The sequence below is a fragment of the Coffea eugenioides genome, chromosome 5, assembly GCF_003713205.1.
Source record: "Coffea eugenioides isolate CCC68of chromosome 5, Ceug_1.0, whole genome shotgun sequence".
Classification (NCBI taxonomy): Eukaryota; Viridiplantae; Streptophyta; class Magnoliopsida; order Gentianales; family Rubiaceae; genus Coffea; species Coffea eugenioides.
Window position 1 is genome coordinate 1,708,140 of NC_040039.1, and position 55,749 is coordinate 1,763,888.

Consider the following 55,749-nt stretch of genomic DNA (forward strand, 5'->3'; position numbering starts at 1 on the left):
ACTAAATAGTTAAAAAAAGGGTTGTGGTCAGACTGAAATCTTCTTTAACGGTTAGATCTGTATGACCATTTAAACAGGACAAGGAGAGTACTTTTTATTTCAAGGCAGTAATACTATACAGCTGAATGATCAATTTTATTTTCATTGTTTCTCTATGATTTGTGCCTCATCTTTTTTGAAATTAAAGATTGAGATATTCATTTGTGCAAGTTTTGACACTACTGGTAATACTAGGAGCACATATCCTGTTAAAATGTTAGGGATTCAACTCTCATCAGTACCAGTTGCAGCAACTGCCTTCCCTTTCCCATGATATAATGTCAAAAGAATCATATTTATCCGTCCGTCTTATTAACAGGGATATTCACCGCTGGGCTCTCCTGGCACGACATGGCTCAAGGGTGATGTTCTTAAACATCCAGTTTTACTTTCAGTTGCAGAGAAATTGGGCAAAACTCCGGCACAAGTAGCTCTTCGTTGGGGTCTCCAGATGGGCAACAGTGTACTTCCCAAGAGCACTCATGAGTCAAGGATCAAAGAGAATTTGAACATTTTTGACTGGTCTATACCTGATGATTTGTTTGTCAAATTCTCTGAAATTGAGCAGGTAAGTTTTTGCAGTTCTTAATACAGTTTCTAAGTTAAATCACCATAGAACCATTTTCTAGCTGTGTCCTGAACAACTTGTTTCTTTCAAACTGTGCAGGCAAGACTGTTGAAAGGTACAGGATTTGTCCATGAGACTTTTGGCGAATACAGAACTCTTGAAGATCTCTGGGATGGTGAGATCTGAGGCTGAATCTGATGAAAAATCGATGACTTGGAAAAGTATGGGACCCTGGTGAAGCTCTGGCTATTAAGCTATCTTCTACTGCTGCTACTTTGGCTCTGATTCGAATTTCCTTGCGAAATAAAATAGGACCTTGCTATAATATTGGGGCTAGCAATTTTTTTTTTGGGGCCAAAGTACCATGTTGCCGCTTCTTGGAAATTATATGCTAGAGAAACAGAGTAAGAAGAAAAGGGAAGGAACCCTTTGTTTACTTGATCATTCTTGGTCTAATGCTCATGTCTCTTTACTGCATTTGCTCTATGGATTTCATGGGATCGAGAATTCGATACTTTTTTATTTTGATTTTGATTTGAATTTGTTCGAGGTAGAATTACTTTACATATATTTGTAGATTATTTGTTCACAACTGGGGCTTTTATCATGTGGTTTTTCAAGTCAAAGGTCATTTGTCAAGACATAGGTGTTTAGCAATCCCTTAATAAGTTGAGCAAGAGCAAATTTTAGGAAAAAAAAATGTTGAGCAAGAGCAACCAACTCTTGATGGACTCAAGGTAAAATGTAGTTGAAAATCTAGGCTGTAATTAAATTTTACTGACTTGATTTTGAGGGATGAAAAATTATTATTTTAAAAGAGAAAGACGAAAAAATTTATTTGTCGAAATGCGAAGAATGGTTTGAACAGTTTTCTTTTTTGATTTCTTTTACTTCCAAGTGCCAAGCTACCATTCTAAGCCAAATATTTGCAGGGTTTCATCCTTTCTGTTTTCAATACTAGTTAGAGCATGTTTTCCAACAATATGTACACTTCACAAATATAACATTATAAAAAGTGTAACATTGCCATTTTTTTAATTATCTTTCCAAATGGACCTTAACTTTTAGATATTTCTGTTTGGTGTAGTCAGAAAAAAAAAATTAATGTTAAGGGGCATTGGATAACCATTTTGTCATTCAAGAGATTCGACTATAATTTAGCCAAACAACGATGTAATTTTGGAATTTGACCAAACCTTAAGGGTGGTTGTAATCAATTGAAAAATAGAGTGCTTTAGTTGTCCGACTATTATAATAGCCGAGAGCAGATATTAGCTATTACTCAACACAGGCAATGTATTATGCCCATAAGCGCGTAGAACTTGAAGTGCCACTGGCCATTTGGTCCAGTGGTCATCACCATTAAAGGTGATGCTGGAGGTCAAGGGTTCAATCCCTGCCTCCCACAAATTTGCCACAATTTGTGGCGGTCTTAATTGACCTTCATCGATGGAGTCTGTACTCACATCGAACCCCCTTCCCTTCCCCTTAGACTAGGCTAGATTAGGTTATACGACATCTATCGTTGCGACAAAAAAAAAAAAAAAGCGTAGAACTTGAAGTAGATCTTTGTCTTTTTTCTTTTTTTTTTTTTTGTTTAAGATAAGATTTTAAGGAACCCAAATGATACAACTTGAAGTAGTATTTTGAAAATTCAAGAATTTTATATGTTGGTATTGCTTGAATTTTAAGAAGTAGTCAAAGTTAGTTATGCCTATGTAAAATGTTAATATAGTTTTAGAGTCTATCTGACGAGTTCTTAGCGGACAATTGTTAAAATGTAGTTCGCATGTTAAATTTTTTTAAAAAAACAATACGATGGTTAGAAGGGTTTATTTTTATTCCTTTTACATTTTTGTCAAAAGTGGGCATACATATGTAATCGCCTTTTTTTAAGGTGTCAATTGAGTTTTTTGAACTGAATTTTAGCAAGTTCAAACTCGACTCACAAGTTATATAGATTTTTAAATTTTGGCCTTTTAGGTTTCGAACTCATATTAAAAAGGCTCAAACTGAACTACACTATTATATGAGTTTCGGGGTCAAATTAGATTTGGTCCAAACTCATAATTAAATACATATTTATATATAATATATATTTTTAATTATGAATTAATACAAATTTAGTATTAAATTATTAATATTTTATGTCGTAATATGTATTAGTATTCAACGTACACACTAATTGAAAAAAAAAATTGTGAAATATTTTGAATATATTTATTGAAATCATTTTCAAGAAAATTGGTTTTATATTTTGAAAATGCATATGAAAAAATTCACCAAAATAAAAGTTATAAAAAATTAGTTATTTATTAATTATTCATAGCCATAATTGGTAGTTGTTAACTAAAATTAAGATTTACTAATAAGTTGAAAAATAGAATATGAAAAAAATACATATTACTTGGTAAAAATCATATTGGTAGTAGCTAGTTATCAAAAATAGATAAATTTTTGTTATACCAAAAATTCCCTCATCATCAACTGTAATTTAGAAAGTATATAAAGTGACAGATTTTTGTTTACCCCAAACCCTCTCCTCTCCCTTTATATATAATATAGATAATTATAAATTATAAATATTATTATTATATATTTTACATATATAATTATACTCGTGTAAGAGCCGAGCTCTGATTGGGCATGAGTTTAGTATGGTCTAAACTCTATTCACATTTAGGTTGGACTTAATATTTAGGCCCAAGCTTGTTCGATCCAATTAAAGCTTTGGTTCGTTGAGCTTTTTTCGAGCCAAGTGGACCAATTTCAAGTTAACTTAACCCATTGACAGTCCTATCTTTTTTGCATGGTGATTTTTGTAATTTCAAAATTTGATATCACACAATGTATTATTCTCGGTTTGCTTTCTTAAAATCAATTTTCGTAATCCATGGATGAAAATTTTCTAAAAGGAGAAGCAAAATGACCAATGAAAGACAAGAACAAAAATGGATAGATTTTTGTTTATACCAAAAGTTCTCTTATCATCAAGAGTAGTTTAAAAAGTATATAAAGTGACGGATTTTTGTTTACCCCAAACCCTGTTCTCTTCCTTTATATATAGTATAGATAATTATAAATTATAAATATTATTATATATATTTTACATATATAATTATACTCATACATGAGCCGAGCTCTAATTGGGCATGAGTTTAGTATGATCTAAACACGATTCGCATTTAGTTTGGACCTAATATTTAGGCCCAAGCTTTTTCGATCCAATTAAATCTTAGGTTCGGTGAACTTTTTTTGGGCTCCGCGTCCGGCCTTTTTTGCACGGTGGTTTTTGTAATTTCAAAATTTGATATCACACGATGTGTTATTCTTGGTTTGCTTTCCTAAATCAATTTTGGTAATCCACAAGTGAAAATTTATTAAAAGGAGAAGCAAAATGACCAATGAAAGACAAGAACATTTATTTTGAACCTGGAACTCAATGAACCATGGAAAAAAATATTATCGAGAAAATTTTCAAGTTTGCTATTTTTTTCTAATGGAAAGCGAGTTTAAAAAAAAACAAGGACCGACAATAACATGGAAATGGAAAAATTACATTAATCGTCCCTCACCTATTATAAATGTGAAATTTTAATCCCTCATAATTAAATGAATTATTTTAATCCTTAACAAATATAAAATGCCTCTTTTGTTCCCGCTCAACTTTCTGGTTAAATTTTGGCTGGATTCTACCGGTTACCATCCTCTTGACATTGGGTTTTACAGATTTTGTGGCCTAACTCATAAGAAAGTTATTTTGACAAATTTTAAAACTTGATTTTGACATCAATCAAGTTCCCAAATCATTTCAAACATGTTCCAAACTTCAAATCAAACAAAAATCATCACATAAACATAAATCAAATGATCAAACAAGAATCTAAAATTCCAAATTTCCTATTCTATTTTTTCCATAACACTCAAACCTGCAATTAAATTACATCCAATTAGAGGAGTGCAAAAAGATTCGGGAATCCGAATATCCACATGATCTGATCCAGATCCGATTTGGTAAATCCGGATATCTAATTCGTCGGATTTTTTCTGGATACAGATCATATGCGGATTTTCCAATTAACCGGATCGAATATGGATCTCAATTTTTGAGCTCCCCGGGTATCTGACCCGACCCGGATATAAGGTCACTGTGTAATTTGATATGGCAACTTTCTTAATTTACCTTCAAACCTGATTAGCATTCACAGTTTGCACGGCATCTCTTTTTAATCAGTACATCTCTACTTTTGGTTTCTTCTTTGTTTCTTTTTGTTCGTTTTTCTTTTTTCTCCTTCTACCCCAGCAATGCTCCAGTAGTCCTCCTCCTTGTTTTGTTCTTTGCTTCAATTACTCCAATATTCCACCTTTTCAACTCACTTGTTTTTTCTTTTTTTCTTTTTTCTAAGATATAACCTCTCTAATATGAATGTAATTGGAAAGAGAGTAAAAGACAAAGAAAAAACTTTCTGATCTCCCAACATTCTTGCTTCAACTTTTATGGCTTTTTCTTGAGTTTTCTATCACTTTGGTTTTTTATTTCTTGTTGAATTTTGTGGGATAGAAAATAGGACGACAAATAAAAAATTTTATTCGAATCTCGGATTCGGATCGGATATCCGAATTTCGAATTCGAAAGTGCGGGTATCCGGAGTGGATACAGATACGGATTGAAAATTTCTTGATCTGCAAAATGCGAACCAAATCAGAAAAACAGCTAGGATCCTAAAGATGAAGACCCATGAGAAATTTGAACCTAATAATGCATAAACAAGGGACCAAAATTTTAGCCAAAATTTCATTGAAAAGTTGAGAAGGATCAAATAGCGAAAGTGAGCCTTTTTTTATTCGTTAGGGACTGAAACCGCTGATTTTGATTTTGATTTTGATAGACTAAAATTTTATATCAATAATATGTGAGGGATAATTGGTGTATTTTTCTCCATGGAAATTTACAATTAATTAATCTTTACCAAATTTCAAGGAAGCATTAAACCACCTTAAAGATGGAAAAGGGCAAGAACGACCCAAAGAAAACGAATGTCTGTAGCAAACCCATGGAACAAACACCCGCCGTAAAAAGACTAAAACCAAGCAGACAAAATCACAATTATACCAACTCACAAGCAGTGCCGTAGTAGACATGCCCAACATTCCCTTTTCAGCGATTCCATTCCTTCTTCGTCTTTTTGCAAATTATAGGACATTTTTCTATGGGTTAAATGCAAAATGCACTCTTGAACTATGCTTAGTTAGCGACTTGCCCCTAAACTACCAATTTCATTGCAGATTACTTAAAACTAGAGCCAACCAGAGAGGAGAAACGAATCCGGACACCCCTCTCTCTTCCGCTGCCACCAGCAACTTTATCCTTGTGCCTTTTCATTTTTTGGGGTGGGGATACGTGTCTTTTAGTCTTCACTGAACTTTTTGCCATTTCTATATAATATCAGCGAAATCTGAACTCATCTTTAATCCTGTCTTAAAATAAGTCCGGACATCTGTCTAGACTAGAGCCAGTCAGAGAGGAAAAGTTGTCAGTCATGTGACTGGACGCAGTTGGGAGGGACGTAGCATTAGAAACTTTTCTTACCCTCTTACCAGATTCCGGATGCCACTTTTGATTGATTGACCCTTTTTTGACATCCTACAGAACTTTTCTCCAATTTATTAGGGGCTAGCAGAAATATACCATGCTTGCGCACGGTGAAGAATTGATGTAATGCCCACAATGAGCATTATAGTGTATGAATTTAATAAACTAGTATTATTGATATTTGCAGTATGATGTGTATAAATTATGTGGTGTAGGTGAGATAATTATAAAGATGAAGAAAAGGATAAACTAACCATTACTTCAAATGACACCGCTATCCGAATCAAGAATCCAAAGGTTAATTAGTAGAAATTATTTTTTTACCATGTACCATGAAATTTGGTAAGTAGCGGATTGCAATTATAAATTAACGATATGGAGAATTTGGCATTAACAAAAAAGGAGATAATTAAGGTAGAATATAATAAACTTAATTATTTGTCCCACGCTTAGTGAAACAGATAAAAAAAATTTTGTAGCCAAATAAAGCTAACAGATAACTATTTGTAGGCAAAATAATTTGTTGTGATTAATAGAATTAAAGAACATTAATTACAATTAATATATTTACACAACACGTATAGAAAGATTCTTCCTTCCTTTCTCAGGGCATCTCGGCATAACGTTTCCGGTATGACACGAGACTTGCGAAAGAACTACATAAACGGCTCACAAGCATTTCCAACCGCAAAGTAGGGACATTAGACAGGAAGTGAAAGCAGAAGAAGATAACGTGGCATATACATAAAACGGAGAACAAAGTAGCTAATCATTGTTTGATAAAAGGAGAAGAACGCTGGATCAGTAGACATAACGCCTCAATTACAATAAAAAAGTGTTAAGTACCTTTTGCTGAAGCAGGGAAAATAAGTAGCAACTTGTAGCAGCAGAACCTGGAGGAAATCAAGAGGGCCAGGACAAATAGCAATAAATGTCAGAAAACTACAAAGTGTAGAAACAATAAAAGCATGAAAACGAAGATGACCATGAAAGCATACGAAACATATAGAACAGAGGCAATGTTTCAGCATGAAAGCCGACAAAAAGGAACAGAGGCAACAAAAAAACTGGGTAGAAGTGAAAGTAAAAATGAAAACTGAAGCAAAAAGAGACAACAATGGAATGAAAATGAAAACGATAGAACAAATAGAATCGTAAAACAATTAAAAATGCAGGACGAATAATAATAGCATCGTCAGGTAGAACAAAGCAGTAAGCATGATAAGTAGAAGAATATGGGGGAAAAAGTACAAAGAGTATTACAAGAATAGGGATAGCGAAATTGGAGCAGCACTTACAGTAGATGTAATAACAAACAGCAGGAAAACAGCAATAACACTGATTGAAGAAAGACGCACAAGGAAACAGAGGAAAGGAAAAGCTCGAGAAGCGGAGGCAATGCATAAAACGAAGCAAAAGAAGAAGGAAAGCAGGCTGAAATGCAAGGGAAAGAAACTCAAATGATTACCTGGATTCTCTTGCATGCATGAGAACCCGGGAAAGCATGTCTAGAGAGGTGCAAATCTTGCATGGAGATGCCAAAAATTAATGGATTGTAGGCTGCGTATGCTGAGAGGTGACTCCGCCGACCAATAGAAGAAACAGGCAAGGCGTCTACTTATATTGGCTCGATTATTAATGTTTTGTTTTCATTATACTAATCTATCATTAGTATTCACTTGGGATCCTCGGTGACATGTTTTCTATGCCAATCCAATGCCACCTATAGTATTGTGACAAGTGTCCTGTTATTATTTACACTTATAATTTAACTTGATTTGGTTTAACACAAGTGTAAATAATAACAAGACAATTGGCACAATACTAAAGGTGACATTGGGTTGGCATAGAAAACATGGCACCGAGAATCCCAGGTGATTAGTATTAGGCTTATGATAATAAGTACTATTATTATTATGATTAATAATATTTTCATCACAATATAGATAAGATATTATACTAATCTATCATTAGTATTAGCCTTATAATAATAAGTACTATGATTATTATGATTAATAATTACAATATAGATAAGATATATATCATATAAGAAAATATATAAGAAAAAACTGGAAAACAAAAATAAAGCGAAAAATATTATGCCAAAGGGGAAAAAGATAGCCACGCAGTACCCACAATAGAATAAATAATATTAAATACGGGATAAAGAAAAATAGTATATTAAAAAATATACTAAAGATTGATTTTAAAGGAGGAGAGGAAAAAAAAAGCATGGGTACTATATAAAAAAAAAAGTAAATACTGAATAGCAAAATAATAGGTACAAAAGAATTTAACTAATATAAAAATATAAGACTAATAGAAGATATGTATGTAATATATAATATAATAAAATATAAAAACAAAGAAGGAGCGGAAAAAAAAACAGCATGGGTATATAAAAAAGAAGCAAATAATGGACAGTGACCAATCTAAAATCAAGGGAAAAAAAATAGAAGATAGATGGTGCAGGGAAAGTGAAAAATGACAGTGCATGATGACGGAGGAGCAAAAAGGCCGCAACCTACTTAGGACCAGCAACAGGATTTGCACAGCCACGTGATTTGCACACGAGTAGGAGGACGAAAGACCAGCAACAATTCAACTGGCATTCCCAGTTTATATAAAGTTCTTTATATACAATACTTCCAAAGTTAATTAATAAGGTGATGTGACAAATTTACCCTAAATAAATGATCAACTATCCAAATTGCCCACATCTCTCCTCCTTTCTTCTCGATCTAAACTTGCTGGTACACCACCAAATTATTATCCATCCCATCTCCACTTCAAACTCCCTAATATGGATCTCTCTCTATCTCTTCTACTCGAATCATCCTCTTCAAACCTTTGAGCTCACAATCTCAATATCACCTCCCTCTCTTGAGTGTCTTCTCTTTGAATCTTCCTCATTTCTCAAGTTCTAAATTTACAACCCGTTTCAAATTTACCAACCCTCATCACTGCTAGCCAATCTCCCAGCATTTTTTGACTCAAGAGGCCCAAATCTCATCATTTTCTATCCTTCTAATTTCTATGATTGTCCGTGTTATTGGTGCATTTATTTCCTTTGCTGCATATTGAAAGCCACAGTGTGTGATTGGTTCTATATATGATAAGATTATGCTATGGGTTTTGCTATTTGAAGATCTGGTATGGATTTATGAGGTGTATTTTCAATTTTTTGCTTAGGTTGCTTCTGAGTTTCTAGCCTTGAAACAAAGTTTTGATTTTGCTCTAGTTTTATATAATCTAGCCTTGACTTTTTCTAATTCTTCTATTGCGGTTATTCAAAGCAAGGAATTTTTGGTGTAGTGGTAATGGTGGGAGGTGTAAGATTGTTCATGATTGAAATAAAAATGAACAAAAAATGATAAAACAAATTAAAGAAATGGGTATTCTAGGTAATACACTATTCGTGTGGTTATTGTTGTCCTTCCAATAAAAAAGGGTTAATTCCACTTTGTCCTCCCAAACTTTGGACGATTACCCACTTTAGTCTCTAAACTTCAAAATGGGACACTTAAGTCCCTAAACTTATAAATACCTCCCACTTAAGTCCCTAAACTTATAAAATGAGACACTTAAATCCCTAAACCCTTATAAAATGGGACACTTCGACCACCAATGGCATTCAGGATTTGTTAACAATTTTCCTTAAGTGGGAGGTATTTATAAGTTTAGGAATTTAAGTGTCCCATTTTGAAGTTTAGGAACTGAAGTGGGTAATCGTCCAAAGTTTGGGGGGACAAAGTGGAATTAACCCAATAAAAAATTACTGGTCACATTAATTTAGTTGGAGCAATGTGCCGAAAACTCATAGTATAAGCTCGTAAATTGGTACAATTGATAGTGTAAGAGGCAAGTTGCTAATTGAGCATAGTTCGAGGGTGCATTTTGCATTTAACCCTTTTACTATCTTTCTGCAAATTATATCATCATGGCTAATGGTGTCTTGACTTTCGAGATGTCGTTGGACGGCCTTCTAGCTTTTGAAGAATTTTATTTGCCGCCTGAAGAATATTGTAGTAAAATGGATAGAGTCGTGAGGAAGATAATTCTGGAATGGATGTTAGGGGTAATCTATTTTTGTTTAATATCTATTCAAGATTGTTGTGGATGAGAAATAAATTTTTTTTTTTTTGTGGTGTTTTACACCAGAATTGGTGGTATGGGAATAATGACGACGAATTAATCCCATTTCTTGCCCTGGATGTTTTTGATTGGGCGGCATATTCTGGATTGAAGATTGAGGTTACCTCTTTTTTCTTTACTTATTTATTTAATCTGGACTTTTTTTTTTTGTTTTCTAATAAATCTTTTACTAATTCTTTTTACACGAATTCAACATTCAAAATTTTTTTTCTGCCACCTGCATCCCATTAACTTAATGGCATTAAGTATGGTAATGTAATACTATGAATCACTAGTAATTGGATTATGTTTATGCTATATTTGGAATTTTATCTTTTATTATTTTAAACCCATTGTCATAAACTAAATAGTTAATAACTTGTAATAGAACCTCATACAAATAAACATGTGTACGCATTGGGTAACTAAACGGCATTAGGAAGTCCTAAACTGAGAATCACTTTAAAGATTTTTTTCTTTTGCATTTGCAACATTTTTTTTTCCAACATGCCAACATTTACTAAGGTGACTTGGTAATTAACTATCCTAAGGTAAATACCAATTTATTGTGTTATTATCTGTCCATCCTTTTGTTTTTATATAAATATTCAAATTGTTATATTTTTATGAATAGGCTAAACATTCCAACCTCAGCATCATTGGGCCAAAATATCAGTCACAAGCTTAAATATGTTCCACCACTGGTTCAAGTACAGATTCATAGATTGTAAATATTGTTTTATGTGTCATAAGTGGGGTCCAATACTTTTGCTTGCCCTTTTTTCCGTAAAAAGTTTAGACGAGTTCAGCTCCACTCATCACCACGAGTTAATACATGCTTTCGAAATTATAAACCGTTTATAAAATTCTTATAAATCACTTATCAATTAATTGTGAATTTCGAGCACACCACTTGGTATAGGAAAGTGAACCATGCTTGTCTAGCCAAGTAATGTACACACACTTATTTCCATCTATTTTTCAATTTTGTAATAGCATCATTGATGAAGTTCCTATGTGTTGTCAACCTTTGATTCCCTGTCAACGCTAGTAGACTGATCACTATGTCTGCGTTGTAAAAGTTTGGACAAAATAAAATCTGGGGAGAAACAACAGCACAGTACTGCAGACAAATGCACAGTATGAGGTGGTTAGTACGACACTAATCGTGTCACGGCTTAGTGCTGGTGTGTGGGAGGAGGCGGCTTGCACTGATAGCATTTGGCGAACAGACCAAAGGAATCAACTTGTTTGATGATGTTGCTCATGCTTGCCCACCCTCCGAATCCAAATCCAACCACGAAAACCCATCCCACCACGAATGTGTTCACCACATGCATGGCGGTCCAGCTCGGTAGGAAGAATGGTGGCTTTTCTGCAGCATTCTGCAACATCCAAGATCAGGGGAATTGTAAATTTCACATCCATAAACAATGTGCAAAATCTCTTACGTACTCGTTACTTCGAGGGAAGAGGGGCAGGAAGCAACCGTTCCTGACAGTTCACGGCCAAAATTTGGCCAAAAAAAATTATACGGTTCAGATCTCATATTGTACCTCGTTTTTAACAATATGTGTGGGACCCACAAAATTTTGTTCTAAAATTACACGTTGTTAAAAGTAAGTTACACCATGTACAGAATTACCCCGTGTGCAAAACGCATATAACCTTCAGCAACCGTTCCTCCGAGATGCCAACCCAAGTAAAGTTTTTATGTCAATACTAAAATTAGATAGCATATGACAAAATGTGGACAATGATAAGGTCAGCCAGCCGTGTAACTCAATGTAGGATGTGGCTAGCATTAGCAGGATTGACTGCTGCAAATACCCAATGGCAATGAAACTCTACCAAACCCATATTGTAAATTTGCTGATATGGAATTTTTCACCCTTCTGTAAAATGCAGAGGTTTTATTTCTGTGACCCCTTGAAATCTAAACCAGTAACGAAGTCAAATTTGCCACTTAGCCAGTATGACATAATTGTGCTTTCTTATATATTACGCTCGGATGAAACGCTCTCTTGTATATTTCACTAGATATATCAATGTTGCTCATACTCTTCAGCTATCTAAAGGCTCAATTTACAGCTTTTTTGGATGTGCCCTTTACTAAGATCACGTGTATAGTGGAAGACTATATGTACTCTACTGGTGCAACAGTCAAGAAAGAAGCTAGCTGACTATTTAAGATTGCTTAACCCTACCATTGATTCCTACAAAAGTTTGAAATGTCTGTATGCCGGATAAGATGATTTCCCAATAATTGATTTTTGAAACTACAATTGTCACGATGCTTCATTGCTAGCCAGTCAAATCAATTTCATCACGAGGGATAGCCAAACATATAATGTACCAAATGCGGCTAGTAATAATAACTAATAGGGACAGTTCCAGCAACTGAAAGAGCATTCGAGTAATGAAAGCCAAAAGCGAATGGACCAATTACTAATGTTTTGAAAACTGGATCAGACTGGTCTATTCGGCCTATCAAAGCACGAATTGGCCATATTTTTTGTCCGACTCAGTAGTTGATTCAAAAGTTTAATTGAATCGGTCAAATCCAATAAAAAACTGGTTGAACCGGTGAAAGTCGGGAGGTTCAACCAGAGTTAATAATTTCTTATTTTTTAAAACAAGAATTTCAGCTTTATCCAAATATTTTAATACTAAAATATACAAAAAATGATTAAACATTTTGAACTAGAGTTGAAACGATTGAACCGGTTGACCTGCAAACCGAAAGCTCTTTTAATTCACTCCTTGATTTTTTTTTTTTTTGTCAAAATAATTCACTCCTTGATTTGAATTTAAAAACATTGGTTACCTGGCGATCCGAGGCCTTTCGGTAAGTAAGCATATGTGCAAGAGCAGGGATTATGTAGACGGTGAAGCTGACTAAAAATGCTCCAACAGCTGAATTGATCGGCCCAAAGAAGGGGAATATTATGGCCAGGAACCAAATTGGTATCACCACCGGTAACCTGACCAATGCCCTTAAACATATGCTTTTTGTGTCATGCATCCGAACAACTTTTTCCCACACAAAATACAGAGGGGTGCAAGCAAATCCAAATGTTATGAACTGCATCAGAGCCATTTAATCAAGTTAGTCGTCAGTTGTATTAGTCAAATGTGAGCAGTCGAAGAAATAGTGACTAAAGACCTGATGGATTAGCATTAGAATAACAGCTGCATCACGAAAACGTGTGCGAGGAAGCACTGAGAAGGCATTTCCATGGTCAAGGAGCTGGTCACCAAAGGCCCAATAAACAGCAGCAGCTGATGGGATTGTTAGTGTGAAGACGTAGATGGTCGCAAACAGATAGATATACTTAAATTTCTGCGGCTTCCACATTGCATGCATGATCTCCCTGAAGACATCATCAAGACTCTTGCATCAGTACATTAACCCATGGCCAATTTGTATTTTATACTGTCACCTTTCAAGACGAACAGAAAAGTAGGACATCTGGCTGGAGCTTTAGATGCTTGACAGATATCATAACAAACCTAATGAATTTAAGCCTGTCCTTGTATTTGAACTGATAGCATCAGAGCCCTCTTTCAAACGACAGGCGAATAAAATGCTTTAGAGATTGTATTTATCCTGTAGAATGATGCATGTTCCCAGGATAAATTTAGTCTCTATTTATCCTATAAGGATTATGATCTTCATAAACAAGTGATACATGTAACAATTCAATCTTAATACCAAGGGACATGCATTTTATTGAGAAGTACTCGCGGGTATTGCCTTCTAATATCTTGATCTTATTAGATAACCAATCAGCTTTCTTATAAAATATCTCTAAATTGCTCTTCAAATATTCTTTCTAAAACATATACAATTAAAAAGCGTAATTAATGTTAGGGGTCTTTTATCAGATCTGCAAGTGAACTCTTACATGATATGAAGATTTCCCAGCAACAAAGAACTGTGTCATAAGACAAAATTCCATGGCTTTTGCATATGTATCTATAAGAAATTTCCCTGCAGTTCAGTTGAAGAAATTACTCACACAGTGACAGCATGACCACCAAAAGTGTAAAGTATGTTGGTGGCACCAGTAAAATACAATACTAGTTTTGTTGGGCCAGAATGTTTTACTCCATCAACCTACAAATTAAAGAGAAATGTAATTGCTGAATTAACAACAATTTCTGTACAAAAATGATAGTCAAGATCAGCATCGTTTCCATCATACCTGGCCATGGATAAAGGCCGCGATGGTTAGGTACCATGCAGTGTAAGTGGTCATCCCCAGACCAAAAAATGACCAAATTCTGTAGTTGTGAAATGAGGGGATGAACACGGTAGTTGCACAACACGCCCCAAATATGTATGTCCATGTTCTCTTGCCCAGTCTGTCATTAATGTAATATATATTGCTGCACTTGCAAGAGTAACAAGATTCGTAAGCTATATTGTTTTTAACGAGTCGAATCGAGTTGAATAGTAGGTGTTTAGACTCTGTTCGTATATTATACCAACAGGTTCGAGTTCGGCTTGAATATTAAACAAATTATAAGTACTGTTTGAATTTGATTCGTTTATTTGTAGAAATATTTAAGTTCAAGTTTGAACTTGTCTTATTAAACTAAAAGAGTTGAATTTGAGTTTGAGATTGAATTTGAGTTTGTAGATGATTTAATTATATTTTTAATAAATAATACATCATTTAGAATAAGTTTAGTTGTATTTTAGGGTTTTAAAAAAATAATATTAAATTATGTATACTTATTTTTTTTAGTAAAATATAATATATATTTTATAATACTAAATGTATTTATGTTTGAATTTATTTATTTTTATAATTATATGTGTTCGTGAATAGATTCGTGTTCGTTTCGATTATTAAACGAGTCTAATATTGTGTTCGAATTCGATTCGTTTATTAAATGATCAATTTTTTTTTTCAATCAATTTTTTTTTTTCAATTCGAACATGTTGAACGCGAACATATTCGCGGACTACTTGGTTTGTTAAAAGTTCTAGTAAACTAAGATAAAAACCTTAACCAAACTCTGTAATCAAAATTTACAAGCTCTAAAGAAAATGCTATCAGCCCAGCAAATCAAAAAAGAGAAATTGGCCTTTTGCTAAGTCTTACGATCAAAGAAAGACTATGTACCTTGCACAGGCTATCAGCTGTATAACAGCAGCACATAGGAGCATTGTGCAATTAAACGCTAATCCCACAGCTTTCCATTGTGGACCCAACAAACCATCCAACACCTCGAACCACTGCAAAGACAGATAGGAATTATGAACTTTTTTCTTTTGGCAAGGCATATTCTTTTTTTTTTTTTTTTTAAAAAAAGTGGCAAGGCATATTCTTAAACTAAGGTTGGAGACTAAAATGGTGTTAGTATTTATTCAGTTGGTGGGGAAAAAGGAATAGAGGGATTTTCGGGTTCCTCCAAAATGTTTGCAGAGTTTCTCACAGTGCTAACCTGAATAATATGGTTTTTGAAGCTGACATTCTCCTTCTCCTTTCTGGTCCGGTACTCAACATAGAGGACACTGATGAGATAAGAAGTCCAGCTTCCTAATAAACCATAGAATATCTGTAGAAGGACTCCTGAAAGCATCCCCAGTTGGGAGAAAGAGTATGGCAAAGTCAAAAGAACCTGTGCTACCTGTGATCAAAACAGCCAAGATTCATATTTTATTTGTTTTGTGTTTTCTATTTTTCTTTGGGTACAATCGACATGGAATTCTACTCTTTCAACAATTTGTGGAGGGCAATTTCAGAATTATAACCTGATTTGAGGCACAGCTGAACCAAGCATCATAAACAGAGCCTCCATGCCAAAGTAAGCTTTTGAAGCTATGCCTAGGCTCATGATCTACTCTTTCTTCCTCTCCTCCCTGAGTTCCGTCATTCACACTTATGTCATTCGCACTTATGCCCCCAGGGACAATAGCCTCTTCAGCTTGTTTCTGTGGCACCATTGCTTCTTCCCTTCCTGAAACTCTGAAATTGAATCACGTAAAAACTATCCCACATTTCTTGGCAAAAAAAAAAAAGAAGAGAAATACTACCAAAACTAACTCTGGAAAAAAGAGTCAAAAGCCGTCCCCCCCCCCCCCCAAAAAGTTCCTGGAGGGGTGTATCAATGCTTTAGGCCAAAAAACAAACCTGTAAATACAACTAAAAAGGATAGGCAAAGAATGTGCACGAGTACGAAAATAACTGATGATATTAACCAGATTAAGTAGAACAGAGAATCAGAGATTTGACTCCTAGTTTACCCTATTTGTACAGGGTTCAGTCGGCGGTTACTACTTCTCAGAAAGTTGTTTTCCAATGTCAGTCAGAGAGCAGCCAGTGAAGTAGTAAATGCCATTCAACAAATTTCACCAACAGAGATCTTTCTTTCACCACTCTTCCAATAAATGAACCCTTTAATGTGTTTGAAACAATACAATGGGCTGTACCAGCAAAGGCGAAGACAAAACACATCAACTTTTTGATTAAATGAACTTGGAGAATGAAATTGCCCACAAACAAAGTAAGTTTGCTTCCTGCGTACACTAAACAGACCTAAAGGGTCTCTCTGAGTAAAAGGATTGTAGGATGGGACTCTGGTTTTCAGCAGGAAAAGAAAGGATACTTCGTTACCCTTTTGCTAAGCGATGAAACACAAAATCTAACTGTCAACTGTTTCCTCCTGTCTTAATCCTCTCGTATGTTGTCGATCGTCTTGGAGTTCCTGAGAGACTGACGGATCTTATTAGTGAGGGAACTTCGGTTCACTCATGACTGTATACTCATCATTTTGGAGTTTTGTTCACTCTTTTTCTTTACGATTTTTATGGCTGGTGGTGGTGATGGAAGAAATGACAGTGGGTGATGATGGTGGAAGGGATACCGATGGGTGATCGTGGTGGTGGTAGTGGTTGTTCATGGTGGTTTGCAAGTGATGATGGTGATTAATGGGTAGATATTAGTGAAAAGTCCAGAAGCGATAGAGAAAAGACAGACGGAGAAAAACAAATTACGCCATGCAAGGGACTTGGCGTCAGTGGTTTCTTTTTTATTTCCATGAAGACATCCTCCCTGTCTCAGATCCCATTGTCTCTTTTTGACTCTGATCATTCATAGCACTTTCTCGATTTTATTAAAAGTGTCATTTTTTTAAGTTAAAACATCCTAAAATATTTATCTATCTTATCAAAGTTAAAATTACATTTGTTCTCTTTTTTAATATTATCTCTAATTTATCTATATTTTATATTAAAGTCAAATACTTTTTGTTCTCTATTTTTAATATTATCATCACTTTATCTATTTTTTGTATTAAATTTAAATTTAAAAATTGAACTTTAGTAGGTAAATTTCAAAACAAATCTACTAATACATGATCAAGTTATTATTCTTAAAAAGTTGAAATCTTGAGATAAGACAAACAATTTGGGATTATATGTTAGGTGGGAACCCATCAATTGAACATTTTGTTGCTGCTTATCTGTAATTCTTTTGATAAAAGAGCAGCCATTGAACAAGTTTTGACTTTGGGTTTAGTGGGAGACCTAATGATCAACGATGAGGTTGGTATACGTTGTGATGTAGGGTACGTCCAGGTTCCCATCAGTGCAAAACTTTTTCTCCTTTTGTAATTTAACAAATGTCAAGGAGGGAGGGCGTATCATGGTAGCACTAAAATATTGACAAGAAAAATAAAATAAAATAAAAGTCATTATGCAAATATAATTCAAACCCCAAAACTATCCTAATTTCAACCCATTAGTCCTTGGAAGGTAATATGTTGTCTAATTATTAAGACATATAAAAGGTCTCTGAATCAGCTTAATTTTAAGGGATAATTTCAGAAACCTCCCTTGAGGTTTCTAACAATTTCACTCAGCTCCCCTCAGGTTTAAGAAATTACACTTAACTCCCTTGACATAGTAAAATACGTATAATGCCCTCCGCTTAGTAGATAATTTTAAATTTAAGGCAATAAATTTACAAAACCTAAAAAAAAACCTATTTTTTCTGTCTCTTGTCTATTTTCTAGTTATTAGAACCTCTTTTTATTATCTTCAGTTCTATGGATATTAGCAAATTGATATTACAAAATTTAAAAATGGAGTAGACTAACTAGAAAAAATGAAAAGACTCGCAATGATAGAGAAATAAATAATGAAATTGATGATTGAAATAAGAAAAAGAACTAAAGACGTGGAATTTGTCATATTTTGTTTGTTGTTAAGAAAAACTTTTATAAAATGTCAATAATTACATAATGATTTCTTTCATTGGATTAGAAATTTTTTATTATGATTTTATTGTGGAGATAGAATTTATTCTCTACTTTTTAGATATTAATATTTTTAAGGCCATAGGAGAGTTGTAATAGTGGTTCTAGGTCAAATTGGCTTATATTAAAAAGGCATTTGAGCATTGATATTTAATTTGGAGGTATAAAATTGATTGTCAATGGGATTTTGTGGGTGTGTGTGTGTGTGTGTGTTTTTTTTATCGTGGCAAGTATTGATACTATATATGCAATTTGGAATCTTTTGAATAGCTATTTGATTTTAGAACTTATGTTTGGATGGTTGTTAGGGATTTGGCTTGTTGATTTATGCAAAGTATGGAAGAAAATGATTGAATATACTATACTTTTCTTTCTTAGTTTTGTACAAAAGGACAATTGAGAATTTTTGAAAGAAAATCTAAGCTCTTGGACCTACATTGTTACTAAACAGAAAAAGTAAGGGAGGTATATGTAATTTTTAAAACCTGAGAAGACCTCTTTAATTGTAATTGTCAGAAACCTCAGGAGAGGTTTGTGAAATTATCCCTAATTTTAAACCCTTTTCTAGTTTTCTTTCTCCACTTTCCATGTAAGGTTTAGGTTGTAGAAAAAAGAAACAAGTCACTGAATATTTTGAGTTAAAGACTAATTTCATATTTGTAAGCAGTAGAAGTTTGAAGCCATGCCTATCACACACACTAAAGACAAAAATGCAGCAACGTGTTTAAAATTTGTTCAGATGAAATGGCAAGGAGTGATTTGGCTGGCTATCTTGGCACGAACAGAATCGACTGAGGCAGCCCAAGTCGTTGGGTCTCTAGTCTAAAATATTGAATTGGATTTGTTCACAACACAGAATCCTATAGTATCCTCCCAAAACTCCCAAATTTGAACACAGCTACTGGTGGCGGGGGAGAGTTGGATTGAGTGGTTAAAAAGAAAAATCATCTATTGGGACTCAAATAGAGGAGCGGATGCTTTAGCCAAGAATGGTGTATTTCTTTTGTCTAATTTTTCACTCTTAGATTCATGTCCTCCTCAGTTAGGTTCTATTTTGATTGATGGTTTAGGGGTGTTAAATTCCCCCGGCACTATTGTATTGAACCAATTTTATTTGCTTTAATATATTTTCATATTTATTATAAAAAAGATTAATCTTCTATATACTGATCGTGTATACACTTTCACCATTAGATGCATGACACGTAATTTGAATTTGAATTTAAAATCTAAAATTTGCATATATATCGTATATCTAATCATAATAATATATACACTGTCAATATATATAAAAATTATTTAAAAAAATCGTGAACTCATCACTTCTAAATTCTAATGCCATATTAGAGTCGTGCAATTCCAATAGTGGAACATATTAAAATTCCATGGTCTTTGAAGTCGTGTTTCACACGGGACAATGATTGTGTATTACATTTTAATTCCGTCAATTATACCTCCAATTTCAAACTTTTAATGGCAGACAAGGAAAGAGTTCTTTGTAGAACCGAACATATTTCGAGTCGGACAAGTGTTGTTAGTGAGTCAAACTCATAAAATGGAACATCATAACGATGATTCTGTAGTACTTTAGTTGCTTTACGTAAAACAATTACTTTTTCACAAATTCTTTCAGCTGAAAAATGTGCAAAGCCTAGAATCTGGAGTGATTACAACTTAAGGATGGGTATGGTCTCACATCAGCTTGACTTTATGTTTGCGTATGGTCCATTCAATAATATTTGCTTGGCTATCGCCATATTTTGAAACGTTCTATCTAATATGCACTCAGTTAAAATATATTCAGATGTAAAATTTTTCAAAAGATAATATCAATTAAAGAAAGGTCATAATTAGTAGTGTGTATATAAACATAATAAATTGGATGAAGTTTAAGTGTGTTAACGACTAATTAAAAAAACTCATTTTCAAAAGTCATGTTTATCTTTTTATCCGCAAGTCCTCGTATGTTTAAGGTAAAAAAACTTATTGACTTTCCAATGTCACATTTTCTTTTTCTTGTTTTTTTTCCCCTCAAGGTTGATTGGTGGATCAATGTTAGGACATTTTCTTTCTTTCTTTTTGAGAGAATCTGTTCTAGGTTAACCCCATCCCTCGAGGGTTTATTAGTTTCGTGATGAGAATCCTAGGACTCGCTCTTTTTCCCCCCTTAGACCCCACCATTTTTGTTTTATTGCTAATGGCAATGGGAATGATTAGAAGCAGCAATAACCATTCGTAACTAAAAAGAATTTATTATAAATAAAATAATTTAAAATTCTAAAAAAATAGAATAAGGAGTTGAACGCTTAATGGAAGGTCCAGACTGAAAAGTTGTCTTCAAATATATATATATATATATATGATTCTCAACTATTTATTTATTTTCGCGCACATTAGCACATGTTCATTTTTGAGCTCTCAAGTTTTTGGTAAAAACAAATTTGGTTTTCATTATATCTATTTAAAGCAGATCTAGGACATTTGAAAAAAAAAATTTCTGATTACTAAGAGTATTTAGTCACATGCAATTGTGTGTCTATTAAATTGAATTTAAAGATAAAGAAGCAAAATAGCGACTAACTTTATTTAATAAGAATACTAAATAACTAATTAATCATGTGCTAATGAATGAACCAACAAAAATTTAAAAAATTGTTAAACCACAAAACTGAAACTAGTCGGACTATCTAGTTCATTGATTCAAAACTCATTTTTACTCTCTATCCTTACTTTCTCGAACCGAAAAAAACCCTACCACTCAATTTTTACATATAATTTAACAATTTCTTTTTGTTTTGTTACTTGGTTAATTAGTTACTTACCTGCCATCAAATAAGTTATTTTTATTGTTCAAAATTAGCTATTGTTTTGTTTCGTTCAAAAGATTTACTTAATTAACATGTAATTACTTTTACGTGACAGTTTTTTAATAATTGAGAAAATCTATTAGTTGTCCTAAATCTATTTCAAATTGAGAATATTCAAGCCCAGATTTGTCTGTCCCCAAACTTTGAAGACTAAAATCGCACTAAGTGTCAACATTAGGAACCAGATTTGTCATTAGTGAAACTTTAGAGACTAAATGCCACACAAGTACCAAACATTGGGAACCAAAATTACATTTCTTCCTATTTTACTTTCAAAAGCTGAAATAAATCTCCATAATTCTCCCCAATTCACGTTACTAATTGTTCCCATAAGGCCATAACTATGATTTTGACTGCTTTGCTTCCCAACGTCTTTACACTGTCACTTTATCTCTTGCAATTACTGTGATTTTGTTTGCCTTTATTTGTATGTTTTGATAGCTAGTAATAAATTATTCCATAGTTTTAAGCCCAAGTTTTGTAAATAGCTCTTCGACAATAATGAAAAGTGGGAAGCATTTTTGTATTATTCTTTTTCTTGACATACTTGGCTTAGTTAATGTATGAGTTGAAGAAGTAGCACTTTTTGTCCTATAACTAGCTTCTTCCTTTTTCCAAGGGAAACTGTGGAACGAGAACAGTGACAAGTGAACCTGAACACTTATTACAGACTTATTAATTACATCTCTCTAACGTAACCACACTATATTTATGCAGGAAAATGACAATCACTTTCACTATATTAAGTTTTTTTTTTTTTAATAAGTGGAAAGTATTGAATCCAAAATTTTCTACTTTCATTACAGTTTTTTTTCCACAATATTAAGTCAGTTATCATTTCGGGTAATTATTTAACTCAAAATTCAACTATAGCTTTCGCCCAAGTAATCATAGTTAATTAGTTATTCTAATTAGTTAGGGAGATAAAAGTACTTTTAATGTGTTTGATTAGCCTCATTTTTTAAGTTTACAAGTAGAGATTTTGATCTCTAAAACATCGTTTAGCACAAATTTAAAATTGGCACTTTTAGAATAAATTTTATGTCTTAAAAAATTTAACTTTTTTACTGTTTTATCATTAAACCTAAACTGAATGAATAGATAAATATACATTATTAAGTAGAAAAGGATTTTATGCAAGTATGCATCCAAACATTATGGTTTTTGATAAGCCACCATAATCTCAAACGGTCACTAAAGTCTTCCTACTTTGCATCGGCAGTCTATGTAAAGAGAGTAACTTGTTCTCTAATTCTCTAATCAGATCATCAAAGTAATTTAAGTAACTAAATTAATTGTAAAAACCATGCTCTCTCCTATCAAATCAAAATCTATAATAATTCCTCTGTTTCAATGACCTATATCTTCCAACACAAATTTTATATCATTCTATCTACTACCGTTCTCACCAGTGCTATGCAGGGTTCATACATACATCAAATAATAATATTATCTGGTAAAAACATTAAAAGACAAAATAGTGTTAATTTTTATCAATATGTGTCAAAGAAAAGCTTCTGACCATGAAAGGTAGGCAGTGGCCTAATTATCAACCTAACAAGACTATAAATTTGCTTAGAAAATTATGTTCAGTTGTTGTATATTGTTGCAACTATATAATGTTTGTCTCATTCTGAAAAAATTTGCCTCTTTCATGTTGTACCCTAAACTAAACTACATATGAACAAATAAATAATTAATTGTACGGCATTGTTAGGAGACATTTTTTTATAACTATTTTGTCGGGAAAAAAAATTCTAAAGTATCTAAAGTAAACCTAAAATGCCCTAAAAAATACAACCAAAAATATAAAGATATATTAAAAAAAAATACGTCAAACATGCACACTACCTTTCCCCTCATTCCTTTCTTTGCTACTTCACCTACCCTGTGACTGCACACTTTTGACTGCTCTATTCACTATAATTCCCTCTCCCTCCAACTCCACCTCTCTCCCGCTACTCTCCTCCCACCTGAACTATTGTAGTTGGGGCACTTTTAAGTTCATTATTTTAAGTCTTATATGCTCAAAATGAGACCTTGACATGCTATTTTGTACTCTATGGACACGTAAAATTTGTATATTCTATTAATGGTAGACTACATGATTCCAATTAAACAATTTAAAAGATTGGGTAAAAAATAAAAAAAAAAACCCTTATGGTAAACCTAATATACAGAAAAGCTCTTCGTAGTTTCAAAATGTATAATATGATACCTCATGTTTTGAATTAAATTGTAAATGTAACAAAATCCATTAAACTTAACGGAAATGATTTATTGGAATCTAAAAAAAAAATTATATGTAATTTTTAATAAATATACATGTTCTACCTCTTAATTCTCAATTCTCTCTATCTAGAGAATAAAACAAATGATTTTTTGACCTGTCTTTTAGTTAATTATATCAGGACGTTTTGGTTATTTCGTTCATTTCCGTTAAGTTTAACGGATTCCATCACCTTTACTATTTAATTTAAAGTATAAGATGTCGTGTTGTACATTTTGAAACCACGAAGGGCTTTTCTGTGTATTAGATTTACCACAGGGGTTTTTTTATTTTTTACCCTAAAAGATTTACAAATTTTACCAAATCTTAGTCAATCAATCAATGTCTTAAAAGGTAAGAGAAAAATAATCGCAAAACAAAGTTATTAAACATGTATATGGGAAGTTTAAATTTTCGAAGACCATGACCTTATTGATGAACTGTTCAACTTTAACTTTGAGATAATATAGAAACCACTCAATCGGTTAAATAAAAGAAAAATGTAGAATGAGCTCAACCTCCAGAGTTCGGCATCAGTAAGTTAGTTTTTCAACTCAACAAAAAAGCTAAAATTTATTTTTCTTTCTAGTTTTCTAATAAAAAAAAAGAGTAAAACAGAAACATAAAGTGGGACCAAGAATGGTACGTTGCAGAAATGCAATATTTTTGGTCCATTAAAAGTCTAGGGAAAGAGTTTTGTCAAATTGAGGAATCATAAACTTGATATTGAGTTTTAAGTGTATACTAAGCCAAAAAATATATATTTTTTTTAATAAAGTAAAAACCTTTTGCCTAAACAATTCCCGATCTTTCAAATGCCAGATAAAATGAGTTCGAGAGCTTAGTTGTAAGACAGGAAAGTCAAGGTGTCCGCCTTGAGCACCTACCTACACCTAGGCAGCACCTGGTTGCCAGTTTAATTTCATTTTTTGTTTTAAGGCCAATGTGCTCCAACAAGCGACTCTATTTCCCAAAAATAAGAATAAATAAATAAGAAAAATTTACAAAAGATCCTATATGTGTCTCGTTTTTTGGCTTACTTGAGTAGTAAGAGACAAAACAAATGACTGATTGAAAGTAATTGACACTTGATAAGAGATTAATTAGGCTAGAATCCAGTAAGTTTATCTTAAGGACCAAACTGAAAACATTGTGGGCACAAACTAATAATCACAGAAAGTTGGTTGTACAGTTTAGAAAGAAACGAAACTAGAGAAACTAAGTTGCAATTACAGAAAATTCAACATCTTCTTCCTACATCCAAAACGCCATGGCTGCTACTCTTGACTTTCCGGCAACTCTCACGGGTTCCAGCCACCATTGGAATGGCCGGAGTAGTCTAAGTCAAATGCCCAGAAGTTCATCAATTTGTCCTTTATCTCTGGGTTTCAATTGGGCATCTTATTGAACAACAGGGAAATAATACACACTAATTCTTTATGTCAATATTGAAGGTAATCAGACCATGGTTTTTAGCAAATTCCTATGGAAACACAAATTACAAAAACAAGATATATAGAAGATTTTTCAGAAATTCTAGCCTCAGGAACACAACAAATCACAAGGGAAGAAATTCATGGATAAAAAATGCTGTTTTCACATTGAAATCAAGGAGAGAGAGGTAACCCAATGAAGATTTTGACACTAGTGATTTCCTAATTTTCAACACTTGTAATTAATATTCATTAACTATATACACAAAGCATAATTACCAAGGGCCATGAATATGATTCGAGGAGTTCCCAATACCAAATGCAATATGCATGAGCATGAATATTATGGTCAATTTCATTTTGCACCCCTCGTTATATCTTAATTCTCAATTTAGTTCTTAAATTATAACGTTGGATACTTTTAACTATAAAAGATATCCCTCTTAAGGATAATTGTTAATAGAGATAATTTTAGAAGCCTCTCCTATGATTTTTAACAATTTCATTGAGCTTTTTCAAAGTTTTAAAAATTACACCTATCTCTCTTAGTCACATAAAACGATAATATTAGCCTTATCATTTTAATAAACTCTCTTGTTAGGTATGCATATACAAAGAATGAGATTTATAATTATTTTTTCTTTTCTATTTCTCTTATTATTCTTTTTTTTTTTTATATTTAACAAGTAAAAACACAGAATTATAAACTGTAAATATTGACCTTAGTTGCTAGCATTACTGAATATTGAACTGGTAACCTTTTTTCTTTTTATTTTCAGTTGACAACTTTGAATGTGATCCAATTTTTTAGTTTATCTTTTTTTTTTTTGGGGTGTAGGGTTAGTCAGCTAGTTGAATTCAGATTTTCTTTCCCAAAAAAAAAACAAATCAGCTTTTACATTCCTATCTTATTATCCACTTCTAAATTGCACCCCGAAACTCCAATATTTGGACATTTAGAACCCCAGAATTTGGCTAATGACTGAAAAATTAATTATAAAACACAAAGTAAAGTGCAAATGCCTAAATAAGTATGATTTTAATTTAGGTATATCATAAGAAGTAGAGGGCAACAAATTTATTTGTGGAGGATTTATCTACTAACACAATGATTAGAATGTTTAGGTTCTATTCCTAGTAATATATAGGTTGTTGGTTATATTGTTCAAGTCTTTCGGTATATCCATACACACACACATTTATTGCATTTTTAAAGATTCAGATAACATATTCCACGAATATGATGTTACGAGGTAAGCCAAATATGAAATAAACCATTCCCATTTTACTCTAAAAAATTATTGTGAAATAGATCAACACAAGATAAAATGTGCAATGTGAAGTTTGGGGGTGCAAAGTAGAAAGGAGAAACATGTCAAGAGTGTAAATTGAATTTTGAAGATAAATAACAACTTCCACTACGGAAATTCATTTCAACTTTTATGACAAGATAAACAACTGGATCAAAATTTGACAAATCTAAAAGTTTAGATGCAATATCTTCAAAGCTTGTAAGGAATTCGATTCACTTCTGTAAGGGAGTAGTATTCATTTTTCATTATTTTTCTTATGTAAAGGAGGTTAGGTATATATTCCCTCCTATCCATTTATTAAAATTTTTTAATAAAATAATGGGTTTGCATCCCTCCCCGTGTACAGGGTTTATAAAAAAAAAATCTTCAGAATTGAAATTTAAGTTACAAAGTGAAAACTAGAAATGAGGTACGAGGTGCAAGTAGAGGTGCTATCGAGCCGAGTTGAGCTCGAGTAGCACCATACTCGAGCTCGAGCTCGATCAAAATTTGTGCTACTCGAGCTCGAGCTTGAGCTCGATCGAGTAAAAAAATTTGGACTCGAGCTCGACTCGATGAAATAAAACTAAACTCAAGCTCGAATCGTTTGAACTCGAGTAAGATCGAGTAAATATCAAGCCCGAGCTACTCGAGCTCGAGCTCGAGTTTTGAAATACATCTATAATTTTTTTAAAAAATATATAATATATAATATAATATAAATATTTAATATAAATAAAATATGAAAGCTCGATTAAGCTCGGCGAGCACTCGAGTACTTATTTCTTGAGCTCGAACTCGACTCGTTAAATTTAACGAGTATCTCGAGCTCGAGTCAAGCTTTTGATCAAGCTACTCGCGAGCAGCTTGACTTGCTAGCACCCTAGGTGTAAGTGAAAATAAGTCCATACTGACTATTTTGTGGTGTGTATCATTCTCAATTAGTCTGTTATCAGCTAGTAAGTCGTTTTCTTGTGATGGGATGGATGAATTTTTCCTGTTCACTTGCTTCCTAATACATTTTGCCAAGCCAAATCGAGAGGTAATTATGTAGGCCATTAAAACGTCTGAAATCCCAATCACTTTGAATCAAGGACGAAAACAGGAGGATGGGGAGTCGCCATCATCCCACAAGTCCAAAAAATATTATGTATTTTCCTTGTGAAAAATAAAAGTTTTAAAAAAATGTATTTTATAAATTTGAATTTTAGCCCTACAAACATTTCAAATAGTAGGCTCCGTTTGGACTTTGGATTGACAAATTTAATGAATGATTTGAAATCCACTCAAATCGCTTTAGTAGTTTGGATTGCTTAAGAGGCATTTAGATTTGTAAATTACTGATTATCAAAATACATTTTAGACAATAGAATATTTTGTGATTTACAAATTTAAATACCTCCTAAGTAATCTAAACAACTAGAAGGATTTAGGAAGATTTTAAATCTTTCGTCAAATCCCTCAATCCAAATGCAGCATCGACTCTGAAATCAATGTTTATGCAATTCGCCCACTCGGTGAAAATTCTTCGCCAGAATCCTATTTTGTTTGCACTACTTGAGCTTCTAACCGCTCATCCTATCTAAATATTTCTCTGCAAATCAATACAAGGTTTTCAATCCAGGTACGTTAGGCTGTTGAAAGCCGTTTAACCTATTAACATAATGGACTTCATGAAATCTGGGTACTCTACATGCAAATTGAGGTGAAAATTAACCGTGTATGTCAAGAGAGTACAATAAAGTCAATAGTTGAATGTTTTCCTACTTTAATTGTTGTTAAAATTCACGTATCGTCCTACCATTCATAACCATTAATTAGTGTAATCTCACCACTAATTCTAATTACCTTTTAAGCACGGATACCATCTTGCAATTTTGTCCTTTTTTTAAATTTTCGTCTCGAGTAAGCTACGTTAAATTTACTAAAGTGTGGTATGCAACTTTTTTTTTTGTTTTTTAATTACTCTTTTTTTTTTTGGTCGGTTTTATGTTCTAACAGGGGTGCAGCTAATGCTATAACTATCCAATTAGATCCTGCTTTATTTTATTTTGGACAAAATTTTGCTTTACTAACTTAAGTCCCTTCCTTTTGAGGATTTGGTACTAAAAATTACCCTGCTGAGGTACAAATATGCTTTGATATTCAAGATGACTGCTGACTTAATTTCAACTCCAAACTAACCCTTTGCAGTTAGTACTTGTAAGTTAACAACTGCTTAATTACTTACATACTAAATGCATATAATGCTTGATTTTTTTTTAATTTTATTATTTTTAATTTTTTTTTGTATCTAAATTCCTTCTCCATTTGATTTTATCAAAGAGCTGCTTTATTATATTCTGAGAATTTACTGATGTTGTTTTGTCAATCCGACCTCAAAACCAACCATGCAAAGCTTAATTATGTAAAAAATGGATCATTCTTCCATCTGGGATAGGGGACCCCAGCTCAAATGACCTGGAGATTGCATTAGAATTCAGAACAAAGTGGAAAACAAAGCAGTGCCATCTGGCACCAATGAGAGCCTCTACAACCTTATCCTACATCATAAATCTAATCTACCCAAATCCAAAACCAGACATTTCCCTTCACATATCACCAAAAAAGAAAGAAAAAAACACAACCTTAGCTAATTGAGTCCCTATTCCCCTCTCTCCATATCACACCAGAAGGTCCAAAACAACACCAGAAGATTAAAGAATCTGTGGGAAACTTAGGGTAAAGAGCGAGGAGAAATGGCCTCAACTGCATGCTTCTTGCACCATCATGCCATCACTACCCCAGCAAGAACATCATCACAACGTTATGTTCTACCTCTTAAGCCCAACCAACTAGTCTGCCGTGCCCAAAAGCAGACTGTTCAAGAAGAAGATGATAGCAATGTTGCTGCTGTTTCTCGTAGATTGGCTCTGACTCTGCTCATTGGTGCAGCTGCTGTTGGCTCAAAAGTCTCACCTGCTGATGCCGCCTATGGAGAAGCCGGTAATACTACACACACACACATAATATAGTCCTACTATGTGATTTTTTATCAAAGTTTCTTGGCAAAACCAACTTTTTTACTTGGACTCGAATTTTGTCACACATTCTTATCGTAGGATTAATGTATTTTCAGGCCAGAAAGATTAACTATTGATAGATTGTTTGTGTTTGCCAATCTTTCTTTGTGATCAGGCTTTAGAAATAGTTATATTTGCTGCGTATGATTCTTGAGGAAAGATTCTTAGGAAAATCAACTTCTTATTCAGACAAGATTTTTGTCACAGATTATTCTTGTAGTAGGCTTAATCAACTTCTTATGATGGCTAAGCTTTTCTTTGATCAGGCTTTAGAATAGTTGTATTGCATAGAAAGAGTCATTGATTATTGGATCAAAATCACAAGTTCATTGACATCCGTTCATAGTACAGTTGTTTTTGGGTTCCATTTTCTTAGGACTAAATTTATCAATCAAGGAGCTAATCCATATTGATGTTGATGGCAGCTAATGTTTTCGGCAAACCAAAGACAAACACGGATTACATTCCTTACAATGGAGCTGGTTTTAAGCTGTCGATTCCCTCAAAATGGAACCCAAGCAAAGAAGTTGAGTTCCCTGGCCAAGTTCTTAGATATGAAGACAACTTCGATAGCAACAGCAGTGTCTCTGTTATAATCATCCCATGTGACAAGAAATCCATCACTGACTATGGTCCCCCTGAGGAATTCCTCTCAAAGGTAATCAAATTTTTGTCTTTGGAATTCAACGCAGAACTCCCATATTTTGGATTGAAGTTTTAATTGGGAAGGAAACTAAGTATTGAATGTCTTTCAGGTGGACTACTTGCTGGGAAAACAAGTCTATGCTGGCAAAACTGAAGCAGAGGTAATTCACCTGCACAGCTAAAACCTCTTATACTTCTTTTTCAGTGTTAAATGATATGAACCTGATTGCCTTTTGGAATTTGCATTAGGCTTTGAGCATGTGGTTAGATGCTACAAGATGTTTTGTTTTTCCTAATTTCAGTTTAAGCTGACAAAAGAGTTGAACATGTGAGGTTCCTTTTGAAACAACTTGTGCTTTTAAATAACTTTCACATTTTCAAGAGAAAAAGTATCCATGTAATTCCTCAAAATGGCTTCTCATGAACTTTGGATTAGCTATTTTTGGAAATGTTTTTGAAAAATTTTACTGTAACAGTACATATAAAATTTTTTTGATAATTTTGATATATTGTGTGGATGAAATTCTTTTTAAGTTATTATGTATTACTGTAGTATTATATTTGAAAAACTTGTTTTTGAAAAAACGGCCAATCCACACGGAGCCATAGATATCAGACATTTCCATGAACTTTCTCCATTATTAGTTAGGAAATCAAACATCCTTTGCTTTGTTTATGATGGCATTCATTTATTAACCTCATCTTTGATCACCATAATTCGGTTTTAAAAATCTTAGGGTGGATTCGAACCAAACACCGTGGCAACCGCTAACATATTAGAGCAAGAAACTCCAATAGTTAATGGAAAGCAATACTATGTGATAGCTGTGTTAACAAGAACTGCTGATGGAGATGAGGGAGGAAAACACCAACTTATTAGAGCCACTGTATCAGATGGAAAACTCTGGATTTGCAAGGCACAAGCAGGAGACAAGAGATGGTTCAAAGGTGCCAGGAAATATATTGAGAGCACAGCAGGTTCTTTCAGTGTTGCTTGAGATGGACTTCTGGATTTGCTTTGTTTGTAACTCATCCTTAAAAAAGTGTTGGATGTATGGTTGAGTCCTTCAAACTTTCTACCAGGAGCTTTAGAGCTATTCAACGCTAATGTGGATAATTCAAGTATAACTTTGCATATAAGAACCCTCTACAATGAACCAAAACTTTTGCCTCCTTTCATCTCTTCTAGTGGTGCAAGCCATGTGGTAATTGGCCATAATTAGCACTTTCATTTCTTTGGGCCATACGAAGATCCAAAATAGCTTTATCATTCCTTCTTCTTGTTCTCCATGTAAAGATCAAAATCTATGATGGTCTCAGCTATTGTACATACCAGTAGGATCAAACTCAGAAACTGCCCTATAGCTTTAAACCATGGAGCCTGGGATTTTTCTACTGCTCTCTTGACTTTTTTGTGGAACCAATAATTGTGCAATAGGATCAACATACTTTTTTGTGCAATAGGATCAACATACTATAAAAGTGTCTAGATAACAAACTTGAGATATTTCATGTGGGAAAAAAGAGGAAAAAGAGAGAATGTAAAGGTTTTTTGTAGAAACTTGAGAGAAATGGGAAATTGAATGACATCCCTTTCATGTACCCTCCAATATTTTTGGCCCTTCCCATTCCCAAAACCAATTTTTTTTTCCCATTCACTTCTTGGCCTCTCCGAGAATGCAAGGCAGTGTGTCAAATATCCTAGCAAAGAAAGAGTATCTAGCTTATGAGATAGGGGTTTACCTCTCACAAGAAAGGCACACCTATGAAATAACAAAACCATGTAGTCTGATGGATTAAACTAGACAATCCCTCACAAAAGTTCAGATTCCAGCACCAACATTAATGGTATGGTCTATGGAACTCTTACACCGTAAACAGAGTTCATTCTTAGCATGGGGCTCGTAGTGGTGTAAAGTGGTGTAAAGAGGAGAAAGGGAGATCCCAAATCAGTCAATATTCCCTTCTCAATTTGTTCCCCTTCTCAGTTTTGTGGTTCAGCTGGTGCATGCAGCTAAAGTCAGGTTTTAACACTAACTACACTTTTGATACTTTGGACTTGTCTTCTGGAGAAGATGTGGCAATTACGTTTACACAAGGCTTTAGCTTTCACTTCTCTGCTTTTCTTCCCCAGACTCCAAACTTGGCCTTAGTACTTCTACCCCAATCGATCATCACTTCAATTCTTCTAGTTCTAGAGAATTTGCACCTAAGTAATTCAACCAGTAAAGCAGGAGTGAGCTTTTCACCCTGTGAACTTGTCAGTCCCACAAGTACAAGTTGAATGTATAAAACATCATTGTAATGTTCCCTAGTTCAAATTGAACTTTAACGAATGTAACCATAAAATGACTTGTCAATATCCCATTCACTTCTGGGAAAAATTCAAGACCATGTCATCATAAAGCAAGCAGTACTTTAAATATTTCAAGCTTGACAGACATGAAGAGACTATAATGTCAAGCTTTCTCTTAAAGAATGAACAAAGTCAGAATCTAATCCAAACTTGTCAAAATTTTCTCCAAGGACGGTTGCAAATTGTAAAAGTTGCCTTTCAAGATTCAGTTTAATGAAGTTGCTATTAAAGAATCTTCATTGCCCAAACACACACACCTGAGACCAAAACCAGTTCTTTGGCCCTAGAAACATAGAGTTCAAATTCATATCAACTGTTTGACCTGAACTGCTACCTGGGTACAATACATTCTACCCAAAAAAAAAAAAAAGTGTGAAATGCAAACCAAAACCAAACCAATAAAATATCTGAAAAGCAAACTGGTGAAATTGCACTATCAGACATAAGTAAACTTACTAAAATGTGTCCTAAGGAATTTTTTTTACCAATATTTAGCTTTCATTGACAATGTGTCCTCCTTTACAAAAATGTTCGAAAAATATTTGTCATTAGGGCAATAAAAGGTAAAACCCCTAAACAGATTTTAAGGAATTACTCTATTGACAATCAGACTACCAAATCATTCACAATCCACCCGCATCATTGAGATTGACCAAAATGTGAAAATGAGGAATAAGAAATGGCTAACAAAATATTCAAATAAAAGAAGTACATAGTTTATTGGAAGCGTGAATGCACATTTTACATTCTTGTTGTTATAAATGTCAGCTGAACATGAAAGTAAAAGGATTTACACAAAAGCATGGCTAAAGTGAGAGATAGTAAGAATGCAAGACATTGTGCTTTTCAGATGCAGACCTCAACTTCCACCATTACAGTAGTGAACACCATTAGTATGGGCTCCATTCTGCTTCATTTTTACCTCTTTTAAACCCCATATGCGTATTGTGCGATCATCACTAGCTGATGCCAGCATATGAGGATTCGAGGGGTTCCAGCTAACACAGTTCACCGTGCCAGAATGTCCAGGCAATGTCACAACTAGCTCTCCAGAGCTTCTATGCCATATATACACCTATCAATCAGGAGAAGATATTTTTAGCTCATCATACAGACACTGTAGCTATTTTATTCTGTATAAAAACATGATACCAAAAAAAATATTTATACAGAAGCATTAAACTCAAAACAAATTCCAACCCCAAACCTCACACAAAACCCTGCGTTGGGGAAGGTTCCCCCTCAGGCTTTAATATACGCAACAATAATTTGATGGCCGAAAACATCGGCTTAACATCAGCCACAGTTTGGTTCCTATTCTCCTCTACTGCTGTAACTCACTAACAGATGCAACATATCATGAAATTAAGCTTGCACATTCATGCTGAAAGCAAAAAAAAAAAAAATTGAAATGTGGAGCAACTGATCAATATACCAGGCAACACAGGCGTCAAAGCAGATACTACTTGGACATGACATACATGTTGACCTGTAATTTAGTAGATCAATACAGATCTTAGCTACCACACAAATACGTATATTAGCCCGGAAACTCTGCATCAGACATGCTCGTGGCCACCATTTCTTCTGAATGCCACAGCGCAGAGAGCAAACTCAGAAACCAAATAGTTTCATCACCCCGCCAACATCAAAGGAAAAAATTTTATTTGTGTGGATGTGCAAGAAGAGCACATCATTCACCAGACCAAAAAACACTACTCCACAGATTACTATTAAAATCTGCACTACATGAGTGCACATATATTACCTAGACAGCTATTAACAATCTACATCTCTAGGCTATATGCTCATGTCCACATAATGACATCAATTAGAAAATGCTGCGTCTCGTACTGAAGCACAACACATCTCAACAAAAGGCCAAAAAAATACAAGTCCTTTCTAACATTATCAGACAGAAGACTCTACCTCCTCAATGATGTATTCTGGCATAGACATAACAGCAAACATATTACTACATGAAGATTTTTTGAATGAAATACCACCCTCTCCTGTAATACATCCACAGTGATCCGATACCATGCCCCTTTTTGTTCATAATTCAACCGAATTTATATTATACGACATGTCCAAAAAGGCCAAGGATCCTAAGTCTGAAGATACTAGATTAATTGTTTCATTTTTTTAATTATTCCAAATGGAATAATATTACTAATTATGAAATACAATGTGTATGTGTGTCCACTGGGATCAGGATTCTAATCATTTTGGGATAAACGGAAGATCCTCTACACACCGTCAAATGTAAACTTTAAAAAGTCTTCTAAAGATCAAAATCATTAATGATCACTTTAAGTTGACGCATTCGTGCATAAATTATAATTCTCAAACCATTTAAATCTTACCAGTTGATTAAGTCATTATTTTGTCAACCTTTTCAGAATTTCTGCAATATCCAAGAATTACATATTAATCAGATGCTAAAGTATTCTCTTGAAAAATTGATTTCTACATACTATTATCTGATAATATGCCAGCTTGAGTATTTAACTGCTAGAAATAGATGGTAAACTTTAAAACCACAAGGCAACTCTCAATAATGTCCTAAAGCCAAGAGGAAATTTTCGGTAATCTCTTCAGGAAAATTTGATTCAGGTTTGTGAAACAAGTATCATCCAACATAAAGCCAACTGAATTTTTTAAGCAGCAACATAGACCATTATAAGAGGAATTAAGAGTAGGCAAGCTTCAAGGTACCATAGAAGTGGGCAAGTGAAATTTGAATTTTGAAAATATTACATCCTCCACCCAAATGATTCAAAAAAAAAAATCAATTTTTAGCCATATTGCACCCCTCCAACCAAAAAATAAAAGTTGTAAGATTTGAATTATGATCAACACTGAATTCTCATGAACATAAGAATTCAAACTTCTTTAGTGATAAAAACCATCAATTAAAACAAATCGAGGTATGAAAATAACTAGCCTTGTTTCGATTCAAAAGCTTTGACCTTTTGAGCTGTGACTACACATCAAGTTCACAGAATTCCAAGATTCCACATAATAAACAGTATGATAAATGATTTGACGTAAAATACCTGGGAATCCTCGCTCCCACTGGCAACAAATGCTTGCTCTAGGCCTCCAAAACAGGATCTTATGACAAATCGAGAACGCTTGTGACCTTTGTATTTGGCTAAGAGCCTCACATGTCCCTCTATATTCCACAGATGGATTTCTTCATTCAGAAGACTAACTAGTAGGGATTTACCATCCCTGGATAGTGCAAATGAAATAATAGTTTGATCCTCTTCAATTATTTTTTCAGCCTTGGATTCCCATCCAAATAATAAAATCGAAGTATCTTTACAAACAGAGACAATCTGTTTCCCATCACTTGTTATCCCCAAGTCTGACATCTTACTAGTCCGCTGCCCCTTCCAACACTCTAGCTCCTTCCCATCTATATCCCACATAATAAGACTCTTGTCAGCCAGTCCAGTGAAGACCGTTCTGCCATCTGGAGCCCATGAACAAGACACCACACCCAGACCTCCTTTTTCATAGGTATGGAGGCATTCACCGGTCGAAGCATCCCATCGTCTAACCACCTCTTCTACTCCACAAGTTAGGAGTTGATGGTCATCAGGGCTCCATGATATAAAGGACACAGGTTTCTGGTGACCAGCTAGCTTACGCTTCAAGGAGACTCGACCATCCACTTTTACCTACAAGGTAAGTTGCTAAAAATTTAAAAGCCCTGGAAGATAAAAAATGATAGAAGCAAAACATAGAACACACTGAGCATTGGTATCAACAAAGCAAAGCCTTCATGGACCAAAAGATTTATGAATCAAAAAATTTCATTATCAACTTTTGTATACCCTATTATAAGATGCAACTCAAATCTTTATACCCTATTATACAGAATCCTAAACAAAAAATATCCAAGTTAAATCCTCAACATATGTTGCAAATATTCCTTCCAAAATTCAGGTAGAACTAATAAAAATTCATTATTCAGGATGCTCATTTGTACCATCACAGAGCATCAACAGGTACAAAAATCCATCATTATTCTTTTTGACAATGTAAGCCTTTGCATGGATTACTACCACAGCTTTAGAAAAAAAATGGTAGCAGTACATGAAGATGAGACAAAGCTCACTTTCATGAAATTGTGACTTGGAACATTTTTTGTATTTTTTAAGCAGCTGAAAACAACAGGTTTCAAAATTAACATGAAAGTCAAAAACACTCAGCATAACCTGACTCCTATAAGTTCAGTGCAGAATCTCAACCATCCTTGTAATTCCATTACGGATCATACTGATGGATATAATACCATGTCCAGGTCATGGAATTACAAGGATGGTTGACTGCAGTCTGCAACATGCATAAAGAATATTTGTATTCATTGCCTCTGCAACATGCAGCCTTTAGGCAAACAACCCATACTTGCTCTGATCCTATTTTGTTAGTCAAGTTCATACTCCTAATCTAGATGCAAAATACTAACTAATATCCAAAGGTGTCTGGCAATACAAACCCATAAGCTTGATAAGATCGTAACAAATACATGCAATTTCATTCCAATTCAAATGCATAGAAACCATAAAACAATTGGAAACCTTAGCATCGTAATTATACTCATGGTCTCTCTCATGATTGGCTTAGTCCCAAGTTAGAGAAAAAAACCACGGACATTCAGAGTCAAAAGTAAGGCACTTAATTGACTCCTTGTTCTCTATTTTCACAACCAAAATATATAATATAAATAGAAAACTACTTAACAGCAGCAACCAACACATTGCAAATACAGACATGAATAACAACCTTATGAATACCAAGTCATACTCAAGAAACCAGCTCTAACAAGACAGGCCAGACTTGGGGTACTCATAGCACAACTTTAATTGGGCACCCAGCCACCAAGAATTTTTACAATTTTGGGCCCAGGCCCATAGTTGGATACTCATTCAATTTTGCTACGTCAAGCTTTGTTTTTGGGTATTCTTGTTTCCCATAAGCCCATGTGTTTCATAGGTTGTTTGTTCTGTTCCCAATTTCTCAATATGATTGAAAAATTTCAACGCAACATCCTAAATTATTAAATGGGCGTTAACTGCAGTCAAATTTTGAGTAAGAGATGTATAGATTTTTCTTCATGTAATTATAGGGTAGGAGCTCCTATAAACCTAGACAAATAGATTGGGCATTTGTCTAAAATTTGGAAATGTGCAAAAATTACTTCAGCTGCTTGCCCAAAGGAAAGAAAATGACAGTCCTCAGATAACACAAACCAAATAAAAAGAAGGTTTAAGTGATCAAACAAGGAAAGAGCTGCAGGAGAAGGTATTCTATTGCATGGGTGATTGTCGAGTAGCTGCTGATGAGTATTTGACACGTCTAAAAATGATAAATGGAGAAGTTCAAGTTGAAGAATCAGACTCCCAACAGATTTCACAATGCTGAGTTTGGAACAACTATATCTTCTTTTAAGCCATACAAATTAAATAACTAAAAGTCACTTGTTGCTGCTGAAACTTAGAATTATGTGATCGATAATGATGATATGAATGACAAATCTTTTTAAAAAAAAAATGCTCCAACCTATTCGGCAGGACAAAGACTCATGCTTGCAGCAAAAGAAAGGGATCAAACGCATATCTAGAAAGAGTCAATGTTCTTTAACCTGCTAAGCCTCTCGCTAACTGTAAGTAATTGAATGCAAGCCAAAGAGAGTCCAAACACAACAAATTGTTGTATGATGTAGTGCGAGTTCCATTCTATTGGAGGCATAACCAGATCTTAACGAATTTTGCTTTATTCAGATCATCAAGCACTCGCTCTAAGATATCTTACCTATCAAAAGAAGCTGAGTTTTTGGCATAGGAAATGGGAAGGTTCTTGCAAGATTATAATTTTGTTTTCATAACGTGCTCAGTACTGAAACAAAGTTGCATATGCCTTAGGCAGACTTGTTCACAAACTTCACTCCATGTCCACGAAAGCAATTAAATTTGATCTGCTAAAGCAAGACTATGCTTCATGCGAATATTCCAGAATCTACACTACTGTAACTAAACACCAGATGACTCAAATCTTTCAAAAGACGGGCATTTTGTCAATTACATTTGACAACGGCTTCCAAACATGTCATTACATGGTAATATGATATGAATTGCATAAAGAAGCAGCTGCAACTTCAGGTGCAACAAAACAAGTCTAAACGGTAGAATATCAATTCCATTGGCCTAGTTTGAGGTCATATGTTCAACGCATCTTATAGTTGTCACATGTCACACTTGTCAAGCCGTGAGACAACTTGAGCACAATAAAGGTTTCTACATAGCCCCTCCTGTGGTACATGAACCACAGCAAGATATTTTCATGGATTGTGTACATGGAAGGACAAATCCTGGGAGTGATTCTATGCAAATGGGAGTTGATCCTTACTCAAAAGTTGGTCACAATCAATTCCTTGTAACCTGCGATGCAGTAAATGTGGGCATTTTCTTCTTCAGCGAGATTCTATGGCTACACACAACAACATTGAAGTTGTACAAGATGTGCAAGATGGCAAAATTGTATCCACAAATCAGGCTAATATCAATAGTTTCTTGCCAAATAATGAAAGCAGAATCCACTTTTTGATGGTGCATGTGTCATTACAATAGAGCTCCAAAAGCTGAATCCAGACTGGCACCAGAAAGACAATGCTTTATCCTACTCATGCTGAGTTCTGTCAAATCAAGAAGATTTGATAAAAAAATGTTTTAACCTGATGTCCCAAACAGAAGCAAGCCATATCTAACATGGCAAGAGACTGGAGTAGACCAAACTCGGGAACTTTGTGAGCCCAACTTCAATAGGACAACCCTAGAGTTTTGACCTTTCTTTGCCCACACCATAATTCAGTTACTCATATCTTAGTCCTTCAAACCTCTTTTTCTCAAATTACTTCTTGTAAGGCTAAAAAAAATTATTAGGAATGAAGCTCTTTCAATTAAGCGGCCAAGCTGATGTAACCTCGAATTACTTCATAATGAAGAAAAACCAACAAATAGCCATGTATAGAGTACACCACCCCTATAAAACGAGATGCAAGAGACTGGAGTGGACCAAACTCGGGAACTTTGTGAGCCCAACTTCAATAGGACAACCCTAGAGTTTTGACCTTTCTGTGTCTACACCATAATTCAGTTACTCATATCTTAGTCCTTCAAACTTCTTTTTCTCAAATTACTTCCTGTAAGGCTAAAAAAATTATTAGGAATGAAGCTCTTTCAATTAAACGGCCAAGCTGATGTAAACTCGAATTACTTCATAATGAAGAAAAACCAACAAGTAGTCATGTATAGAGTACACCTCCCCTATAAAATGAGATGCAACTCAAATCTAGAAAAGGCTTCTCACTGAAAATTCAGTTTCCAGATTTATTCCGATGCCTGTCTTCTAAGAAGTGAAAAGCTTGTCTTACTAATGTGAATCCCAGTAGACCAAAGGTCCAATTGCTAGCTTCCTTCATTCTGTTCCTAGACAATTGCACTGAACACAGATTTCATCCTAACATCTTGAAAATTTAAGTTGAAGAAATGCTGCTTCACCAGCAATCCAATCTGAGTTTTTTTACCATATTTTTTTAAATAACCTAATGATATCTAATTAACACTAATGAAATTAAATATCCTTTACCAAAGAAAAGTTTATGCAGTTTGACAGATGAAGACCATAAGCCACAAACATATGCAACGGTGAAGAAGCACTAAACATATTTAATGTATGCAAGCATGGTATGCAGGTGAATCCTACAATCACTAAAACTTGAATGGAAATGTGAAAACAGATCGATATCAATAGTAGCTTTATATCATCAGTAAGCAGACCAAGTTACCTCCCATATGATAACTGTGCGATCATTAGACGATGAGGCTAAATATTGCCCATTGTGGGAAAACTGCAAAAACCACACTTCATCACTGTGTTCATTTAGTATCTGGGCCATCAAGAGAACATAGAAAGAATCAGCAATTTTAGACAAGACGCGCATAGAAATATAAGACCTTAGACCCTTATCAAAAAAATGATATATCTCTGTTCGTATTAAACACATCATAGTAATAGCAGGAGGATATTGAAAATAACATGAGTAGTATGCCCCAAATTTTCCCTTATCCCTTAACATATTTTAAGAGCACCAAGTTAACATAAATCTTGCCACCAGCACAAAACTAAAAGTAGCAATAATTCAATTCCAACCACAACTCTGCAGCTCCATTAGGTAAGAGGGGCTACGTGCCCCTAAAAGTCATGTTGTTATGAAAAAGATAAGGATTCATCAGAAAAACTATGCAAAATGGTTAACAGGAGAATTAAAAAGTAGTAGATACAGTATCAATCAACATAACATAGGCATCAGTCAGCAACACAAATAAGCAATAGTAGCAAAAAAAGAATTAAAAACAAAAAAGCAAGCAGAAGGCTACCCTTTAGACATTTCTTACTTTTGCTTTTTGAGCTATTTAAACTAAAAATATCTACGAACAAAATACATTGCAAAATATTTTCCTGTTGGGCTGCTTTGATTTTATGAGGGAAAAAAAATTAACATAACTTGTGTGGCCCACCCTACCTTTCCCGCTCTCCCAAAAAAAAAAAAAAAAAAACAAGGCTCCTTATTTGGTTTGCCAAGAAAAAGAACCATATGCTTCACATTAATTCAAAATCAAGATCGAAAAACTAAAGAACCATTGGTTATCATGCAAGCCATACTCATGATACTACTCCTTAGCTTTAAAAAACAAGTTGAGAATTAAATGGGTTCCATACTACAAATAGAGAACTAAGCTAATTATCCACCAATATCAACATGCAAGAGCAGTAGCCTGTTTCTCCTTGAATGATTCTGGCTGAATGTGGAAGCTTCTTTAGAAATGGATTTCTTTAAGTGGAAACCTTAAACAGAAGATTTCTCATGAAATCTAGTATGAAGCATGAATAATAGGTGCTTTAGTTCTCGTGTGAAGGAGGAATCCTACTACACTATCACTAAAAGGGGAGACCTTAAATGTTTTTCTCAGACAAATGGTAGGTAACTTGGGATAAATTACTTTACAACTTCCAGTGCAGGAACCGCAACAATATATGAAAGAGTAAATGGCCAATATTGGTGCCATTAATGTGCACAGAAAGCTTAGTGTCCAGGCAGCTATTATTCATTCTTTCAACAATAATAAAATTAGAACATGCCTGTAAAGTTTGAGAAGGAATATGGTCTCTTCCACACTGGTGGTCAGTAAGAAGTGACATTTCCTCGACGAACGAGTTGTGGAACTTGCAAGCATCCCGCTGTAGGTCAAGAGCCTGTTCAACAAGATGCACCAATCTTTTCTCAGGAATCATTACTGTTGGTGGAAGCAATCTTTGCAATTCCTCCAACAACTTTGACCTAGGCTTCACCGTTATAGTATCTTTACCAGAAAATCGAAAAAGGTCACAGTGTGATGGAGAAACAATGCACGAAGAAAGCTCACGAACTCTATCACTGTTTACACAAAGAGGTGCAATCTCAGTTCTCAATGTCTTCAAAGCATCCATGAAATTTTCTCCATCTAGAAGTTCAAAAAATTTCTGCTCCAAGATTACAAAAGATGCCAACTTAATAATAGATTCATCCACTAGACCAATTCTATGTAATGTAACTACACTTTCATCCCATTTGCCTTCAAGAACCTGTTGCATGAATGAGTTAACAGCAGATGAATGCAATGGTATCCCAGACTCTTCCTCAAGATGTGCCCCAGTCTTCTTGTATCCAAGTGAATATAATGCCTCAGCAATGATTCGAACAAATTCAACTTTCCTAACAACTCCTTTTGGACCAACGACTTCATCGTCCCCTTCAGATGCTAGGGGCCGAGCCATTAAATCACACGATGCACCACTAGCAGGCTCTCTAAGAGATGTACCGTTCGAAAGACCTTCCAATTTACAAGAGGATATTCTCACACGTTTTGAAGGTGGTTCATCATCCTCTACACCTCCCATGAAATGTACACCTCAGCCCATATATACTTAGATTGGACGAACACGTTGAAGAAGTCGAGCTTCAGATTGTCAGAAATCTATTGCTTAATCACGAAAATAGTCTCCTGCATGAATAAGAAAAGAAAATGATTGCAAAGTTTGAAAACAAAAAGACATTACATGAATAAGAGGAGAAGACATGAACAAATATACCAGATCTATAATAAATAAAGGAAATATCAGGTACCACATCGAAAAGCGATGGATATCGAATGGCATAACATTACAGATTCCAAGAACACATAATAGCAATAAGAAGAATATCAAACAGTCACCCATGTTGACCATACTACTACCTAGAAACGAAAAGTTACAATTATGTAAGAGATCAGTCCACCTAATAGATTAATGAATCTCTCCACCTCCTGATTACAGGATAAACATAGTTTTTCCCTGCAGTCCCTCTCTAGAAACAATTATGTATAGTCTACAGTAAGTAATATGGTACAAGAAAGTACAAATTCATCCCAAACCCTAATGAGGCAGTGACAATACAAGCAAAGGCCAAACTTGCAATTTTCAGGCACCAAGAGCACATTAGCCAGCAAAACCAGTTTAACAGCTTCGGTGCAGGATAAACCAATTGAGCATGTCTATCACATTTTAGTCCTGATGCTGGGTTACTCCCAGAATGATGAAACTTCGAGATGCAAGTACGGGAAATTTCACATTCCTGACATTTAACAATGGATGCAACTGAACTTTAAAGAAAACAAATCTGTTAACCCAATTAGAAATTCTTCTAATTAGATTCCTACTAGGAGGAATTTAGCACAAAACTCTGTTAAAAATCTCAATAGTTATTTCCCCAATATAACAATAGCTTTTGATAGAGGCAAAGGTTCTATAATATATAAATGTTGACATACCCAGTCCACATATCTGGTGTAACATCATCACCTGATTTGTTTTTGGCCCATTCATCAAAGGGAAGAAATCCATGTCCACAAAAATGAAAGAGCACAGTGGCATCAAAACCTAGGATGCCCAGACCAAAGCATGATCTTTTGAATAACTCACTTTATCACTTGGGCATTAGTACTTCGAAATGCACATCACCTAACAAATAAAAGTCTCTCAAGCTTGCAAATCATGACTGAAGGTTGTCCATCCAAATTGTTTAACAAGAGACCTGGATCTTACTTCTTTGAAATATGACCACATAGAATCTATACCACCAAATTCAAACTACTCCACAATAAAGAAATGATAATATGCTTCTGAGTGGTTCAAAATGGTGCACCAGAAAAGCTCCAACTAGCTCTGCCCAAACTTGTACAGATTGTAAGAAATTTCAAACATTTTGAAACAATGACCGTCTAGGAAGTGAGATTGTTGGCTCGAAATGGTAAAACTCAGAAAACAAGGTCCAGACCATTATGCTGTCCACAACCTAAAAATCCTTCATCCGTCACTGCACTAAGTTCCTCTTAGTAATACAACACATTATCAATAAACAAAATGGTGGTTTCAATCACAAAAGGTGAGATGCCTTCTTCTTAAAGTAATCTCATAAAGTTATATCCCAGTACATTGACACTGAATAACTGCATAACAACTGTAAGCAAGCCTCAGCATGTTCCATTAATAATTAAGGAAAGAAAACATAAAAACCCCTAACTCACTTATACTTTCACACCAAAAGTATATCATCAAATTAGCTGTACCAAAACGTGCAGTCATCTAACACACAAAATATCAGAGAGAATAATTCGCCTTTGATGTAAGCAGATGATCAACTTAAGCAACAAGCCAAGTAGAATACCACAAAATGTACAGTCATTTAAGACACAAAATTGAAGAAAGAATAATTCGTCTTTGATGTAAGCAGATGATCAACATAAGCAACAAGCCAAGCAGAATACCTCAGCACAACCATTACTAATACCAACTCCCTTTGAATCAGAAAATAATCACAACTGAAACCTTTATCCTAGGAATTTACATCAATACACAACTTGCAGCAACACCAACACCACTATTGCCAACATTATGCAGTCGGGTCTGCAACATTGATTCTAACAACTATGTCTTCATTTGACAACTATGGTTCCAGACAGAAAAAACAGAGCACTCTCCAAGGGTCAGTTTTCACCAAGAGAAAACTGCTTAGTGTCTTTAAATAGTCACAATCAGCATCTTGTTCATCTGATCATACTACAAGCAACAACCACTGATTACAACAAAAACAAGAATGTAAGCGTAATGAAACAGTCCAAGCTCCCATGTCCATTGTGCAGCTTCACGAAAATCATTAAAGGGCATTGCTCTAAACAAACTAGTATACAACACCAGAACACCACCAAATGCCAACAATTGAAATCCACAAGAAGCTTAGGAGGACAAAATGATAATCCATCAACAACAGCAACAAATATATTCAATTACAACTTCCTCGACAGTCCATATCCCAAAGAACAAACTCTGCTCCAAATGAACAAACTGAATGCCTAAGTCAAGCAACTCTCCACCCCAAATCTTTAAAGATAGTCAGAATTGCAAGTTCAAGTTCCCAATAGATAAAAGCCACTGAAATTAATAATCAGATTCCAAGAATCATAAAACCCCCAAAAATCAGCAGGCAAATTAATTCATTAGCATCAATCAAATCAAATCTAACCCTAATCAGGTAAGAACAAACTAAAACAAAAGCAACCTACAAAATTCATTCCAATCCAACTTCAAGAATCTGCACCAGTAGAATCACTGCAGAATAAACTGAAGAAATGGATAAAAATACAAAAATGAAATAAAAATTAGAAAAATTACCAAGAAAATGAAGAGATTCAGGAAGAATCTGCAAGACCCAGAAAGGGATTTGATGTTTCCAGATCAAAACTGATGGAGAAGAAGTGGGATTTTCCGGATAGAAAAGCAAAGTACAGTGAAGAATTATGATGGGGGTAAAGGTGTATAAAGGATAGGAGATAAATAGACCCCAAAAAGGCCCCCAAAAATAAAAGAAATGAAAAACTAAACCAATTTTTTAAAAAAATAATATTCCAATTTGTTTTTAATATTTGTTGTCGGTATGCCAATGCTACTGGCAGAAGATTAGGTGCATAAGCAAGCAATTTATCCTAAATCAAATTTTCTTTAATCAAAAAACAAGATTAAAGAAACTTGAAAATGAAGAAGAAAAAAGATTAATTAGGAATTGGGTTTTTCTTTAATTTGGGGAAGATATAGTTTTTGGATTGGATAGTGGGGTTGTGGGTGGTTTTTTGGTTTGTGTTGTTTTCCTAAGAGTAATTGAAAATTCCTTGCCAAGAACTGAGGTATGCAAATGCGTGGGGGAAACCAATTGGGATGGGTAAAGGAATGTGTACAGGTAAAGGAATATGGACAGCCTCTAGATTTAGGAAATGGGTGGGTCGGGGAGCGGATCGGTTACGTGATACAGGTCGATTTGATTCAAATACGAACAAAATTATAAGAAATTTTTATTGTAGTAGTAATTTGATTGGGAAGGTTATGAATCCTTTGATTCAATTAATTGAGTATGTTAAGAACATTTTTGTTGGTTGAATGTCAAATGGATGATTAGGTTGGTCCAATTATACGAATGTTTTTTTGTAAGCATTAATACGAGTTAACTTTCAAAATAAGTAATACGATTACATAACACGTTAAAATATTTATTCAATATATATATATGCATGCTACTCCGTGTCAAATATGCGTCTTGATTAAAGTTTTTTTATAGAAAGTATGATCAATAGTTGACTAATTTTAGCATCTTTTTGAATCTGCGATGGCTTATTAAGAAGTACGTGTTTAATAACTCCATTAAATATTTAAAATAAATGAGTTATGAGTTCTTTTTTTAGATAAGCTTGTTTGAAAATAAAATTCATCACTGACTACTTTAATAACATTTAATTAATATACAAAATTTTTAAGTAAAAACTATATCACTTTGCTTGTCGAACTTTTTAAAATAGTATAATATGCTCACTTGATATATTATTCCACGTACGCTTTACAAATATGTTTATACTTCTCTCTCTCGCTCTCTCTTTCTCTCTTTCTTATATTACACACATCTTCAAGCAGAATTTATCTACTACACCCACAAAAACATATACTTTTTCTTTTTCCAAACACACTTTTTTTTCTCTATTTGTCACTTATATACATGTAAACAAACCTTTCATATTAGAATACAGTATGTCAATATTAAAAAGTAATACTGGCATACATTTTTCTTTGGTCAAATTCACCAAATTATCAAATAGACTTGACTTTATCAAAATTAATAGATTCAGATTGCGGTACTTAAATTTTACTCTTCCGATTTCAGTTTTATCAAATGTCTCAAATATAGCTTTTGATAAAGCACTTTTAAGTGCTTAATTATATTGTTTAAGTGCATATTTACATAAGTCCTTATTGTATTGCACAATACGTAATTTTGAATTTTTAAAATATATTTATCTCCTTGTTGAGTTTAGAATTTATGATAAAATGGTCTAAGTGTTGTTTTTACTTTTTGAAACTTAAAAGTTATAAGCAAATCACTATTTTTTACCTTGTACTACCAAATGTTTTTCATAGTAAATACTCAATTCAAAAGTTTATGTGTACATGCTTACCAAACACCTCAAAACACTTATATCACCCAGAAGTTCTTTTTCAACAAAAATACTACATCCCAAACAACCTCTTAATTAAGTTGGCTTTTATTAAATTACAGAAAGACTTAATTTAAAAAGGATGAAAAACTTAAAGAGATGTTCTAATCTCTAGTAAATATCACAAATCATCACTAAGTTATTCAAAATTCTCTAGTCTAGATTTTATTTAGCCAAAATGATCATTTTCACTAATTAGAACATACAAATTGTGACCCAAACAACCTCTTATATGTTTTCATTAGTTGAGTGGCTAAAAGTGAAAGTGTTCATAGTTGAGTGACAAAGAAATGCACTTTTCATTATTTAACTAACTATTTTGATTAAACAAAAGGTTTATTGACCAATATACGAAATTTTAAATAGTTTAGTGGCTATTTTTGCCCTTTATTCTTTCTTTTTTATGGATAATATGAGTACATTCAAATAAAACTGCTCTTATATAGAAGCAACAAATACAGTAGAGAGAAAAAATTCCTTCTAATTTCAAAAATAACACATTAAGACTCTGAAATAGCTTCCAATTGATAAATATCTGTACTCTCAATCATAATCTACACGAACACCACCGGCTAAAGAGAAATATATCCAATGATCAATGACGAATCTCAAGATAATATATCCCAATCTATATCATGAAATCTTTTAACAATAGTAGGTCATTTGTAGATAATAAATCATAAAAATTAGCTTTAGCTATGTATTTTATAAGAGGTCAATTGCATGCTAATGAGTACCATTTCAGTTGTTAATAAATGTACCAAGTACTCCTATTGCATATGCAGCATCAAATTGTGCATATCAAACCGTGTATAATCAGTTACATAATTCAAGCTTCTAATCATACAAACTCCAAATCATGTTAATTTTCTAAGTTAAGATGAAGGTATATTTTACATGACCAAAATACCCCTAGTTAATTCCTGAACACATATAATAATTATAACCTGATGAATCTTTTCGACAATTGTTATATCTATTTGAACAAAACTACACCATGTGTTCCATTTTTTAGCAATAAAAAAAAAATTTTGCAAAAAAAAAAAAGTCTAAAATAATCTGACGGTATTGCATATATTAAATGAAATAAAATTAATGAGCCCATTTGGAATGACGATTATTTGGAAATTTTTTTATGTAACGCTTTTGTATGTGACTTATGTGAGATAAAAAGTGATTGAAAAACTAAAAGTGTAGTGGAAAATGTGTTTATAGAATCTCAAATTTTTTTCATCAAATAATTTAGAACCCAAAGAAAATATAAAGTAAGGTGCAAATTTGGCACAAAAACATCAATTTGCACCTTATTAACTCATGAGAATCTTGTGAAACTATAAAATAAGTGAAAATGATCAAAGTCTATTCATTTATAATTTAAACAAAGAAAGAAAAGAAATCATAAACTAGTGTACAATTGTTGGGGATTCTTTTGAAATTTCTTAACTTCACAACAAAATTTTCAACTCCTTGGTATTTCACCATTTTTTTAATATCATGCAAGTAAGTGTTTTGTTTTCCCTAATAAGGTGCTCCATATTCCAACTTAAAAGTAAAGCATTAATCCAACAACTACTATGTCTAAGTGTTGTGTCATTTTATCAAATTTTTTGATGAAAACTTTATTATCAATGTGACAGCCCTACCTTCCCCTAAGGCGAACCAAAGAGTTCGGCGGGCCGTTTGCCCAACTCTCGCCGGGACTCACTCATACACCTCAAGTAAAAATGAAAAATAAGACCATCAGAACAGGTGGAACAATAATTCCAAACTTAAAACAAAAGGGATACAACTCAAAGATACAAAGGTTCTCAATTCTTCATACATCCAACCCTTACCAAGCGCTAGGGCGAGAACCATTACAAAAATTCAAAATAACTAAACTAGACTAGTCTGTACAGATCTCTCGTCCTTGCTCGCATCCCCTGTTAAGGAAAACAAAACTAACGGAATGAGCTAAAAGCTCAGTGGGTTCTAGATACATAATCAACTTAAACAAGGACATTAATCATGTAATAACAAGTAATCCAGGAACATTTACAATATGAAGTAATGATAACACATTCATTAAAAGGATACATGCTCACGTGGAGCCTTTCGTTCTTTCCTTCTCCTTTCATTTCCTTATTCCTCCAATATTTAAAATTTCATTTGTAATTGAAAACCTCCTTTCGTTCATTCATTTCATTTCTCCCCCTTCTGGACATTGGTCAGATTCACCCGACAACGTGGTAATACTCGAGTACACCAAACTTTCACCCAGGATCACCAAATCACTTGACCGAGTTCGCTTCTGGCTCGAGTCGACCGGCAACGATGGGTAAAGGTCCAATTCAGCCACAAGGCTTACATTCACGTACAACTAGCGTATAATCAAATAATCATTGAAAATTTCACATTTATTTAGGTCGAGTGCGATAAAGTACACACTCGCCTAGCAAAACTCATTTTTAGCAATCATTGAAAGCATTTAACATTTAATCAAACATCCACAACAAGTCACATAGTCAATGGAAACATAACAACAAAGAACACTCACCTATTTAAGCAAAATAACGTCCAAAGTATCCTTCCGGATAACACCCTCAATCACCAAGGAACCCTAAGAGTACCAAGAAAACACATTACAGTTCTACCATCAAAGATTTAGGTGAATCGAAGAAAATCCGAATAATTACTAGGACAATGTATAAATATAGTGTTGGAAGTGAAAAGAGTACATTTAAACCAAAGGACATGAGTAAAATATTTGTAAAACTTATGCTCGCTCGTAAAACTTTGAAATCTCCATTTGAGACGAAGAAACGAAGAAAACGTATTTCTATTAGTCGTAAATTTCATTTTTCCAAGGGTACAAGTTTCGGCCAGATTCTAACTTATATACCTCTAAGAAAGAAGACTTGAATACCTTAGATGATTCAAGTTAGTTTCATCCTCAACCCTTACTCAAGTCGCGAGTACATCTACCTAGCCCTCGAGTGCAAATTTGGGCAGCACGCCCTTTGTATTTACCTATTTTTTAGCTATTTATGGCTTCATTATTTTCCTCAATTAGCCCCCAAAATCACACACAAATAATCTCATTACAATAGCCGTTCAACAGGCCAAAAGTCATTCCATCACAAAACCAAGCTAGAAAAGTGACCGGAAATAAGGTTTAAGGCATAGACAAAAAGACAGGTTTGACGTCTTTTAGCGTATTGCCACAACCGAAGCTACGCTTATGGGATTGGGGTACAATTTATACCGCTTCGAAGCTAAGACAAAGGGCTACAACTTTGATGAAGACAACTCAACGCAGTTCATAGTTTATCTAGGTCAAATTTACCGATTACAGAACCAGAATTCCACCGTTAGGCTGGTTAATAGCACTGGATTCAAATGACAAGAACTCAGGCTACAAAAGTCCGATTGAAGCGTTTTTAGATGCGTTGGAAAGCTAAAACATAAGACTACTTTTTTTGTTTTGGCCAACTGCTGATCTAATACGGATCAAGGTGAAAAACGAAGCCAGAATGATGAAATGTCAAAACTGTCCGCAAAACTCTACCTATGGCAGTCAAGGGTATTTTTTGTAATTTCACATGCTACTGTACTCAGATTGAGTTGAAATTTTACAAGAAACTATAAAACATCATTTTCTACAACTTTTATGTTTTGAGCTAAGGCCAATTCGGCCTCCATCATGGCCGAATGAAACTGGTCAGAACAGGGCTTCTTAAAGATTTAAAGCTGGATTCAAAGTATTCAAGTGATAATCTTCTTATTCATGTAAAACAACCACTACTACCATTCCCTATCTAAGTTTATTCACACCATATTCTATATAAACAAGAAGAAATACAGCTGAACACTTCAAAACTCTAACTCACAAATCCAACATAATCATCAAAACTACTTACATAGCTATCAATAACCAAGAATATGAGTTGCTACACAACTTAAGCAAGACTAAGAGAAAGAACCGTAATGGACAGCCATAATACCTAACTAAGATGCTTGCAAGAGATATACACCACCTTTCCTTGTAATCTTTTAGCACACCAAGCTTTCCAAGTGCTCAAAGGAAGGATTAATCGGTTTAGATTCTTGATTTTTCACTCAAATAAGCTCAAACTTAAGATGGAATTGAAGCTCTTTTCTCCCTTTTTTTTCTCTCAATTTTCGGCCACCATAGCTGCAAAATGAAGATAAAATGAAGTCCAAGAAAGATAAGAAGTTGGACTTGAATTTGGTCAAAGAGGGTTAGATGTTCTCCAAGTGTCACTCCAAGATCTTCCTCAATTTTTTTTTTCCTTTTCCTTGGCTTTCTTAGTCAAGAATTTCGGCCATCACATGCTGATTATGGGCTGATATTTTGGCTCTAATAACAATGAGATTAAGTTAATGAAGTGGTGGTCAAGTGGTGTATTCAATCGGTAGTGAACGATACCCGTCGGTTCAAGCCGATTTTCCTTAAATCGCGTATACTAGGGTTTTAACTTATAATTCACTAACTTATTTTTATCACTTCCAATCACACACTTAATAGCATCTAAAACTCACTCTAAATTACTAAATTTGATACACACTTCGTACCGAATAATTACACTACAAAAAGGCGTAAAAACCCTAATTTACGATAACTTGAAAACGAAAGGAAAAACCCTTGATTCTATGTTTATTTGCACTTATTAGGGGGTAAATGAGTAGTAAGGCTATTCTAAAGTAATAAATTCCAAATAAAAGGAAATTTTAAGAAAAATATAAGGAAATTTTCTAGTCGTCACAATCAATATTTGACTAGTCAATGTAAGCGACCAAGGCAAAGTGTACATCTTTGAAATTGAGGGGGCAAAAGTCAAGTTGAGGGGGCAAATTATGATTAACTCTATAAACATTTATTACATCCACCATATTTGAAACCAATTTAAAGCAAACAAGTATCTCATTTTTCATATAATTGCTTAAGAACTTGTTTTAGCCATAGAAAGATTTACTAAAATTATATATTTCATTTTTTGAATATAACAAATCCTTTCAGTTCGTCCATGTATATCTCTTCCTCTATATCGCCATTCAAAAAAGTTAATTTCACATCCATTTGGGGAATAACTAAATTATGGATAGTAGCAATTGCAATAAAAAATGTAATTGATAGTATCATAGAAAAATGAGAAAAATTGTGAAAAAATTAAATATCCTCTTTCATTCAAAACCTTTAATAGCTAATTTTGTTTTATATTTTTCTATTATTCCATCTAATCTCTACTACTTTCAAAAAACACATTTAGGACCAATAGTTTTATAACTAGATTGTAAATCTACCGATTTTCATGTCTAATTCAAAATTAAAAATCCATTTCATCCTAATAGCTTCTTACGAAAAACTAAACAAGGTGACAATGATGCCTTTTCAAAGGATTCAAGTATTTCTTTTACATTGTGCATATAATTATCTAGATCATAATCTTTTTTCTATTCTAATTCTTTTACTTCTTCTGGACTTAGTATCATTTATATTTTGATCTTTCATAGAAGATAAAATTATTATTATTATTATTTTGATCCCCATTATTTCTATGCATATAAGGAAATTTACAAAAATAGCATCTAAAGATTCAATCATCACATTATTTTCTAAATTCAATGATCTATAAGGTTTACACGATAAAGAATAGCTAATAAAAACACATGTAGAAGCTTTTATGCCCGATTTTGGTTTTTTAGTATCAATAATCTCACATAAGCCAAACAAACCCAATCTCTTAAATAATTTAAATGAGGCTTATAGTGCTTGCACAATTGAAAAATAATTGCTTTAGTATGTTTATGAGATATTCCATTTAAAATATAACAAGCAATTAAAATAACTTCACTCTCAAGATTAGATAGTGCGCTAGAATTGATAAGTATCATTTTAGTCAAATCAATTAAAATTCTGGATCATTCTATATATTTTAGAGCATGGATTAGATCAATTAGTATTAGGATTGGAACTACTTGTTAGACTATTATTATTTTCACCTTATTTAAGAATAGGGCAATTTCTTGGTGTTCCATCTGTCCATCTGCAAAAGATACATTATTTTTCCATGTATATCTTGCTGACGGATTTTGTTACAATGTTCACATATTTTAGCCATATTAAGAAGATTTGGGAAGAAACGTGTCTCTTAAAATAACACAGTGTCGAACCACTTGAGATGAATCCATTGGTCGAGATTGTGGCCTTCTGTTGGGGAGGTTCCATATGATAGGCTGGTTGCCCTTAAATTGTAAGTTGCCTATTTCTCCTTTGCATACTCTTTATCCTACCAAAATATGTCTTGCTGATGTCCAAACTAACTTCATATATTTATCACAATTGGCATAAAAAATTTCACCTATCTAAGAAAAGACTCAGCTATTTAACTATTCCTTGAAGGGCACAATTTTTATAGTTTCATCAGTCATATTAATAAAACATCCCAAGAATAGAAAAATAGAACAATATCAATTCACAAACATGTTGGAACATAGACAGAGCCATAAATTTTGCTTAGGGAGCAAATAATCAATGTATATAGCAATATAAACAATAAAACAAAGAAAACATGACAAATTTAAATTCTAAATTCTAAATATTAGAACTAGAATTATCTCTTGCTGTTTAGAAAAGTATAATTGATTTCGCTTTTCTCAAAAAAATTATTTTAGAATTCAAGCAAATTAAGTTTGATTTGATATTATTGTAAGATAATATATAAAAAATCATATAAATCATATCGTCAAAATTAGGTGTTAAGAAGAATCACCAATTATAGTAAGATAAATTATATAAGTAATGAATAATTAAAGATTGACAAAAATAAAAAGATTTAAAAAATAATAATAGAACTTCTCTTGGAGTATTGGAGTTGGAATCTAGAGATCGATAGATGAATACAAGAGACTTGAACTTTTATTTGTTATAATGGCATTTCTAATTGTATTTGCTACGACACTAATATTTTGACTTTTTGTATTAATTGTATTTTTCTTTTGTATTGTACTTCTATTTTAGTTGATTTTTTTTAGCCAAGAAATTAGATATTGATATTTTAATTGATGTTTTACCTTAGTTATGAGATAAGATTTTTATGTATAATGAGAAAAATGTGTAGATAAAGAATGTAAAAAGAACTTGTCAAGAACTTTCAGTTCACAATAAAAACTACTATCAAACACAGCTCATTGATTACTAATTAGGTTTAGGAAGCAAGATAAGTGTGATTTTGTTAAATTGTTAGAAATAGTCAATATCAACCATAGGTTTTCAAAAAAAATTTAGGAAGGCAACTACCCTTTTTGGCACCCTCGCTATGTTCTTGTGTTAGAATTAATATTGTTGAATTCTTAAATATGTTAGATTCGAATCATATAGAAAATTGTATTTAAGAAACACACTTTGAAACTTAACTCATGTCAAGATATGGTCGAAGGAAGCCATGACCATAGCTACACCATCTGACTATTTCTACCTGACCAATTAAGAAAAAAGCCACGATTTGGGATAGAACATCATTCGACACTTGCGTAGTATGGAATTTCTTCCCAATTTATGATAACTATCTTTTCTGCCATGTCAGGATTTGAGATTCAATCAAAAGTAGGCTAATTGAACTTGTTAAACTTCTTGAAATAGTATTTGACACTTCTCTTATCTTGTTCTCTATCTTCTTCCTGCTTCACTGCTTGATATTGTTATCACACTTACATAAATTAATACACTAAATCTAATGAGAAAAAAAACACTTGGTTCACGTTGTTGATTTTTTGAGTAGTGTTTCATGAGAAGTACTCTCATCCCCTGAGAAGGACATTGTTCTCCTAATCTTTCTTGTCACCATCTGATTCAAGATTCTCTAATTCAACTTCTTCTTCCTCCATAGTTTGCCAATCATTTTCTTGAACAGAGATAATATCCTTATGCTTTCTCTTTTGTGCCATCCTGAAAACACAAATTTAATTTAGAAGCTAAATTGATCTATGACAAACTACCTAATCTTCAATCAAAACAATAAGCCTTCGAGTATAGAAATCAAAGATAAAATCAATTAACACTAATGTTGGCCAAGTGTCAATCAACTAGTTTCAAATATCCTATCCAACATAAGCACTAATTTCACAAAGTCACACTGCAATTATTCATTCTTAAAGCACTAAAAATAAAATTCATACTGAAACTTTGATACCAACCAAAATGTCACAATTCATACCCAAAACAGGATACCGCTATATTTGAAAAAAAAAAAAATTAAAGACACAAGTCAACAATATCAAATTAAACTACGAGCATCAATAAAAATTTCGAACTTCTATAGTACAATGTCAACCAGAAGATTTTAAATTTTCAAAAGAAATCCAAAATGGAACCTAGTACATACACAATTGTATACGAAATCCAAATCTAATCATGGTTTATATTATAAAAAACATACTTCATTCATTAGCTAAAAACATCTTCTTTCTTTCCATCTACCATTCCTAAGAGCTATCAAAATCTACCACAAAGAACTCATCTCCGCTACATGATAAT

At 33.7% G+C, this 55,749-nt stretch overlaps 4 protein-coding genes across 5 annotated transcripts in view; 2 read left to right on the plus strand and 2 right to left on the minus strand.

Annotated features, from left to right (window-relative positions):
* LOC113772474 (NADPH-dependent aldo-keto reductase, chloroplastic-like) overlaps nucleotides 1–1,171 on the plus strand; it is a 4,089-nt gene extending 2,918 nt beyond the window's left edge. Inside the window, exons 6-7 of the mRNA XM_027317075.1 lie at nucleotides 359–607; nucleotides 707–1,171. Of these exons, the coding sequence (XP_027172876.1) occupies nucleotides 359–607; nucleotides 707–793 (336 nt within the window). The 3' untranslated portion in view covers nucleotides 794–1,171. The remainder of the gene's footprint in view (nucleotides 1–358; nucleotides 608–706) is intronic.
* Nucleotides 1,172–11,320: 10,149 nt separating this feature from the next.
* On the minus strand, nucleotides 11,321–16,678 carry LOC113772048 (auxin transporter-like protein 2). Its single transcript, XM_027316586.1, has 9 exons — nucleotides 16,594–16,678; nucleotides 16,102–16,315; nucleotides 15,792–15,977; nucleotides 15,470–15,582; nucleotides 14,543–14,726; nucleotides 14,357–14,454; nucleotides 13,501–13,708; nucleotides 13,162–13,419; nucleotides 11,321–11,719 (listed from the first exon to the last, which is right to left on the minus strand). Exons 2-9 carry the CDS (start codon nucleotides 16,291–16,293, stop codon nucleotides 11,513–11,515), a joined length of 1,446 nt encoding a protein of 481 aa, XP_027172387.1. The 5' UTR covers nucleotides 16,294–16,315; nucleotides 16,594–16,678; the 3' UTR covers nucleotides 11,321–11,512.
* Nucleotides 16,679–29,079: 12,401 nt separating this feature from the next.
* LOC113770603 (oxygen-evolving enhancer protein 2, chloroplastic-like) lies at nucleotides 29,080–31,501 on the plus strand. Its single transcript, XM_027315118.1, has 4 exons — nucleotides 29,080–29,451; nucleotides 29,954–30,186; nucleotides 30,284–30,334; nucleotides 30,911–31,501. Exons 1-4 carry the CDS (start codon nucleotides 29,205–29,207, stop codon nucleotides 31,169–31,171), a joined length of 792 nt encoding a protein of 263 aa, XP_027170919.1. The 5' UTR covers nucleotides 29,080–29,204; the 3' UTR covers nucleotides 31,172–31,501.
* Nucleotides 31,502–33,202: 1,701 nt separating this feature from the next.
* Nucleotides 33,203–45,853, minus strand: LOC113770102 (WD repeat-containing protein 26 homolog). Of its 2 annotated transcripts, none has more exons than XM_027314462.1 (5): nucleotides 45,349–45,853; nucleotides 41,743–42,644; nucleotides 40,388–40,489; nucleotides 35,589–36,218; nucleotides 33,203–33,604 (listed from the first exon to the last, which is right to left on the minus strand). In XM_027314462.1, exons 2-5 carry the CDS (start codon nucleotides 42,538–42,540, stop codon nucleotides 33,389–33,391), a joined length of 1,746 nt encoding a protein of 581 aa, XP_027170263.1. In that variant the 5' UTR covers nucleotides 42,541–42,644; nucleotides 45,349–45,853; the 3' UTR covers nucleotides 33,203–33,388. The 2 variants fall into 2 exon arrangements, with proteins under 2 accessions (XP_027170263.1, XP_027170264.1); XM_027314463.1 differs by lacking the exon at nucleotides 45,349–45,853 and adding an exon at nucleotides 43,449–43,993.
* Nucleotides 45,854–55,749: the final 9,896 nt, after the last annotated feature.

Bases quoted from the DNA above. Each gene is read 5' to 3' on its own strand.
- LOC113772048 (XM_027316586.1), bottom strand. From the start codon at position 16,293: ATGGTGCCACAGAAACAAGCTGAAGAGGCTATTGTCCCTGGGGGCATA. The intron at 14,455-14,542 runs GTATGATGGAAA...TTTAATTTGTAG, and splicing joins CGGCCTTTATCCATGGCCAG to GTTGATGGAGTAAAACATTC. The intron at 13,709-14,356 runs GTGAGTAATTTC...TGATGTCTTCAG, and splicing joins GGTGGTCATGCTGTCACTGT to GGAGATCATGCATGCAATGT.
- LOC113770603 (XM_027315118.1), top strand. From the start codon at position 29,205: ATGGCCTCAACTGCATGCTTCTTGCACCATCATGCCATCACTACCCCA. The intron at 29,452-29,953 runs GTAATACTACAC...TGTTGATGGCAG, and splicing joins TGCCGCCTATGGAGAAGCCG to CTAATGTTTTCGGCAAACCA. The intron at 30,187-30,283 runs GTAATCAAATTT...AATGTCTTTCAG, and splicing joins CTGAGGAATTCCTCTCAAAG to GTGGACTACTTGCTGGGAAA.
- LOC113770102 (XM_027314462.1), bottom strand. From the start codon at position 42,540: ATGGGAGGTGTAGAGGATGATGAACCACCTTCAAAACGTGTGAGAATA. The intron at 36,219-40,387 runs GTAACTTGGTCT...CTTACCTTGTAG, and splicing joins GCACAGTTATCATATGGGAG to GTAAAAGTGGATGGTCGAGT. The intron at 33,605-35,588 runs GTATTTTACGTC...CCTGATTGATAG, and splicing joins GTGGGAGCGAGGATTCCCAG to GTGTATATATGGCATAGAAG.